This window comes from Zootoca vivipara, chromosome 3 (genome assembly GCF_965207765.1).
Source record: "Zootoca vivipara chromosome 3, rZooViv2.hap1.1, whole genome shotgun sequence".
NCBI lineage: Eukaryota > Metazoa > Chordata > Lepidosauria > Squamata > Lacertidae > Zootoca > Zootoca vivipara.
This window is the reverse complement of record NC_142586.1, coordinates 91,399,938-91,472,026: the sequence shown is the minus strand read 5'-3', so window position 1 is coordinate 91,472,026 and position 72,089 is coordinate 91,399,938. Positions and strand designations below refer to the sequence as shown.

General features: G+C 43.9%; 1 protein-coding gene across 1 annotated transcript; it reads left to right on the top strand.

The window, feature by feature from the left end:
- Positions 1–29,328: 29,328 nt before the first annotated feature.
- Positions 29,329–58,848, top strand: LYPLAL1 (lysophospholipase like 1). The gene is made up of 5 exons (XM_035111358.3): positions 29,329–29,425; positions 34,827–34,926; positions 44,349–44,518; positions 57,970–58,085; positions 58,462–58,848. Exons 1-5 carry the CDS (start codon positions 29,341–29,343, stop codon positions 58,684–58,686), a joined length of 696 nt encoding a protein of 231 aa, XP_034967249.2. The 5' UTR covers positions 29,329–29,340; the 3' UTR covers positions 58,687–58,848.
- The last annotated feature ends 13,241 nt before the right edge of the window (positions 58,849–72,089 follow it).

Genomic DNA, 72,089 nt, shown 5'->3' with positions numbered 1-72,089 from the left:
CTAAAGCTTTTGTAGGCAATATCAACAGTAAAAATTCTGCACTGAAGAGTGAAACCATGGGCATGATGCCATTTGTGTGGCTCCATGGAATATTTTTTTCACTTCAGTGCTTTGCTCCAATAATCCATGCACAGAACTGTGTGTTCCATCAATAGCTTGAAAAGTGTAAATTCTGCAAAAGAAATGTTACCGTTTCCTTTTGCTCAGCTGCCCACTTGAGCATTTTGGCTGGAGGCTTTTTGCTGCAGTCAGGAATTTAATTTTAATGCCATTTTTTCTGTGCTTGTGATCTTTCCCTTCTTTTTTCTCTTAAACCAAAAAATGTTTTCATTATTCCAAAAATCGACTAAAATGGATAAAATAGTGCTTCTGAAACTGTGGACATATTCCCTGATGCTGTAGGAAACACCCTAAAGGAAGGAACAGGGAAAAATTTGCATACCTTTGTCAGGCCTTATAAATATTCACGATTCAGGGGCATGACCCACTGAGATTTGGGGGAAGGAGGAGAACTGTAACCCAGTGCAGATGTTTCCCTCCACATGTTTCAAGACTTGCTGGAGAGGTGGACCCTGCATACTGATCCTCAGGTATCTCTGCTCCTGCTAGCTCATTCCCAGTATTCCCAGTCTGTATTGAATTCAGCGGTAGATTAAGGGAGAATCTACATGCTTTCAGCAGAATGTACGCAGGCTCTTCCACTCCACATGATCATGCTATGGTCATGTATGGAAGAGTCTAGGCATGAGCAAATTAAGGTGCTGAGGCCTCACCAGCATTCTGCAGTTTGCAGTATTCCCAGCACTGATACAGGAATGCCAGTCAAGATCACTACAACTTCTGTGATTTTGTAGTAAGGGAGAAATTGTCCCCTTAGGAAGTTGGCCAGGTCATCTGGACCAATGTCAGATAAACATCCAAGCTTCTGGGTGGTTTCCCCCATCAAAACCAAGCTCTGGGCCTTTGGCATAAGATAATGAAGAATAGGAAATATTTGAAGCACTGCATCAGCAGAAATGGAGACTGGTATAGCAAGAGTTTATACAGCTCTTTGCTTCAGTTGAGTTTTGTTGATACTCTGAATTCTTAGAATACATACTCAGGGCACATACCTGCACACTGAAATACAGGTTGCATTGCTTTTTCGACTTTGAGAAATGCATGACTTTGAAATACATGGCAATGTTTGGCACAGAATGCCCCCTGTATCTCACCTCACCACTTATTACTGGTGTACCTCAACTATGTCCCGGGTTTCTTCCCAACTATAATGAAGCAAGGACTATTAATGGATCATTTCATGAAGTTCAGGTGAAACCATGAGGGGGGGGGGTCAGCAGCACTCACGCCCGGAAAGGGTGGTGGAATGGTGATATGTGTAATGACGTTCATTGTTGTGTCACACCAGACCCACTAGCACAAATGAAATTTAGTGTGACATGGTGGTATATTGAACAAAAAGCCACCATTCTGTAATGCAGCAGGTACTACAGTGTAGAAGGAACATTAAAAATCAGGATGGAGGCATTTTCATTATAACCAGTAAAAGGTAAAAGACAAAGGACCCCTGGACGGTTAAGTCCAGTCAAAGACAACTATGGTGTGCGGCACTCATCTCGCTTTCAGGCCGAGGGAGCCGGCGTTTGTCCACAGACAGCTTTCTGGGTCATGTGGCCAGCATAACTAAACTGCTTCTGGTGCAACGGAACACTGTGATGGAAGCCAGAGCGCACGGAACGCCATTTACCTTCCCGCCATAGTGGTACCTATTTTTCTACTTGCACTGGTATGACAAATCCCACATATGAATGCAACTTTACTCTCCCTCTGGGCTCAATGTCCAGAAGAAAGGGACACCTCTCATTGCTTAGGAGCGCTCTGCCTCTGGACCAGAGGAACAGAGTGTGACCACATTCACACCTTACATTTAAAGCACTATGATATTTCTTTAAACACCTGTGGCTTCCCCCCAAAGAATTATGGCAGCTGTAGTTTGTTAAAGGTGCCGAGAGTTGTTAGGAGACCACCTTACTGCTATCTTAGAAGTACGAATTTGGCAGAGTAGTTTAACAGTCCATCCTCTTTACTGGGAACTCTGAGAATTGTAGTTGTGTGGGGGGAATAGAGGTTTCCTCACAACCCTTGGCACCCTTAAGAAATTACAGCTCCCAGGATTCTCTGAGGGAAGCCGTAAGTGGTATCATACTGCTTTAAATGTTTGGTGTGACTGTGGCCTGCATTAGCTTAGTGGCAAAGCTGCCACACAAACTGGCTTACATTTCAGTCCTCGGGCTTGATTGATATTTGGCTCGGATTCTTGTAAGCCCTTTCCGCTTTCTTTAAGAAGCAACATTTCAATCCCAGTTGTTTCATTTATGTGTCAAAACTTTTTATATATATAATGGGGTATTTATCAAGATAAGATTATTTCTATAAAGTCTTTCTATTTAAAGAACAACTTTACTTTTGAAAAATGGAGTGCCTTCAGTTTTGGGTCTCTGCCCAACATTTCTTTTGACAAAACAGCACATTTATTACTATGAATGCTTTTTATCCATGTTTTTCCTCGGTGTGGCCTGTCTATACTGAAGATCACTCAGAAGATAAGTAGATAGTGGACCCTGTGTAGAGAAAGTCCATCTGTAATGCTGTGCAGTTTGAAAATAGGAGAGATTATAGGGGATCTGAATGGTTTTGGTTGTGCTGGCTTCAAAGTATTTAACTTAGGGCTTAACTGAATAGATGAAACTATGTTTTCCCAAAATGTGATTGACTCAATAGCCCACATACATTTACACAGAGAGAGGGGGGGGAGGGAAGCATCAATAAATCCCACTGGAAAAATGCAACTTGAAAAACTCAAACAAGCCTTGCAAAAAAAAAGTACAGTTTCTTTAAGGACCCTTCCAGCATTTGTGTACAATCATTCTCCCCAACAGCAGACTCAGATGCTAAGTGCCAGTGATGATGTAAGTACTGAGAATTAAGAGGAATGCACACCAATTCCAGAAGCCGTTTGCCAGGTGTAGACGACCCACTATGGTAGCTTCTTGGCAGGTGAGTCACTGTTGCTTGCTAGGAGGGAAAGGGAGGCACAAGATGAGGGGAGCTCAGTGTAGTGAAAACTCAGTGGCAGAGCCAATCCAGCACTCCTGCTGGTGTGTTTGCACTGCACTGACCTCCCTGCTAACTTGTCCCTCTCCCTCCAGGTAAGCCAAAGCAACCCACTTGCCAGGAAACTAACAGAGTGACTCCACCCCACTCAGGAAGTTGCTTCTGGAGTTGGTGCAGAACCATGTGTTCAAAGAGTTGTCTGGGAGTCTACTTGAAGGTGTCCTATACTTGAAGGACTTCCCAAGCCTAGCTGAAAGATAAAGAACCATAATATGGGAGAGCAGGAGAAACCTTGAAGTTGGCTGTCAGCTGTTACAGCATCTGGTCAGCAGGGCCAGGTGTCTTGTGACAGACCTATTCCTCACTATGGTGTGATGGGCTGCATTTCTACATAAATGAGTGATAACTCATCAAATAAAGTATGTAAGTCAATCAAGATTTGTGTCCCATTCTTTACATATTAATAGTTCAGTTCTGTATCACTGATTGCTACATGGTTGATAGATGTGGTTCACTGCTCTGGGCTCTGTATGAAGAAGGGTGGTAGATAAGGCATAAAATTGCCATCATTATTATCACGAGCCCCCAAAAAATGTATACTCAGAAGCAGAAGCACCAGGTTGCCCTCAAGATTGGGGAGGGCCGGCATGTGGCCTGCATCTTGCTTGTGTCATGAGGTGTGCACTATGGAGGAGGCCAAGTGCTCTGGAGGAGCTGGCCACTGAACCTGTGATGTGTGCAGGGTTGCCTCAAAATTGTGGCGGCTGGCCCCCTTAAAACAAAAATTGAGGGTGCTATGGTGTGCCTGCTCAGATGTAAGCATCCTAAATTGCCACATTGCAGATTTTATGCCAATCTGTATCCTCTTTTGTTTTTATTTTTGGTGATGCATTTCCAACTTTTTGGCCATATGTAACTGGCAACTGTATGTGTCTTACAAACTGTATGTGTCCCTTTTAATCGGTGAAGTGCTGGAGGGTGCTGCTTAAAAAAAGGAAATATTCAGCTCACCCTTCTGTCTTACAGATGTAAAAGACAACTACGGTCCTAACAAACATCAAAATTACAATAAAGCAAAACAGAGTATCAAAAATATAGATCATTTCACGTAAAAAGAAACCATAAAAGAGCAACAGAGCCCTAAATCAATAACTACCAGCCATAGCAACACAGATCTGGACATTTTCTGGGCTGCCTGAGAGACAATAGACTTAGGATAGCACCTGAAGGTCAGTGAGCAACACACAAGTCAAACATTCTCAATTGCACAAGAGTTAGTTTTCAAGGACCTAATTTATTGGGGAATTAGCATAACTCCAGAAATCAATTTCTAGTTCTAAGGCTCTGCTTGAGAACAGGTTAAGCAATAAGATAGCATCTTTGAGAATGTGCTGAGTACCGCAACCTTGCCACTGTATAATCACAACCAGATCCCACACGCTTGGGTTTACTGGAAAGGTCAGAGGGTGATTTCCAGATGGCACTTTTTGGATAAGCACTGGTTGAGCCTTAAAGACACATCCAGGAAAGAATTTGATACTCAGAAACATAACCTCTATCACCAAAGTTCCTTTATGAAAACCACTTGCAGCTATATTCCAAAAGCACGGAGACACACAAAAAGACACAACCCAGTACAAACAGTTACCGGAAGGCATTAGTTTCATGTAAAATAAAATATCTATTTACAGCTATGTATAAATATATTCAGACATGCAGGAAGAATGGCATAAATAAATGTGTTTAACTTCACAATGGAAGTGGAACAAGGCTAAATTGAATACATAAAATCTTTATTGGATCTCTGGAGGAAGCAAACTGTAATGTTTTCTTAGAAAAGATGATTGCTTTGTGCCGTTAACACTAGACCAACCAATGCTGAACAGCCTTCATAATTATGCTCTGGAGAGAAATATAGTGTTATAGAAAGGATTTGGAAAGTTGTATCCTTGCTTCCAGAGTAACATTCTGACAATTTACCAATAACTGTTGTCTAGAATTGTTGAGGTATCATGCATATTTGACCTCATTATTTACATTGACTAATTGCAACCAGTTCTGTCCTCTCCATTCATCATTGACATCATCGCCTAGATCCCAACTTTCTGTTTTAGGGAAAAGTTAGGCGTTAAGACAAAAATTAGAACTGTGATTTAATTAAAGAAATAATAGTTGATGAATTGAAGTATCAACCAATTAAATGATTAATCAGTTAAATCTGCTTGTGAATAAAACACTGTTTTTCGAAGTAAAAAAAACATGCTTCTTTGGTTTTAGATGATGCCATTGCCTTCCTCATTCTTCCTTAATGAGCAAGATGGTGCTTGCCACCTGCATCTTTTATTAGTATATCTATTAAAAATAGTAAAAAATAAAAATCTGTTAATCAGGGATACATTTTATTTGAATTATATTATTATTATTATTATTATTATTATTATTATTATTATTGCTGGTTGTTAAATTAACTGACTAAAAATCACATTGGAGGAAGGAAGGAGAAATTCATTTGAATCTTGCTATTCTGCCAGAATTTTCATTAAAGGATATTTTCTCCATTGTGCAGCAACCTTGTGGAAACTTGATCTGGATGTGATCAGAGCCAACCCGAGACATTTGGGCATCTGAGGTGAACTATAAAATGGTGCCCCCCTCCAGCCAGGGAAGGAGGGGTGAGTGAAGATCTACATTAGGAACAAGGGGAGGAATCAAATCAACCTTACCTGACAGTTGAAATGGGAATCAAAGTTTGTCATGGGGTGGGAGGGAAATGGGCCCACTCTGAATCATACCTGGTAGGTGCAGAACCGAAGAGACTCCAGAGGGCAGCTTCTGCCATTTCGTTCTGTGGCTGGGGGTGAGGGAGAAAGAGACCAGCAGTGCCTCTTATTTGCCAAGAGGCCACTGTAGAGGAGACATTGGGCAGTTGCAGGAGGTGGTAGCTCCAGCCTTCAAGAAGAAGAAGAGTTTGGATGTGATATCCCGCTTTATCACTACCCGAAGGAGTGTCAAAGCAGCTAACAATCTCCTTTCCCCTCCTCCCCCACAACAGACACCCTGTGAGGTGGGTGGGGCTGAGAGACTTCAGAGAAGTGTGACTAGCCCAAGGTCACCCAGCAGCTGCATGTGGAGGAGCGGAGACGCGAACCCGGTTCCCCAGATTACGAGTCTACCACTCTTAACCACTACACCACACTGGCTCTCTCTCAAGGGTTGCACCGTAGTCATGGCTTCCACCGCAGAAGCAGAAGCAGGTGATGGAGACTGGATCTGATTCCCCTGTGGATCCTGCTGCCTGAGGCGGTTGCCTCACCTTGCCTCATGGGTGGTTCAGTCATGAGGGTGAGGGGCCAGCCTGAGGGCCCCATGTACACTGCCTTTTATTCCATCATGGAAGAAAAATAGGATACAAATGTAATATAGGAAAATCTGCAACTGATAGGTGTAAACCAGAGAGTGTAAAAGTATGCTGCCCACCATACTTTTGTTAAAAAGGGAGGAGATATGCTTTACTTACTTAATTACTTACTTACTTACTCACTTACTGTCATACCTCGGTTTAAGTACACCTCAGTTTGAGTATTTTCAGTTTAAGTACTCCGCGGACCAGTCTGGAACGGATTAATCCACTTTCCATTACTTTCAATGGGAAAGTTCGCTTCAGGTTAAGTACGCTTCAGGTTAAGTACAGACTTCTGGAACCAATTGTGTTTGTAAACCGAGGTACCACTGTACTTATATTTCTGAACTACCTTTTGTCAATTATCATTCCAACCCAATTTTACGACCGTAAACTCAATACATTCAAACAATAAAATTCAACTGACAGTTAAAAACCATAATTAAAATAAGAATGCATTACGATATAGAGGACAATAATCCAACTGACTTTGTTGGATCAACTTCCTCCAAGGTTCTGGGTGAAGAGATATGTCTTTATTTTGTGCCAAAAGTTAATTAATGATAATGGCAGCCATATATCTCTATGGTGCCACCATAGAGAAGGCCCTATCTTGTCTCACCGCACTACGGGCTTCACCCAGTGGTGGAACATAAAAAAGAATCTCCTTTGCAACTCTTATGGAGCAGCATATACAGGGAGAGGCACTCCTTCAAGTATTTGATGTTTAGGGCTTTGTAAGTTAGCATGAAAGGGAGATACCCATGAAATAGTGAAATAGGTATGCGATGGAGGTAATTATGTGTGGAATTATTTACTTTTTAGAAAAGGCTAAATGAGTCGCCCTGTACTGGAGTGGAATATGAGCAGCATGCACCCACAGTCTTCCAAAATATAACCAGTTCATTAAAAAAAGAAATAAATCTGCTTTACAAAATGGGATGGTGGAGGAAGGCAGGGTGTCGGCTTTCACCAGAGACCAAATCCTAGAAGCTACCCCATTTACAGATATTAGAAGTCCATTAGGCCTTTGTATTGTTCAAAGCCATTGGGTTGGGAGCTGAAGGCTCGTGGCAGCCTTTACCTCTCCTCCTTCAAACCCACACTCAAGCCAGGAATAATCTGCCCTCAGAAACCAATGTGTAAGACGACTATATAAATATTGTCAATGTAAAAATTGGCTTACCGACAGGAAACAGAAGGCGTTAGCAAAAGTGAAGAGTTGGGAGTAGGAAGAGGTAATGACTGGTGTGCATGGAAAGGTCAATACTGAGATCCGGTTTTGGTTTACCATGTTTATGAATGGCCTTGAAGAGTGCGAAAGTGCAACTTCAAACGCAGCACTTGCTGATGACACACCATTCAGCGAGGGTGGGAACTTAAGCAACAAAGAAACAGGAAAACCTCAAAGTGAGGAGGAGAAGGCAAAGCTGGAAGGAGCATTGAGACAAATTTGAGATGAATACAAAAGGAGGCATTTGTTATGCTATGTCAATTATTCCAATAGGTCAATATCTTCGGTCTATTCAGCCTACACAGCTGCAACTGAGTTACTTTCACTGAGCTATAGCGGGTGTAATGGGCAGGGAAGGTAAAAACCTGGAGCAGATCTCCACTTTTTTTTTTTTTTTGCTCTAAAGGTTTCATCAGAAGGAATGTGCTAGATGTGTCTGGGGTTGGGGGTATGGGAGATATCTGATCCATTTTTTTCCCTTTAAAAGTGAACCTACCCTATTCACAGTTTCTGAAGCACTATGAGAACCAAAACACATCCTTTTAAAAATTTTTACACTTCTCTGAATTGTGCAATGCAGTTTTCCAGCCAGAAAATGTGTACAAAAAGCATAAACTAGGGCATATCTTCATGCCAAGACAAAAGTATGGCAGGTCCTTATACAAGAGGTGTTGTTTACAGATGATACAACCTTGATTGCACACTCTGAGGAAGCTCTACAGAGACTCATCAACCATTTGGCCTAATAAAGACCAACATCTTGGTCAGGATGTTACTAACTCTCCACACATTAGCATTGGTGACTACACACTTGAGGTGGTAGATGATTTTATCTACCTGGGTTCCACCATAACCAGCAACTTCTCCATCAACACTGAACTGGACAAGCATATTGGCAAGGGAGCTACGGCAATGGCTCACCTCTCCAAAAGGGTATGGGTGATGCCAATGACCAATGTGATGCCAACAACCAACACCAAGATGAAGGTCCACCAGGCTTGTGTGTTGAACACGCTGCTTTATGGAAGTAAGCTGTGGGCAACTTGCAACCATCAGGAGCGACTCCTCAATGTCTTCCACATGCGCTTTGTCAGGAAGATATTGGGCATCACATGGGCAAGACAAAGTCTCAAAGATGTGTTCTCCCATACCCCCATTCTCAGCATGTACGTACTCTTGTCTCAGCGATGTCCATGCTGGCTTATCCACAGAATGGAAGATGGCAATATCCCCAAGGATCTCCTCTACAAGGAGCTGGCTTTAGGCACCAGGCCTGTTGGCAGACAAACTCTGTGTTACAAAGATGTCTGCAAATGTAACATTAAGGCTGGCAACATCAACCCCGCCGTATACCGCAGTGGCTCGAGACAGACAGGTCGTGAATCCACAGCAGTGCGGAGAGGACAAATGATCCCTGGGAGCAGTGCAGGGAGAAGAAATGCTATGGTGCGGCAGCAGCAGCTCAACTGAACGCCTTTATCTGCCCCAGCTGCAACAGAACATGTCTCTTCTGTGTTACAGCAGGTGCTGTAACTCTCCAAGGGATTCACTCTTGAAAGCACACTTCTTCATTCTTTCCCGAAACAGATGGATGTCAACAATGTTCAGCCAAAACATGGCTGTTCCCCCAGAGCTGTTAATTGCAGGGCAAACTGAAGCAGTCAACAACATTTCTATAGTTAGATGAGAAGAGTTTGGGAAAAGTTGTAACTTGTCTCCTGGTTGATCTTTTTATTACTTTATAGCAGTAGATCTATTTAAAACCATTTTCATGCAGCCACTCGTTATATTCCATAATAAAGCAGGCTGCACTTATAGCTAAAAGGTAGAGGTGCAGTTATATGGTCATGCATTTAACATAGCACATTTTACATTCAAGGTAAAAAAAAAACTTTAAAAGTGTAATGTATTTGTGAATTATTCTTTTTTTTTTTTTGGATAGATATTTATTGATTTTCACAATAGAAAAGGGATTTACAAAGGTTTAGAAGGGATGGGGGAGATACAAAAAAGAAAAATACAAAAATCAGGAAAAACAGAAAAAACCAGAAAATAAAAAAGATGATTGAATTATTCTTTAAAACGTACAATTTTACACTGGTCTCTTAGCAAGCAGTTTTATTGCGTGGTAAAAGGTACTGAAACACCTTACGCCTCACCAGAGACATCTTTATACTGTTCTCTCCTGACTGATCAAGAATAATGCCATAAAACACATTGGGAATTTCCAGTAATGTGTTTTATATATATATATATATATATATATATATATATATATATATATATATATATATATATATATATATGTGTGTGTGTGTGTGTGTGTGTGTGTGTGTGTGTGTGTGTGTGTGTGTGTTCTACTGGCACACAAAAACTATCCAGAGAAGCAGTTATCTGTAATGTACTAGGGTCTAGTTTGTTGTATTCTTCATCCAATTATGAAACTTTATTTCAAGAAGCATGAAGTTCACTTAGGGAAAGTGCAGAAATTTGTTTGGTTCACATTTTATTTATTTACTTATTACCTTCCACACACGTGGCTCAAGGTTATGTATAAAATTCAATAAAAGCAGCTTTAAAAAGTTTAAAACACACAACAAATTATGCCATATAAATTTTAAAACAGTTTGAAGGAGATGCCCTTGGCAAGGACCTATTGCCTCAGGTAGGAAGATTGTTGGAACAGAAATGTCTTCAGACGTTTCCGGAAAGTGCAGGGGATGGATGCCTGTCATATCTCAACAAGGATTCTGTTCCACAGAATAGGAGCAGCCTCGCTAAAACCCCTGCTCTGAGTTACTGCAGAGAAGGCTTCTGAGATCCTTGGAACTTGCAGCAGAAGCTCTCCCACAGACCACAGTAACCCACAGAGTATATAAGGGTCTATAATTTTAATACCCAACTCACTTACCCAACTCACACTTCTCATACGAGTACACAAACTGAAGTACAGCTATCCTTTGAATGTGAATTTGTTTGAATTGTTTGATGCAGTTTTACCTTTAAAAAAGGCACTTTGGAGAAAAGTGTGCCCCAAATGTGTATATGAGTGAAACCAGCTTACAAAATTGGATGAAATGTGCATGAAAATGTGTAAAAATGTTTGTGCAGACTTCAATAAGGGGGGGGGGGAGGAAACCAATGCAGAAATGGAGCAACAGATTCATGCATCCCTAGTTTAATTTCAGGTTTGGATTCTTCACTAGCAAAACCTATTCAAATTTTGTAGGTCTGTCAAGTGGTTTAAGAATGGCTTTAATCCGTTGAATTGGTAAATCAGTCACAACTAAGGGGATGATCCAGTATCTTTCCAGATCCCACCCCCTATCAACCCATCTCCCATGTGTCCACATCTGCACACTTGTTTTGCCACAAGCTGTGGAAGGACTGCCTTGTTATCTTCTGGGGGAAAATAGCACCTTGTTGTAGATTTTGAAGGAAACCATCACCTAATCACATGTGGGAAACACATTCCACAACGGGGGAACCCCACTTTTTATGGGTTGCTAGTTCTTCTTCAAAATAAAAGTGACCCCTTTAAACACAATTTCTAGAAAGAAAGAAAAAGTGTGCTTGTCATAACAGTGAGGGTGAAAATTAAGCTTATTCCCGTTTGTTTTTCTAAGTGTGTTTTACTTTTGCAGAAATGTGACAGATTTGAAGACCTGCAGTTATATGGAACTTTTCTAGTCAGTGTAGGCCCAGTGAAATTAATGGAATGAGGTTAGGCACACCTATTAATTTCAGTGTGTCTACTGTAAATAGGACGAACATTAGATACGACCCACGGTTTCTGTGTACAGGATCTTGCAGAACTGGATATTTCTTTAATGATCCATAGTTGTGGTGATGAATTCTGAAAGGTTGGCATGTGGCAACTCTGCTTGGTACAGGGGAGTGCCATGTGCCAGCCTTTCATGGAGCAAAGACCGGAGGGCACTTGTCCAAAGATTGAGTAGTCAGAAGGCAAGGCAAAGGGATCTCAAAATGGCCGCTTGTCTCACAGAAGAAGGATCTCTTCACCTGAGTGGGGCCTCCTCCACCACTCCATAGCCATGAAGCTCAGTAATTGACCTTAGAACAGCAGTTATCTTTCAACCTAAAGGGTTGAATCCAAGGAGGTGACTGCCCAAGCACAGTGGAGCTTTTCTTCTCTCCTCCTCCTACAGGGTACCCTTCTCCACCATCCCAAATCTGCCTTAGAGGGTTGCGGGGAGACACCATAGTAGATTTGGAGTGGAGAGGCAGTGTGAGGGTTCAGGAAGAGAGGAAGGAAAAGGTTCATTGTGTGCATAAGTTGTTCAAGTTGTTCTACTCATGCAGGGATGGAGTTGGACACAAACTACTTCACAGGGTTGTTGTGAAGATAAAATGTGTGAGATGCTTGTAGAAGGAAGGACCATGAATTTAGCAGTGAGGCACTCGCAGGAAGAGCAGGGTTTAATTCACGCATCCCCAAACTGTAGCCCTCCAGATGTTTTGGCCTACAACTCCCATGATCCCTAGCTAACAGGACCAGTGGTCAGGGATGATGGGAATTGTAGTCCAAAACATCTGGAGGGCCGAAGTTTGGGGGGATGCCTGGTTTAAATGCTGTAAAGCTTAGAAATGTTACCAGTTACAAAGAATATTAAATAAATGAACTGGAATTCTGAGAATATTTGTAGTGTTCTTACAGAATCTTGGACTGCAAGACGGTGACTCGATGGAGCAGTAGTATGACCTGGTTAAGGCTGTGCTTACAGCTTTGCAGCTAAGGGAAATAAAACGAAATAAAAATAAAAATCTACATACATTACACATCACTCAGAAAACAGAACACTGATTATTATTTTCAGGATACTTTTCACCAATATACTTTACATGAGCGTGTATTCCAAAACATCTGGAGGGCACCAGGTTGGGAAAACTAGCTTTACTCGCACATTGCACATACAAACACTTGATTCTTTAAGCACAAACTGAGCCCTTAAGCTGACACGAAGAGAAATATCTGAAGGGGAAAATTGTTGAGTTCATAACCCGAAAATGATGGAGTCATAGAACTTTTTAAAAAGACTCAAACTTTCCACTATGATAAAACCAGAAGCTAGTATAAATATAAGCTGGTTTTGACATCCATTGTTCAGTGTTCATATTTTTCTATATGAGAGAACAGTGGTTAATTCAGAGCTTGTGGGATTTTAAAGGGGGGGATGACATAAATCAATCCCCCCTATATCAATCAGTGGTTTGTGAAAATCTAAGAGGATAAATAAACCATGCAAACTGTGCAAGTCGAATGAACGGCAGTTAAAACAACACCGTAGTCATAAACAGTAAACAAAACATAGTAACCGATTGAAACACAAGAGATTGTTGTATCACAGGAGTGTAAATTATTAGCTTAATAATCATTTCAATGGCAGGGATTGCAAAGGCAAAATTAGGCCAACAGTTCCCCCTGTGGCAACTGGGTAGTACTGTACTTCAAAACAGAGAAGCAACTGACCCAAAGGAAGCCAAAAGAGAGATGCGCTGAAATCTCTGTGAGAGAATACTTCATAGAGAAGCATCCAGTTAGCTAACATGCCGTTTCCTCAGTAGGATAGGTTTTTTTTTCTTTTACAGTGGTACCTCGGGTTACAAACACCTTGGGTTACAAGCACTTCGGGTTACAGACTCCGCGAACCCAGAAATAGTACCTTGGGTTAAGAACTTCACCTCAGGGTGAGAACAGAAATCGCGAGGCGGTGGCGCGGCAGCAGCAGGAGGCCCCATTAGCTAGAGTGGTACCTCAGGTTAAGAACAGTTTCAGGTTAAGAACGGACCTCCGGAACGAATTAAGTTTGTAACCAGAGGTACCACTGTAATGGCATACATAATATGCACTGGACCGGCACCAAATATTCACCCATTTGTTTGTTTTTTGAAGCAAAAGCTAACAATTGTGGGCAGGGTCTCCCCCAAGACAGATCCAGTGTTTGCCCCCTTTTAATGTTGTTTTTCTCTAGCTTCTTCTTCTTCCTGGGTTAATGTTATAATTGAGCCTATCCAACAAAAAATCAAGGAAAGAGTGAATGATGGTGTCACAGCACACTGCAGTCAGTTGGCTCTGATTGCGTCAAGCTACATTTTCAAGCTACATAGTCTTCTGATGCCATTTCATTCAGTATGTGATCCTCGATTGGGTATTGGTGCATATTGAGCCGTGTCCGAGTACCACTTATTGCCTGGGACAAAAGAAGAAGTTGAAAGTGTAAGGCAATAGGATAACATCCACCCTCTTGGTGTAGACAATGTCTTTGTCTTTGCCCATCAGTATTTTTAACTGGTGGACAACTGATGGGCAGGAATGCATGGATTCTGAATGAAAGCAAGTAGAATAAGCGGAAATAATTCATCCCCCTTTATGTTGAAGCTAGGACTACTGGCAAAACATTATGGAAGTTCCGGGAAATCGTCACCTGATTTTACCACTGTAAAGCCACAGACCGCTTAGGTCATTTGAGACTTCGCTGATGCCCCACTCGAGACAAGTCCCATCAAGCAAAGCCGCCCTTACGACTGCAACTATCCATATGCCAAATTCAGCAGCGAGGGCACATCAAAAGGCACTTTCCCTACCCAGGCTGATTCAGCAGAATTCAGCCCTAAACATGCCTGTTTGGGCTGGCTTTGAGGTTTAATGGCCAGGTTTAAGCAGGTGTGGGGCAATTTTAATTAGTTTTTGTATATATTATTTTCTGTTTTAATGGGTACCTCTTTGCTGATTTTATTCCATTGTTCCATGAAATGTTGCGACTTGCCCTTGGCCCGCATGATGGGGCGAGTTAGATGCTTTTAAGCATTTGTTCTGGGTTCATGTATGCAGGAGCTGAATGGCGCCGTTTGAGTTCTCCAGCTTTGTCACGGTGACTCTACTGAAGCCAAAAATCAACGGAAAGAGTCTTACAAAGGCCTGTGGTTGCCACTTCCTTGTTCCCTATATTGTAAGAATATAGGAACCATATAGCATGATTTCCTGGGGAGAGCCAAGGTAACACAAGTACATCCTCCATCCTCTAGTGCTGGCATAGCTCTTCCTAGGTAATCCCACCATTCCATAGCTTTTCAGTCACAGATTGTGTGGTGTTTTTTATTTCCCTAGAAGTTAATGCATACACGGTTCCCCCCTCCAGCTTATCCTCACAACTCTGTGAGGCAGGTTAGGTGAAAAGAGAGTGACTGGCCCAATGTCATCCAATGAGCTTCAAAGCTTATGAGGATTTGAACCCAAGTCAGCCCAAACTTACCACGCTGGCTTTCCCGCAGCTTCTGGTGCACTTATACAATGCATTCCAAGGCAAGCCATGGCTGAGTGGTGATTTCTTGCATGTATACACCCAACATTATATTCAATGCACATTGAGATCTTGCTTTTTCTACCTAGTCCCCACACACTCTGGACCCATTGCATATCTATGCCCCTGAAAAGAGCCATTTCACAAACAAGTGGCATTCTGAAAATGAAATCTCAATGCAGATTGATTCTCCGTTACCTCCCATTGCGTCCATATGAAAATAGATGGAGGTGTTCCCAGCAATAGGGAGTGTATCCACATCTGCCCAGTGATGCTACGACTGGGCATACTGTATACCAAGATCACAATCACCAATTTTTTCTTCATTTACCTGTGTGGGGAAGAAAAGTTGTGGACAATCTGGTTAGAGTTTTCAAATGCATATCAAGTAATCACACCCACCCTTGTTGTTGGCAGGATGCAGAACCAATCGGGATTGATAGCAACATGTTATGGAAGAGTGGGCTCAAATCCATATTGAAGAAAGTGGCTTCTCTGTGCTACAAATGGGTAAGTGTGCACCCGCCGTCTTTTGTTCGCTGTTGCTTTTTGGATTCATGGGTGGTGGAGACCATCTGCCCAGAGGAAGTCACACCAGAAAGAGAAACAAATAATCTTCTTATTGCATAAGAATGCTTTCACCAATCTCAGAGATAATGTCTCCTCAGCTGTGCTCGTAAATGAAGTGCAAATGCTGCCCTACTTTGCAAAGCATTTCAGACCCTCCCTTTTTTGTTTACACAGAAAGGGAGGTGCCTTGACAATATTTTGAGGAATTAATCCCTTGTTTACTGGATCACTCTTCCATGAGTTATCCATCCCATGTAATTATGCATCTAAGAGTCATTTGAGTCTGCTTTGGTGTTAATAAGCATTAAAGTCTCCCCAAGGGTCCCCAATTGGTTTTAATTTCTTATATGCTGCACAGCTGCCTTCTCAAAACAGTATTGTGATCCATTGTGTTTCTAGCTACTGCCATTGGTTTTCTTTTTCCTACTTTAATATGAATGCTGGGCTATTTCATGGATCAATTCTTTACTTCAAATGGACTAAAAGGATTCTGAGTTATACTGGATTCATATATATTTTCACCTCAAGGTCGACCTGAATCCTACTATCATCCTCATGGGCCCTAATTTACCTGTATCTTAAGTACATTGTTTGCTATCGTGTTTTATATGTTCAGAAGCTCTTAGATGTGAATATGTTTAGCAAGGCATGCAAACTACTGGCAAAAATGTGGAGAGCACACATTTAACCTGCTCCCGGTCGATGAAGATATGGAACTCTATACAAATAAATAAGAGCACACACCTCAAAAAGGATATGGAGTTGGGAAAGGTTCAGAAAAGGGCAACCAAAAAGATCAAGCGGTTAAAGCCACACCCCTGTGAGAAAAAGTCGCAGCGTTTGTGACAATTTTTGTTTAGAGAACAGGCGACTAAGTGGTGACATGATAGACATTTCTAAAATTAAGCATGGCATTGAGAAATTGGATAGAGCAGAGCAGGAGAAAACAAACTTGTTCCCTCTTCTGCGTAACAACCCTTGAGATATTTGAAGATGGCTATCATATCTCTTCTCAGTCTCCTCTGTTCCAGGCTAAATAAACGCAGTTCCTTCAACCACTCCTCATAAGGCTTGGCTTCCAGACTTTTAATCATCTTGGTTGCTCTCCTCCGCACATGCTCCAGCTTGTCAACATCCTTCTTAAATGGTGGTGCCCAGAATTAAACACAGTATTCCACATATGGTCTGACCAATTTTTATTTTATATATATATATATATATATATATATATTATGCTATCATTTAGTCAGGTCCTTTACAGATAGGGTGATTTAAGCCTCGCCCAACTCAGTCCTACACGATTCATTGTTCATTATTGAATGCAACAGGCTTTACCTTTTTGTAAGCATGCTTAGGATTGCAGCTCTAATAAATCAGCAATATTACAGAGTCATAACTCAAAGCGTACAATAAAGCAACACATGAGCAAGAAACCGGAAAAAAATCAGGGTTAACTACTTAGGGATTATGGGCCATGTACTGGAAATTTGACTTGGAAGAAGAAATGTGTTTGAAAAATGTGAACAAAAAGATAATCTTATCCACCAATTTTCGAGTGGTGGGGGCGGGGAGGGCAGGAGAGAGAATCAGTTCACATGATTAACTGTCATAAGCACAGTACATACCATTAGACGTGCCAAAGACCAACTTGAAAGGTTTCTAAATGTTTCAAGCTGTGCAAGCATGCGTTTCGTCAAAAAGGCAGAACTGCTTACCGTGATCACAGGCGAAAACCTTAGCTAAACTGAGGGCAGGCAATTTTTGTAAATCGTTATGCTGTGATTATTAGCTATTGAAATAAATGGTTTTGAATGTTTATTAGCTTTAGAATTATTCTTCCCTTCTCATCTCTCTCCGGCGGGTGACTAGCAAGGATGATCTGTGTAGCTGCGGGGATTTTGCTTCCCTCCAGTCATTGCACAGCTGTGATCCAAGCAGCAAGAGGGACAAATAAATGGTTCCTGCTAATCTAATCATGATTTTTAAAGAGTTGATAAAGCCTTTTAAAGTTTTGCATTGCTATATTATAATATATTGTTAATATGTTACGGATCACTGTTTTACTACTCGCACCTACATCCCTCTCTTTGCAAAATATGCATGCAAACCGTTCAAAACCAATTATGTCCACCCACCTACACAACAGAAACCTGCTTATGCAGTGTTGCTTCTGAATAATAGAATCAGAGAATTGTAGAGGTGGAAGGGACCCCAAGCACCATCTAGTCTCACCCTGGCAATGCAGGAATTGGCTAAAGAATCCCTAACAGATGGTCATCCATCCTCTGTTTAAAAACTTCCCATGAGCAAGAGCACACCCATTTTTGAGGTGATTTCTGGTTTCTCTTCTTCTTCTACTTGAATCAAAATCTGCTCCAGAGTATCCCTGAGTCTCCAGATACTTGCTCCTGATGCGCTGGATCTCACCCATAGTACATAATTTAAATAACAACAACCTCAGATATGCAGATGAAACAACCTTGATGGCAGAAAGTGAGGATGAATTAAAGAACCTTTTAATGAGGGTGAAAGAGGAGAGCGCAAAGCATGGTCTGAAGCTCAACATCAAAAAACTAAGATCATGGCCACTGGTCCCATCATCTCCTGGCAAATAGAAGGGGAAGAAATGGAGGCAGTGAGAGATTTTACTTTCTTGGGCTCCTTGATCACTGCAGATGGTGACAGCAGTCATGAAATTAAAAGACGCCTGCTTCTTGGGAGAAAAGCAATGACAAACCTAGACAGCATCTTAAAAAGCAGAGACATCACCTTGCCTACAAAGGTCCGTATAGTTAAAGCTATGGTTTTCCCAGTAATGATGTATGGAAGTGAGAGCTGGACCATAAAGAAGGCTGAACACCAAAGAATTGATGCTTTTGAATTATGGTGCTGGAGGAGACTCTTGAGAGTCCCATGGACTGCAAGAAGATCAAACCTATCCATTCTTAAGGAAATCAGCCCTGAGTGCTCACTGGAAGGACAGATCGTGAAGCTGGGGCTCCAATACTTTGGCCACCTCATGAGAAAATAAGAATCCTTGGAAAAGACCCTGATGTTGGGAAAGATGGAGGGCACTAGGAGAAGGGGATGACAGAGGACGAGATGGTTGGACAGTGTTCTCGAAGCTATGAACATGAGTTTGACCAAACTGCGGGAGGCAGTGCAAGACAGGAGTGCCTGGCGTGCTATGGTCCATGGGGTCACGAAGAGTCGGACACGACTAAACGACTAAACAACAACAACAACAAATAAATCAAAACGAAGACACCATAATTGCTGCTGTTGCTTTGAAGTGTAACGAGAAGCAATGGAGAAGATTGCCATTCTGGAGCGGGACTACCGATTTCACCTTCCTCAGACGACCAAATGGGACTAAAACTTTGGACAACGACATTTTCAACCAATTTAAAAAATATTATTCCAGTTGATATTCTCCAGCCATGCTGCATTTCACTCAGATTACTGCCTACCTAAACAAAGCAGGGGTGAAACAAGTATCAGAAGATCATAGAGTTAACTTAAATAGTGCTTTCTCTATGGAAGAGTTATAGAAAGCAATTGAGAAATGAAAACAAGGAAAATCTTGCTATATGGGAGCCTTCTATGAAAAAATGTAAAGAAGACACAACCCCTTTGTTTCACAATTTATTCAACGCAGTAATGTCAGCAGGACGCAACCCCTCCTTTTGAAAGGAATACTGGTATTGAGGGGAGGGAATGGACAAAGTTGGTGGACAAATAGGATCATAATGACCAATTTCACTCAAAAACATAGATGCAAAATTATTGTCAAAGAAATTGGCCATTGGACCCACGGTCAGTCTTGTCTGCTCAATCCACCAGTCTGTCTTCACATGCAGGGGAAATACCTAATTCAATGAGGGTTTGAGACCCATTGGCTACCCTCCCCTGGTTTAGCCAGCCAGCTGAAGCAATAACTGCAATAATGTCAATACTTGATCAATCCATTACTAAGCTAATGCCTAATTTTTGAAGAATACAAATCACTTGCAGGTCTCCAAATTACTTCGAATGCATCAGAGGTTCTCTGACTAAACATGGTGCCAACAACACAACAGATCATTCAGAAGGACTGTGATCTAAAGATCTTTCATAGAGCACTGAAATGCAATAGAATGGTCAATTCTCAATTCCCTTAATCACACACCATTACTAAAGGATTTATTTTTTAATAATACTTTCTCCTGAAGAAAATTAAACATGTGATGTCTGTGGAGCCATAAAGATGATGGCACTACCCAAACACTCTTTTTTATTTCAGATCATCCTAATTCAAATCCCAGACACTAGATTTTAAAAGTAGCAAGAAATTGTACAGGGAGAAGTGGGGGAAGGCCAAGACTAAGGAATAATATATGGATCAGAGCTTTAAGCAGTTTGGAAAATTGGGCTTCCTGTGTCAGCAGGACTTGGTTGGGCTTGCTGACCTTTGAGGTAACTACTGCACTGCATTTTCCAATTCAAGCCCCTGCTTCACACAATCACATGTGCAGCAAACTTTCAGGGACAAGGACTAGGGATGCTTAGTCCTTGGTTGATATGGCAGATGACAGAAAATGCAGCTGTTTCCTACCTAGGCTCACTCATTATATTGTCTCTTCCTGTACACCTGGCTTTTGTCCGTTTTCATTTTTTTTAAATAATAAAAAAATCAGAAGCCTGAAATGTTTATTGCAACAGGACCAAAATTGTGGGCAATGTCCATGTAAGAGAGGCTTGCTCTCTGGTTAAATTGCCGAATGAACGAATAAACACTGTCAGCGTGCTTGTAACTGAAAGCAAATCAATTAAAGCCAAATGTCGACCAAATCACAGCAAATCACAGCCCAATAAGGGGCAAAGAAAATGAAATGAAATTCACAACCTGTATGTGTGTCTATAGATATAGTGATATATAGAGAGATATGTACAAAGGCAGGGTACTGTTTATATATTATTTTAATAAGGGCAATGTTTTTTCTTCACACACACACACACACCGCCCAATAAAATTGGGCGATTCATCCGGCGTGTAAAGCACAACAAAGGCAAAGAGCGGTCAAGGTTCAATGCACATACCAGGTTCCGATTATGTAAACCTTTCACATGCCATTATTGTGCTTGACTAGCGATGGGCTACCCTCCCTTTGACCTTCTATTTCCTGGCTGTCCTAAGCGGGCAGGAGAGCTTGCCTTACCCTTCACACGCACAGCCCAAGATGCCTTTCTGTTATCTGATTGTTTCTTTCACCATAAATTGTAGCTGCTCCTTTTTTCTGACTGCTCCCTTCTCCTCTCTCCCCGCCTCTATCATCACGACGACGTTTTGACTTTGGATGTGGGCGTGAGCACAAAAGGAATAATCGAGGTCATGCCCCTGGCGTTCAAAAGTGTTGCCTCTCCCTCACCGACTGCCAACCCCGGTGCGTCCTCCATCTCCTCCTCCTGCTGATAATATTCCTCCCATGGCTACATGCTTCCCAGATGTTTTCTTATCATGCTACCGAATCATACTGTTACGAGTCGCTTTTCTGAGCAGATGTTCTCAGGCATACTATTTTGGGGGGGGGTGTTTTTCCGCAAAAGCCACGCGGCTTTTTAGCATTGGTTCTCTCCAACGAGAGATTCCCAGTTGAAAAGAACAAATCTTCTTGAAATATACTCGGAGTCGAGAGTGAATTTCATGCTCTTTATTCAGCAAAAGGAGAAGAGAAGAATGGCTCTTTCCCCCCAAAGTCTGCTTATATACATTATGTACACAATGGGCCGTACGTGATTGGCTACTTCAGGGCTACACCTGTAGGCCAATCAAGTTGCGGATTCACTTCTGCCAGCAGCCTGATTGGCTGCTCCTGCAGGCCAATCAGGTTGCTGATTCACTTCCACCTGGAGCTGGATTGGGTGGCTCCTGTGGACCAATCAGACAGCTGCATTCTGGGTTCTATTGTTCTAGGATTCAGCTCAGTAAATAACACTTCTTTCAGTGTTTCAATCCAGAGGAAGAGCAGGAAGGGATGAAGCAACTAGGAAGTGCTTACCTACAAGAGGATTGGGAATCCAATCCACGCAGCCAATCAAAAGGCAGGACAACCTGCCTGAAAGACAAGCTGTGCTGCTTGATTGGCTAATACCAAGGGGGCATTATGAATAGGGAAGGGAAAATCCATCAATTCCAGTTCTCCGGATTCTTCATTTTTCTAATCTTAATTTAAGTCTTAAATCTTAAATTTTTGTATGCGTTTTTGACTACTATATACATTTTTTTGCCAGCAATTCTCCCTAATATAATGCATTTTAACATATTATGTTTCCTAATAAAAGCAGTTATATCTTTGTATACATGATCTGGCTGGAGGACTGCATTGCACAACTCAGAATAGTGCTCCTTTTGCTTTCAGTATTGTTTCAAAAAGTGAGAATATGGTTAAGTTTATCTTTAAATGCAAACTAAATTGAATTTCTTTCCTGTCCCTAATTGTCAGACCCCCCTCAGGAAAACGTGTAGGAAATGAACCTTCAGGCAGCATGAAGAGGCAGGGCCCAACACTCTATGGAGTTTTTACTGGGAAACTATGGCTTCTTCAACTTCTGAGCCTCAGTGGCATGGTTTCATGTCACTCTTATTCTTCACCCTCCAATAACGAACCTGCAGAGTCTTGATTTCCTGGGATACATAATAATCCAATCCAGGCACAACTATAGATGCAGAATCAGGTGACTCATGTGGCACATATTTGAATCAGGTGACTTAGGTCTGTTGCAGCTGTCAGGGATGCAGGGTTCACCAGTGCTGACTGCCCTTCTTAAATGAATACAGTGGTGCCTCGCTTAACGAATGCCCTGCTTAACGAAATTTCCGCTTAACGAAAGGATTTTTCGAGCGGAGGTTGCCTCGCTAGATGAATTCGTTTTATGAAAAATTCGTCTAGCGAATCGCGGTTTCTCATAGGAATGCATTGAAATTCAATTAATGTGTTCCTATGGGCAAAAAAAAAATTCAAAAAAAATTCAATGCATTCCTATGGGATTTGCTAGACGAATTTTTCGTTATAAGAAAAGACCCGTGGAACGAATTAAATTTGTCTAGCGAGGCACCACTGTAATTGAAAGAATTACCGTAGATGAGAATGTTCAAGTCCTGGGGAATGCTTATCTGAGCAGGGATTTCTTATAAGAGCCAGGGACATGCCAATACTGATGGGGCCTCTCATATTTCAGAAGGGGGGGCATTCTGATGTCATTGATGCAACCAGTTTAAAAGCCCACTTCTTGGTCACCACAAACAGATAATCCTCAGGGTCTACACTCACTGTTGCAAAACTAACTGGGTTCCATTGGCTGATCTTAATGCCCTTACTGGGCTGGAGCAGAGTTTTTCAGGCAACCACAGAGAAGTATATCCGTAACTCCAACATCAGAGAAAGAACCAGATTGAAACAAGGATGCCTGAAAGATCACCTAACTCTGAAGTAAGGACATTCTTCAGATACCACCTTAGGAACTGGACCTTTAGTGTGGTGGCACCAACCCTTAGAAATCCCTCCCTGGTAAATATTGGACAGGTGCCGTCTCTGTTGGATTTTTGGGAGCCTATTGAAGACCCTCCTCTTCCAACAAGCTTTTCAAGTAAAGATCTTTCCCTGTCTGCCTGTTTTGTAATTTTTAGATGTTTTACTGCTTGTGTATTAGCCAGTCTGGGCTCCTTTAAGAGGAAAGGCAGGGTCTACACCAGGCATCCCCAAACTTCGGCCCTCCAGATGTTTTGGACTACAATTCCCATCTTCCCCGACCACTGGTCCTGTTAGCTAGGGATCATGGGAGTTGTAGGCCAAAACATCTGGAGGGCTACAGTTTGGGGATGCCTGGTCTACACTCACTTAGCAACAACATGGAATGTGACAGCAGTGGATGGTGGAAGCATAGGTCACAAAATTAACTGAAAATGCCTGGCCAGCTTCCAAGCTTAGTGCAGAATATCCCGTGAGGGAGTAAGTGGAATAATGTAGTTGACTCAGAATTGATGTGGAGACTACTTCCTGTTAACTGTGGGAAAGGTTCAAAAAAGGGGGACATACTGAAGAAACTCTTCCGAGAGCATCTCACAGTTGAAATCCTTCTCAGCTCAGTCTAAACAGGGAAAGGAGCAACATGCGCCATTGTGGTTCAGTAAGGAATGAGATGCAAAGGGTTTTCAACAAGCTTAATACAATTTTAAAATGTGTGTCTATTTGTACACCAGACAGCACCCGGTTGGGGAAGGCCAGTGGAGGAGAAACCTTCAGAAATCATTTCTTCCTGCTGGTGGAGCAAAACCATCCACTCAAGAGATTCTGTGTAAAAATAAGCAGACATTAAGTGAAAGGATCAAATGAAAGGAACAAACAGGATTACCAAATGCTGAGCTGCAAAACTATTTCGGGGCAACAATGAGCACTCTGTAAGAGGCCTGCACGTTGAGCAGAAGGCAAAATAGAATAGTGGCCTCCTGTAAACATGAGAAAATAAGAAACAGAGGAAGAGGGAAATAAAGAACCTTCATGTACCTCTTAATCCTTCCCATATGCTACATACACAAAATGACAACGCTTGTACTTTGCTTGAATTAATCTGGAATGAAAACTATGCCTGAGACCAGACACGTTAGCTCAGGCTAGAAGCCCCAGCTCACCCATATGTGCATTCACGGACAGTGACTTAGTCTTTAACCACATAGCTCCTAAAGTGTGTTGCGAGTTGGAGGGGTAGGGGTAGGCTGTATGCCCAAGTCCCTTTTAATGGCTGGATCCAGCAAGGGTTCAATTGCTGGAATAGCCAGGCTGCCTTCCTAATAATGGTCCAAGTATGGGTCATTATGGTAACAACAAGTAGCTCTGTGCCAGAGGACAAAGGGGTGGGACTCCCCTCCCTTAACTGGCTGGTAGTTAGAACAAAAGCCCAAGTTGAGTTGTTTGTATGTGAGCTAGAAGTTAGAAGCCAGCTGCAGGCTAAAGCTTGTGAGAGAGAAACAGGCTTGCTTTCTGCTGCAATCCAAGACTGTGGCTATGAGAGAAGCAAAACCGCCATTGTTTTTTAATTTTTATTTATTTATTTATTTTATTTATTAATAAATTATTGATTGATTGATTAAATTTGTATAGCGCCCTTCATCCAAAGATCTCAGGGCGGTTCACAGCATAAAAATACAAGATAAAACCTCAAATTCCATAATAAAAACAAGAACAAAACAAATCTATAAACCCGTGCCCCTCCAAATACACACTTAACAAGGATATAAGATGTTAATCAGCCACAGGCCTGGTTGAAGAGGAACATTTTCGCCTGGCACCTAAAGGTGTATAATGAAGGTGCCAAGTGAGCCTTCCTAGGGAGAGCACTCCACAAATAGGGAGCCACTGCAGAAAAGGCCCATTCTCATGTTGGCATCCTCTCGGGGTGGGGCACACAAAGAAGGGCACCTGATGGTGTTTGCAGTGTCTGGGTAGGTTCATATGGGGAGAGGCAGTCCTTAAGGTATTGTGGTCCTGAACCGCTTAAGGCTTTACAGGTCAAAACCAGCACTGTGCTGAAAGGATAATAGACAGTCGGGCATTCCTTGGTGCCACCACAAAGAAGGCCCTTGACCACAACACCACTAGAGGTATCTCCCCCTGGTAAACTGATACCAGGAGAGGCATTCCTTTAAGTTTTTAAATCCCAATCTGTTTATGTAAAGAGCCCCTCCAGCCTGGTTTTGCAACATGTCATTGATGCAATAGTGCTGGATTCGTATGGACCTATCCCCACACCATTCTACTTTATTACGATAGTTGTTCTGTGTTGCTTTTCCAATCTTATCACATTGTTGCTGCCTGGAAGGGCACTCTGTAGCACAACAGAAGGCAAAACAAATCAAACAAACCAAACCGGAACATTTCTGGTATGAAAAGATGCCAGATTTCAGCAGGACGTTATGGGACGTTTACCAGTTGGAAAACAAGCAGTAATGTCTGCCCCTAAACTCGTTGCAAGCCCAAATGATATTGAAAGCAGGAAGGCTTATAACTGCACTGATACCACCAGGAGCACAGTCATGAATGCACATTAAAAAGGATGTCTGGAGGGGCCCTAAATTTATGGAAGATGAGAAAGCAGCAGCACTCAGTTCCACAGGTAACAGAGCTGGTATAGCATGGGGTCAAACAAGTGGGAAGAAAACAGGGACAGGGGCTGGTTTACACCACAGGCAATGGAACTTGTTTGTTGGTTTGAGAATCCCTCCAATGCCCCATTCCTACCATTTTCCTTCTTTAAAAAACAGAAATCATATCACTCGAATTATTGCAGAAGTGGGAGAAATATTCTAATATGGGGAAATGACTTGTTAATAGACATTCTGGTGTCTAATCCTCAGACTGCCCGTTTCAAAGGATCTCAAAGTAAAAGTCAATGGACCTTATTCCAAAATAACCACATTAAAACATGGCCTTTGAGACTCCAGTTCGATTTATGAAAGTTACAAAAGGTTCCCCCCCCTTCTAACTAGAGTTACTATATCAGCATTAATTTATTTATTTAAAAATAAGACTTCTTGAGGAGTTTCCCTAGGTCCAAATAGGTTAACAAAAGCGTGAGAAAAGCGTTTCAAAGACAAGTGTTGTTGTTTTTCCCTATGGCCGCTTGTTGGTGAATGGATGCTGCCTTAGTTTCTGGAACAAAAGGATGGAATGTGAGAAGTCTCCAGACAAGCCATTGAAAACGTATTGTATGATTTCTCTTGAGTTATGGAGCTTTGTTTATATTCCCTTTCCCATATACTATGACTCACAGGAAATCACACACACACACACACACACACACACACACACACCCCTCCACAGTGGCTCCAACCCAGTTCTGTGGGCAGCTAGTTGCACATTATAGCTCCTGGCCCTAGCTCTCCTTCAGATTGACCTGTCACCATCTTATAGGACTGAAAAGGGAAGGTGGAATTGACTTAGCAGGACTTTCTTTACTTGAGCCCAATTTCCCCTTTGGGGCTGCTGCCGGGTCTTGTGTGAAAGACCTTCAGACTGCAACTCCCCACTCATGCAGTTCTGTGCATATTTACATGGAATCCTACAAACACCAGCATTTAAGTCTCATTGGATGTGACGGAAATTTGAATCCAGTCAATAACATGTGAACGGGGATAGGCTTTTCATCCCTGCTTTGGATGAAGAGCACATTTTTAATGAGGCTTTCTAGGCACACCACGTTAGTCAAGTGTGAGTAAGGTGGCAATAACCCCATATTGGCAGTAATGCTTCTGAATACTAGTTGCTGTTAACCTCAGGAGAGGGTTCTTGTCATAACTGCCAAGTCTCCCGTTTTTCACGGAAAACCCCCAGATTTTAATCCGTTTCCCGCTGTTATCCCGAATAGAAAAAAAAATCCCTATTTCCTACCTGCCAGGGAGGCTCCTTCTGTCAACTCCTGGCTTTGGGCAAACCACCATCTTTCAGCCTGCAGTACCTGACAGGTAACCTTATGTATGGTGCACTGCATGTCTTGAGAGGTGTATATAAAAGTGATTTGGTGCACATAACTCAGTTGCGTTTCACCACTGAAAAGGGCATGTGGAGTATTCCTTGGCAGAAGGAACGTCATTCCTCATGCGCAGCTAATGTATCTTCTCTCCCCCTTTCGACAATCCTTTTGTTCCTGTAATGAGCAAGTTGCCGCACACGTCCTTTTTTACCTTCTCAAAACGCCACCTTTTCAGTGTTCCTCGCACGGTGCGGACAGATGCTGCCACACAAAAATAAGTGTCTTGCAATGGAAATGTGAACAAGATACTGCTTTGCCCATATGAAATGCCGTAAATTTGGGCCAAAGTAAACTTGTCAGAATTACGCCTCTGTAGTTCACACCAGGGAGTGGTGCTACACAGCTGGGGAGCTGAGCTAATAAGTGATGAAAAACAAAACAGGGGGGGGAGGTTATTATGGCAGCACATAAACTGGGGGAGGGGAATACATCCCCACCCCACTTTAGACAAATAAATGGCGAAATGTGGAAGCCATAAACATGAGCTCCCAGAAGTATAAAAATGGGAGCAGGGAGGGGCTGGACAAGTGCTTACCTCACATGTGTTTTCTGAACTAATCCACATATGAAGGCGATTAAAATGCCTTCAACAAATTGCAGTGATTCTTAAAGTGAGCACCGGGCCTCCCTAAGGACGTATGGTTAGTTGCCAAGGAAGGTGTGAGCAAAATGTAGAGAATACAGGCAGAAAGCAGGAGGGAGAAATGTGGACAGGATCAGGCTGCATGACATGCAAAAACACCCGCGGAGCAAGATTGCAAGCCCATGAGCATTTGAGTCCTAGTGAGTTTGATGCAGTGCTGGTGAAGTCAAAATGCCCTCTGGGCCTCTCCTTGCCCCACCATTGTGGGTCTCTTCAAAAGCTTACTAGAGAACAGCTGTGGGGAGAGAGTGACTGTGGGGACCGGGGGTGAGCGGCCCAGCACCGAGAAGACCAACAGTGGGCAAAATGGCTGTAGCAGCAGCTGCCACCATCTTCAGAAAGGAACGTATATTTCGGCTGAACAGTAGGTGACATACCTGATGTTAAGAGAAGCCTAGCAAGATAACAAATTTCTTAGTATGTTAATGGACTCTCCATCACTTCAAACCAGGTCTTCAAACTGAGCCTAGACAGCTGTTTGATGGGTTCCCTGCTGTGAGAAGGGAACGCAGGAAGCTGTCTTAATCTGAATCTGACCATCTAGCTCAGTACTGTCTACACTGACTGGCAGCAGCAGGTTTTCAGGCAGAGGTCTCTTGCAGGTCTACCTGCAGACATCAAGGATTGTATCTGGGATTGTCTGCATGCTAAGCAGTTGCCCTATCACTGAGCTATGACCCTTCCCTTCTAGAGGGTTAGAAGACTACTAGCCCATTGGTATTCAGCTACTGGGCCATGGCCTGATCTAAGGTGGGTTGCAGCAGCAGCAGCAGCAGCAGCAGCAGCACAACAGAAATAGATGGTAACGAATTAATGAATTCCCAAATGTCAGGCAGGTTCCAGGTTGGAAAAGGTTAGAGACTACCGGACTGGACTGTTTCCTGCTCGGCAGGGGGAAGGACTGGATGGCCCTTGTGGTCTCTTCCAACTCTATGATTCTATGGTCCTACAAGGCAGCTTCCAATACTGTGCCCCTTATGATTAAGTGAAATTCAACCAAATACTTTCTTACTGCCTATTATCTTACTGCATATTATCAACCCACATTACAACTGCCTTTTTGCTAATGAAAGCAAACATCTCCAGAAGGTTGCAATCCTATGTCGAGTCCCTTGGGATACGCCCCGTTGATGTCAATGGGAAATATTGATGTTAAGTATGAGACTGCACTGTTAAAAAGAAGAAGGAAAAAGCAACTCTCCCCTGCAGTTCCCCTCGTCTTCTTCTAACGTTGCAATACCACGCGGAGTTAGGCGCATTTCAATCCACGGCTTGCAATATAGCTTCCAGCACCTCTAACCCAGCGCTGGACGGAGCTGCGCAGCCTACCCGCATTCGCTTTTCTTCCCAGCCGCCTCCCCCAGAGCGGCAGCCGCGCCTGCGCTTTTTCGCAAAGGGCTTCCTCCTCCAATAGAAGCGCGCGGACTTTCCCTGCGACGCGCCGGCGCTGTGCGCCTTGGCCGCCCCTTTTCTCCGGAGGGTTGGGACAGCCATGGCGGCTCCGGCGGCGCTGCAGAGGAGCGTGGTGGCCCCCGCGGGGAGACACACGGCTTCTGTCGTCTTCCTCCACGGCTCAGGTGGATGAGTCCGACCGCAGAGCGGTCTGCAGGGGGCGCCACCGCGGAAGCCTCTCCAAGCTTCGTCAATAAGGGGGTGGGCTGGTTGCGGTGCCATTTCACAGCAAAGGCGCACGGAAAGGGTTGATAGGGAGAAGAGAGTTGGGTGTTTTATATATACTGGCTTTTGTTCCTTCTTTGTGCAAGATATCATGAAGTTGTAGAGTTTGAAGGGTCCCCCGAGGGTCATCTAGTCCAACCCTCTGCAGTGCAGGAATCTCAAAAAGCATCTATGACAGATGGTCATCCAACCTTTGCTTTAAAAAAAAAACCTCCCACCAGCTCCCAAGAGAGTGTCCACTGCTCTTCTTGAAAAGAAAGGTTTCAGAAGTTCAAGCCAGCCTGAAAGGTGGTCTCAATCCTGGATGAATTGGCAGAGATGGGGATGCCCTCGGGTGGCACATTGCTGGATGAAAGTTGTGCCTAGCCCTATGGTCAACGTTGCAGCATGAATTCAAAGCACATCCGGTGCACATTTAAAGCACGTGACTTCCCCCAGGGGATCCTGGGGATGGCCGTTTCCCCCTCACAGCTAAAATTCCCAGCACCCTAAGCAAGCTATGGTTCCCAGGGTTCTTTGGGGGGGGGGAATCACATGCTTTAAATGAGCACTGGATGTGCTTCAAGTGCATGGTGTAGACCATTACCTGTCATTTTACATCTGGGTGGTGATCTTTTAAACTAGGGCTTGGGAAATTGACCATTCTGGTGTTATTGGAATCAGTCACCCATCAGTCCCAGCCAGCATAGCCAATAGCTAGGAGTGACAGGAGCAGTAGTCCCAGCAATATCTGCAGAGCACCCATTCTTTGTGTATTGGCTGTTTTGGATGAGTGTGAAAGGAGAATTTTATCAGTGGAAGGTTTATTCAGCTATATAGAAGAAGCTGCAGTGATATTTTTTGCATATTCTATACACAGAGCAGATTCACCCATACGTGTCATGTTCAGTTTTACTTCTGGCTTTGCTCTTACAAGCCACTGCAGGCATGGGAATGGTTATGGCTGCACTTGCATAAACAGCTTTAATTCACATTAAATATCCCCCATACGCGCACATGATGATATACCAAATTATATGGAAATAGGAACTGCTTTTGTGAACATGCCCCCGAACAGCAGTGTTTCAGACCTTGGGGATATGTTTGAATTTCTACAGCTGGCATTCCTTTTCCCATTGTAGCTGCTGTGTTGAACCTGGCAGCATAAGCCCCTATTGGACAGTGACTGTGACTTTGCTAGTGGCAACTTGTGCAGTACCGCCTCTGGTAGATATGGGGAACTGTGTTGCAGTTTGATTTTACATTGTATATTTAGTTTGTCAGAAGCTAGAAAGTGTTTGGGCAGCCTTTTCTTTAAAAAGGAAAATGTCAGCAAAGGAGCTCCTTACTCCTGCAGTGTGCCTTGTCACCTGTGAATCTTTGCAATCATACAGCCACTTATCTGGGTGTAAGACCTGTTAAACTCGGTGGGACTTACAGTGGTACCTCGACTTACGAATGACTCGACAACTGAATTTTTCGACTTACGAATGGAGCAAATGGCCGCACACGGAAACCGCGGCGGTTTTATATAGGGTTTTTCCGACTTACGAATTTTTAGATGGGGTTGCTTTGACTTACAAATTTTTCCATTTCCAATGCATTCCTATGGGAAACCGCGTTTCCAGTGGCGTTTTTCGACTTACGAATTTTTTGACCTACGAAGGTGCCTTCGGAACGGATTAAATTAGTGAGTCGAGGCACCACTGTACTTTTATGATTTCTACTGTCTGTCTTTTGGAGTGACAAAGGTTTTCCTTCAAGCAAGTTGCCCTTTTGACACCTGTTTAGAGGAAAGACTGCAGTTTTGTGATAGAGCGCATGCCTTGCAAGTAAAAAGCCCTGGGTTCAGTTCCTCCCAACTCTAGGTAGGGTTGGGGCAGACCCTTCTGTGAAACTGTGAACAGCCGCTGCCAGTCAATATACACTGTTCTAGACAGAAAATTGGTTGGATCTGGTATATGGGTGTGCATTGCAGTTCAGTTTAGTACTTCTGGAAGTTAGCATCTAAGGGCACTGCCAGACTACCTGTTTATTGAGCATCCTGATTTGTTTGCAGGGAGATTAGATGACGTTGACTTTCAAATGATCATTCGAACTTGTTTGTTTACGAAGAGATTGCACAACATTGTATTAAAATGTTATCCCACACTTTCCGCCGCATTTTCCTGCGACTTCCTTATTGCAAACCTAAAGCTACAGTAAAAACAATAGTTCTGTTGGGGAAGCAGGTTTGTTGCGCAAGAGCTACAAATGGCCTTAAATTGCACAACCAGAATTTGACAGTATATAATTGAATCCTACTCAAAATTAGTGATGATCTGGAAGCGCATTTAGGGGGACAGGTCAAATTGACATTCTTCCTGTGGCCTGGCATCTCGCTCCATGTTGATATCCACTTCCTAGCTGCAACAGTGCCAAAAGCAGTTGCACCTTAGAAGTGCCTGCATTCAGCGTTTCCATTGCCTTTCAGCGTGCACTGATTTCTAAGTTGCTTTTGGGGACAGACGGTATGTGTGGACAGCACGTGCTCCGCCTCAGAGTACTTTAGCGCCTGCGAAACTTTCATCACCCTAGGGCTACCTTGTTTACCTGACCACAGGCATGCTGAGATTGTTATTCCTCGGCAGGTGCTATCCTCTTCCAGCCCTTTCATTTGTAGTGTTTGCATAGGTGAACTAGATCAAAGGCTTTTAGATGTGGTTTTAAATAAACTTTTATTTTATTTTTTTACAAAAAAAAGTGTGAAAGGGGTTATAGCACTCTAAAGTTGTTTAAAATGTTTTTACTACCTGAGTGTAAACTTGTGTTTATAAGGGATCGTTTTTCATGGAAATCGGGGGGGGGGGCTGTAGTTGCGAGTACGAGGCCCAGAGACAACATCTGTTGCTCAAGTGAAAATTTATACAGAGTATGAACTCTGAGCCCCTTGTCTCATACCCCCTTGCTGTGTAGATTTCAGGATATTGCAACTGAGGGGGAAAGAGGACCAAAGGATGGGATGGCACAGTATCAGGCCATGAGTCACTGCCAGAAGCATTATACCTCTGAATGCCAATTTCTGGGTATCCCAAGTGAGGAATCAGAACCATTGAGGACAGTGAAGTCCTGTGTGAGTGCCTGGAGGTGGTTGGAGAATAGAAGGTGGCTAACAGATTGAGGTTGAATCCTGACAAGACAGAAATACTGTTCTTGGTCCTCAATGGGGTAACTGTGCCCCTGAAGGACCAGGTGCACAGCCTGGGAGTCATTTTGGACTCACAGCTGTCCATGGAAGCGCAGGTAAATTCTGTATCCAGGGCAGCTGTTTATCAGCTCCATCTGGTACGCAGGCTGAGACCCTACCTGCCTGCGGACTGTCTCGCCAGAGTGGTGCATGCTCTAGTTATCTCTCGCTTGGACTACTGCAATGCGCTCTATGTGGGGCTACCTTTGAAGGTGACCCGGAAACTACAATTAATCCAGAATGCGGCAACTAGACTGGTGACTGGGAGTAGCCGCCGAGACCACATAACACCGGTCTTGAAAGACCTGCATTGGCTCCCAGTACGTTTCCGAGCACAATTCAAAGTGTTGGTGCTGTCCTTTAAAGCCCTAAACGGCCTCGATCCAGTATTCCTGAAGGAGCGTCTCCACCTCCATCGCTCTGCCCGGACACTGAGGTCCAGTGCCAAGGGCCTTCTGGCGGTTCCCTTGCTGCGAGAAGCCAAGTTACAGGGAACCAGGCAGAGGGCCTTCTCGGTTGTGGCACCCGCCCTGTCCATGGAAGCGCAGGTAAATTCTGTGTCCAGGACAGCTGTCTACCAGCTCCATTTGGTACACAGGCTGAGACCCTACCTGCCTGTGGACTGTCTCGCCAGAGTGGTGTATGCTCTAGTTATCTCCTGCTTGGACTACTGCAGGGGTTACCTTTGAAGGTGCTACCTTTGAAGGTGACTCGGAAACTGCAATTTCATACCATATAACACTGGTCCTGAAACAGCTAGGTACAATGGCTCCCAGTATGTTTCCAAGCACAATTCAAAGTGTTGGTGCTGACCTTTAAAGCCCTCCACAGCTTTGGCCCCGTATATGTGAAGAAGCGTCTCCACCCCCATCATTCAGCCCGGACACTGAGGTCCAGCTCCGAGGGCCTTCTGGATGTTCCCTCACTGCAAGAAGTGAGGTTACAGGGAACCAGGCAGAGGGCCTTCTCGGTAGTGGCACCTGCCCTGTGGAACACCCTCCCATCAGGTCAATAAGCAACTATCTTACTTTTAGAAGACCTCTGAAGGCAGCCCTGTTTAGGGAATGTGTAATATAGCATTATATATTAATGTGTAATGCTATATTGTGTTTTTAATATTTGGTTGGGAGCCGCCCAGAGTGGCTGGGGAAACCCAGCCAGATGGGTGGGGTATAACTAAATTATTATTATTATTATTATTATTATTATTATTATTATTATTATTAGGCATCAGAAGAAGATTGGACAGATTCATGGAGGTAGGAAAGAGCTGACAGTGGGTACTAGCCATGATGGCTGTGCTCTGCTTCCATAGACAGAAGCAGTCATGCTGATTACCGTTTGCTGGACTCTTGGAGGGGAGACTGCTCTTGTGCCTGGGTCCTGCTTGCCAATTTCTCACAAGCATCTAATAAAAAAATATCATTATCTGGTTTGCCCCTGTGAGAGCAGGATGCAATGGGAGTAGATGGTCCATTGGCCTAGACTCCTCTTGTTATGAAAAGTTCCTACAAGAAGTTCAAATACACAAACTTGTTAAGCTTTCTGACTTGCCTTCCTTTCCCTTAACAATATTTTCCTCCAATATACTCATATGTAATTGATAATTGTTATTCATAAAAGAGGAGCTTTGGTTTCACCAGTTTGCAAAATTGGGAGACAAAAGCCATCCAACTATCACAAAACCAGATGTGCTCACCTGGGAATCTGTTTGGGGTAATCTTTGGATAATGTGATCCTGGCTTATTTTCATGGTTTGTTAACTGATGTTAAGGCAGTGTTCCCTGCTTTAGTTATCTGGCTTAATACAAGCCAGGCTCTTTGCACAAAAACTGATCTATAACAAAAGAATTGGGAAGGGCACTGGGGGAGGAGTCTCAGCTCCATAGCGTATGGAGCCGGGAATGATCACCTGAACTTGGTCACTGAGTGGTTAGTTATCCTGAAATCCAATAAGGCTGAGCACATTTGTCCAGATGACGTTCTGTTTTTCTCTTGGATAATGCAATTCTATATCTGTGTATTACGAAGAACAGGCCTGGCCTTTGGCATTGTGTAGATATCTAAAGTAGCCTTTATCTTTCTGTATTTCTTAGGTGATACCGGCCAAGGATTAAGAGACTGGATCAAAGGGGTTTTGAGTCACGATTTGTCTTTCCAGCATATAAAAGTCATTTATCCAACAGCTCCTGCCAGGTATTTCTTTAATGCATTTTCATACTAGCCTTCCTTTATTCCCTTCTTTAAAAACTGTTTGTTGTTAAGGTTGTAACTATATGACATAAAAGTTTGCAGATATGTCCTAAGTTGAATTTGCAAAACTACTTTTCTCCAGATATGTTGTGACATTCACATTTACCCCCAGTGTGATGGCAAGTTGTAAGATGTATACTAACGGATTGAGGTTGATGACAAGACAGAAGTACTGTTTTGGGGGGACAGGTGGCGGGCAGGTGTGGAGGACTCCCTGGTCCTGAATGGGGTAACTGTGCCCCTGAAGGACCAGGTGCGCAGCCTGGGAGTCATTTTGGACTCACAGCTGTCCATGGAGGTGCAGGTCAATTCTGTGTCCAGGGCAGCGGTTTGCCAGCTCCATCTGGTACGCAGGCTGAGACCCTACCTGCCCGCGGACTGTCTCGCCAGAGTGGTGCATTCTCTAGTTATCTCCCACTTGGACTACTGCAATGCGCTGTATGTGGGGCTACCTTTGAAGGTGACCCAGAAACTGCAATTAATCCAGAATGTGGCAGCTAGACTGGTGACTGGGGAGTGGCCGCTGGGACCACATAACACCGGTCCTGAAAGATCTACACTGGCTCCCAGTACGTTTCCGAGCACAATTCAAAGTGTTGGTACTGACCTTTAAAGCCCTAAACGGCCTTGATCCTGTATACCTGAAGGAGCGTCTCCACCCCCACTGAGGTCCAGCACCAAGGGCCTTCTGGTGGTTCCCTCATTGCGAGAAGTGAGGTTACAGGGAACCAGACAGAGGGCCTTCTCGGTAGTGGCACCCACCCTGTGGAACACCCTCCCAGCAGATGTCAAGGCAAGCAACTATTTTACTTTTAGAAGACAACTGAAGGCGGCCCTGTTTAGGGAAGTTTTTAATGTTTGATGCTGTACTGTTTTTAATAATTCGGTTGGAAGCCACCCAGAGTGGCTGGGGAAACCCAGCCAGATGGGCGGGGTATAAATAATATATTATTATTATTATTATTATTATTATTATTATTATTATTATTATTATTATTATTTGATGACAGAGGTAGGCTTTGACTTCTGATAATTAACCACTTAAAGGAGGAGGGCAGAACACTCTACCTCTGCTCTTCATTATGTACTGGGGTTCTCCATGAATTATCCCTCGGTATGAATAGCAATACAGGTTCCCTAGTTAATTGATAAATCCAGCATCCTCCATCTGAAAACAATCTTAGTGTCAAAGCCTCCAGAGAGCATTTATGCAAGTGCTTTTTGAAGTGGAACAATAAAGCTTTTTATTCTTAAAAACAAACAAACATTAGAGCAATTATTTCACGATTTTGCAGTACATGTAATTGTGACGCCCGCCCCCCCCCACATGTGCACATGTGTATACTACCCCCTAGAAAAAAATAAAAATTAATACTCAATTTCTATATTTGTTTTTTTAATAAATGGCTCTTGTTAGGATCTTTGGCTTCAGCGCTCTCACAATTTCAACCCCATTCACATTTCCTGAGTTACCTGCAGTGAGCCTGACACCACTGTTTCCCAGAGATAAGAGGAAGCCTTTCTAAAGCCGCTGTCCGTCCTTCCTTCCTTCCTTCCTTCCTTCCTTCCTTCCTTCTCTCTCTCTCTCTCTCTTTGGGCTTTAATGTACTGCTGTTATTGAGACCTTTATTAATGATGCTGAGGAAGGCAAGTCCAATCAGGGTGAATGGCAGAAATAGCTAATGTAGCATAACACTCTGTGCAGTGTTGGCTCTCGAAAGCTGTTTTTTTTTTTTTGATCCACTAATTAATTAATCTGAATTACTGGAATTAACCTGATTCAGTCTCCCTGGTGCCAGCTGTGCAGCCCTAAGATTTGCTGTGCCACTAAGTCAATGATTAGCATACAGAGCATGCCAATTGCAGCACAGGCATCAATTTGTGGGTGGGAATATTTTAGGTTTTGTGATGCCATGTTGCCAGGTCTGTGTGAAAAGTAGGCAGAGCCTTCTTTTTTCCTTCTTTTTTAAGCAGTGCAACCACAGCTCCCTTTCAGCGACAAGGCCAGCATGGCAGAGTTTGCCTGGAAAACTCATCAACCGATATGATAAACATCTGGGGGGAATACTTTTAAGTATAGGCTGTCTTCCCACAGTCAGAATTCGGTGTAAATCTGTGATTCCCAAACTGTGCTATGACAGGCAGACTTTTGGGCTGCAACAGGAACTGTAAGGTCCCTTGAAACATTAACAGAGAGTCTTGTGGCCCCAAAGGACTAACAGATTGAAAATGGCATACACCAGGCATCCCCAAACTTCGGCCCTCCAGATGTTTTGGACTACAATTCCCATCATCCCTGACCACTGGTCCTGTTAGCTAGGGATCATGGGAGTTGTAGGCCAAAACATCTGGAGGGCCGCAGTTTGGGGATGCCTGGCATACACTTTTACGGACTAACTACTTCAGGCTTCCCCAAACTAAGGCCCGGGGGGCCCAGATCCGGCCCACAAGGCTCTTTTATGCGGCCCCTGGCGACCCCTGCCGCCGCCCACTCTTAACTGCGCGGCACGGCACAGCTACCTACTTCCGGGTCTCCAGAGCATCAGAAATAGCTTGTGCGCATGCGGAAGCATTGTTTCCGACGCACTTCTGGGCCGGAGGAGGCCCAAGCACATGCGCACAAGCTACTTCTGGTGTCCCGGTGACCTGGAAGTGCACCGGAAATCGCGTGGGCGCACACATATGGGCACGTGCTCCCACATGCTCTGGCCCGCAGCGCAATCGATGCTGGCAGCACCGGCCCTCAACAGCGGAAGTTGGGGAAACACTGGACTACTTCATCAGATGCATGAGGTCTTACCGTGTGGGTGGGTGGGTGGGTGTGTTTTGTGTGTTATACACACTTAAGAGCCTGCTGAACCAGGCCAGCATCCCATCTAGTTCTCACAATGGCCAATCAGATCCCACAGAGACCACCAAGAGGCCAACCACATACACACACACACACACACCATAGTATAAATAGTGGCATCAGAAGGAAAGCAAGAGAAGTACAGCTGTTAACATTCACAAAAAGCCGGCACTTGGTAACACAGGGATTCTAGCATGGGTAAGCCAGTTAAAACATGTGTTGGGTCCATTGAGCTGATTCAGGCCACAAGGGATAGCATTGAAGGAGCCGCAAGACTCATGGGGTCTTTTCCATTCCTTCCTTCCATGCAAGCAAGCAATCCAGCTGGAACAACTTCCCCCTGCCCATGTACTGTTCTCAGGGATCTCCTGTCGCTGGGTCCAAGGACATAGTGCGTTAGCCAGTGCTTACATCTGACATGAGGAAGTGTGCCCCCTCCCCCAATTGCCCGTGACCCACCCCTGGGATTGCTGGCTGCGGCTGATGGGAATTGATAGTCGATAACAACTTAAAGGGGAGCCTCCCTCCCTCTGGTTTGCATGCAGGAGGTAAATTTAAGGGATGTGTTTTTCGAAAGCAGAGTTCTAGAAGGTTCATAGTTGTGGCCAAACGATACTTTTGCAAACGCTGGCAAACTTACCGGCTGGGAATTACGGTTTGCATTTGCATGAGTCATCGAATTAAGGGAGATGTAGAAATAACAACTGCATCAACTTTCAGTGGTTAAATATAACTTCTAGCGTAATCAAAGACATGCTTACTCAGAAGCAAGTCCCACTATGTTTAGTGAGGCTTTTTTTCAGGTAAAGCTGCACAAGATTGCAATCTTAATCTTTTTTTTTGTCTTTTCGATCATTGTGAGTAAATGTGCTGTAACTGAAGTCAGGGCTTTAAAAAAATACCATGCGCTGCCACGTCTGTCCAAGTGGTTTTTAAAAGCAAACGGGGCAGACATAGATGCAAATTTATGTTTCAGCTGCTGGAAGTGTGACTTTAGCGTTTTGTTTTCTTTTAAATGTCTAAATTTGAGCAGAAGAGCGCTCCTTTTGTTGTTGTTGCCTTTCTGTTAAATAGAAAGCGATAGTTTAAATTGGCATTGTAGCAGCTAACGTGGTCAAGTTAAAATTATGTCGTCTCGACTTTTTTTGAAATAACTATGCCATACCTTTTTCTGTTTCCCCATCGGCAAATCTAGGTCAAAGAATCTTTGCGTTATGTAGCACTTCTTTCTTGGAATTCTTCCTGCTGCAAATCCAGAGTTAACCTATCAGTAAGCAGAGACATGTGCTCTTTTCAATAACCAACAGATAACTTATGTGTTTTTTGGGATACATTTTGCAAAGAATTTTGATCTCTTTTCATTTGAGTAAATATTTGTGGAGCCCTGGAAAATGGCATTGCAGAGAAGTGTGAGCTGGCCCTGCCTGAGCTTACAGAGCAATGCAGACCCCCACTTACCCCACCTCGAGCTTCTCATAGAAGGTCCCTTGCTCCTTCTCTGGCCAGGGTACAGAATCACTAATAATAATAATAATAATAATAATAATAATAATAATAATAATATTTATACCCCACCCATCTGGCTGGGTTTCCCCAGCCACTCTGGGCGGCTCCCAACAGAACACTAAAAACAAAATAAAACTTGAAACATTAAAAGCTTCCCTAAACAGGGCTGCCTTCAGATGTCTTCTAAAAGTCAGATAGTTGTTTATTTCTTTGACATCTGATGGGAGGGCATTCCACAGGGCGGGTGCCACCACCAAGAAGGCCCTCTGCCTGGTTCCCTGTAACCTCACTTCTCACAGTGAGGGAACCACCAAAAGGCCCTCAGAGCTGGACCTCAGGCTGAACGATGGGGGTGGAGACGCTCCTTCAGGTCTACTGGGCCAAGGCCATTTAGAGCTTTAAAGGTCAGCACCAACACTAGTCAGTTTGGGCCTGTTTCAGGTATATTGGCAGCTACTTGATCCACAGTAGCTTTTTAAAAATCATAACTGGGCTGGATCAGTAAAATTGTGCCGGCAAGATTCCAGTGCATAGTACCCACCCAGATTCTCAAGCAAATATTTCATTAATTCCCATCTCTGTTCACCAACCTCAACCAACACAGTCTTGTCTGGATTGAGATCTTTATAGATGTCTACAAGGGAGTCAGGGGTTCCTGTACTTTGGTTCTGTTTTGTGGTGCATCAGTGAATCACAAGAGAAGTTCAAGTCTCTGCATTTCTTTTCTTCTGGATCTCTTTGCTTTTGGCAAATGGATGGTTTTAGGCAGGCAGCGTTAGAGAGTTCCCTTATAAGAGTTGTAGTCAAACATTTGGAGGGCTATGGGTTCTCAGCTAATTCAGGCAAAACCTAAGCCTGTTGGGCCCAGTTGTGCAAATTTCACTAGAGATTTTAGAACTCTATATTCTGGGCACCTTACAATTTGTCTCCCTATCCAGAAATGTGTTATTTCTCGTCACAACATCCAGGTAACCCCAAAAGGCAAAAACTTATGTTTTGGAGGCTCCATTCATTTATGATTTTATTCAGTACTTTTATAACTGCAAGATCAAGTGATGATTTACATGTGTGAATGGACCATGCAAAGAGAAAAACCCAACAGCCGATCAGCCAAGTATACGGAAATCAAGTAGAGAGAAGAAAGAGGTGTGTTTACACCGATGTGTAAGTCAGTTCTTCCAGGAGGAAGCTAGTAAAACTAGCACCAGGTGTACTTGAATTCTTTCTCTTAGACGTTGTAGTTTTTGCTTCTGGAGGGTATGCAGTAAAGAGATTAAAATGATCGTAGTTGCCCCAGGATTCCCCAAGGGCAAGTACTGAGTTCTTCCTCCTCTCCTGGAGTCTTTTAGTTGCCCTTGGTTCAGGCATTCACAGTGTAATATTCGGTGGGTTTCTAGCTTTTAATATTATATATATGCTTATTGAAAGTTTGGGTGCCTAGATAGTCCCTGAGGAATTTTATATTGCCAGCTTTATCCCTGCATATATATAAACCTGAAATGCATTCTAGCTTATACTTAAAAACCAATCCATTAATTCTTGCATCCTAAATTTTCTGAAAGTTTGGAGCCAAAGAAGTGATACAGGGGCAGGTTTAAAGTATATTGCTGTTTCTAGTAGAGGAAGGCTTCTTTTTTGTGTTAGAAATTATTTTAATCCTTTTTAATGATGTTTTGAGGTTTTGAAGTCGGCTTGGCTTTACAGCATATGGACATGGAAACTGGAAAACCTTACTGCAAAGCCTTAGGCGGAGATTCAGGAAAGTAATTAAGCATACGCATCCATCTTTGATGGGTGAAGAACTAAAATGGATGAGATCTCAGGCCAAGTGGTTAAATCAACTCACGTTGAAATCAGGGACACTTTAAACATTGTGTAACTTTGGTTGGGTCCTGCCCAGGGCTGATGGAAGCAGAAGAAATTTCAGCAGACGGCATTTATTACAATGAAGAAGCAGAGCTGACATTTTTAGATTGTTATTTTTGCAGGCGCACATACATTAATCTGCTCTTCAGAGTGGTGGTTGAAAACGTTGGCATCGGTGCTGATGGCGAACGCTTCTTTTGCCAATGGGATGAGAGCCAAGAGACGTCAGGAGCTAGTACCAGCGGATTAATCCACACAAAGAGGGACGTCAAGAAAAGAAAAGAAACCTCTTTGTTCTGTCGTTGAAGGAATGGCATCTTTACTATAGCCACGTCTACCCAGATTTAGCACACACAGTTTGCAAGAAAAGGCTCTGCTGGCTGCTTCTTTAAAAATAATAATAATAAAAGTGCAGTGTTTGCTTCTCTGCACAGCCTAATTGCCCATTAAAATTAGGCTTCAGATCCACACTGTATTGTCCCTTACCTGACAAATGTTTTATTTTGCTGCTAAACTGGATTGATAGTCCTGGAACTAGGCTGAGTTCCAGAGCTTCTTGGAAGGAGTGAGCTACAAATTCTTTTTTCTGTTACACTTAAAAAAAGAAAGATGAGAAGGGGACACCACCCACTGTTTAAGCACATGCATTTTGAACTAAACCTTCTCTTGCATTCTGATTTAGAAGAGCAGGTGATGTGCAAAAGGGTCAGGCAGGGTACCATTAGCGTTAATGGAGGCAAAGGATACAGACTTTCGGAGGAATGGCTGCACATTTTGAAAAGAACAGGGGAGCTCTGTATGAAAAGGGGAGTTCCATATGTGCATTGTGGTAACTATGATCCAATTGCATTGGGTTAATGAAGATCAAATTACACACAGTGGTGACATCTCTTGGGTTAAAGTATTTACCTTTGAGGGACTCCACCTTTGAGGGACCCAGGTGACGCTGTGGTTAAACCACTGAGCCTAGGGCTTGCTGATCAGAAGGTCAGCGGTTCGAATCCCTGTGATGGGGTGAGCTCCCGTTGCTTGGTCCCAGCTCCTGCCAACCTAGCAGTTCGAAAGCACGTCAAAATGCAAGTAGATAAATAGGAACCGCTATAGCGGGAAGGTAAACGGCGTTTCCATGTGCTGCTCTGGTTTGCCAGAAGCGGCTTTGTCATGCTGGCCACATGACCTGGAAGCTATACGCCGGCTCCCTCGGCCAATAATGCGAGATGAGCGGGCAACCCCAGAGTCGGTCACGACTGGACCTAATGGTCAGGGGTCCCTTTACCTTCCCTTTACCTAAGCCACCTTTAACACAGCTTCCATACATTTAACATGGAATAGTTTTAGTCGCATAGAAATATGGGCATGGAAGGTTTGTAAACTGTCTCCTTTAGTGGGAAATTGCACTGCAATTTCAAACCAAAGCCGTACCCACAAGCTGTTATAAACCCCATAGTCAACGAGTATAAATTCTGGTACACCTGCAGTTCCTAAATCAGTTGTCATTAAGGAGGAACCACATTTACAGATGCTGTTCAAGTCATCTATCGAAAATGATAATCCAAAGGGATGCAGTCTCATATAGGAATGGGCCAATATGCACCACGTAGGGAGCAACCAAGGAAATCATGAACAGGCACTGAAAAGTTGTATTTATTATTCATTATAATCTTTTATATGCCACCTTTAAAGCAGATGTTGCCAAGGGAGCATACAACAGAGTAATTTGAGGGGGGTTTTCTTTTTCCGTAAGATTTTGTTAAAGCTTTTTATGAAATAATAAGATAAAATAAACTTATCTAAATAAATTTAGTTACAGGTAGGTAGCCGTGTTGGTCTGAGTCAAAGCAAAATAAAAAAATTCCTTCAGTAGCACCTTAAAGACCAACTAAGTTTTTATTTTGGTATGAGCTTTCGTGTGCATGCACACTTCTTCAGATACGCTGAAACAGAAGAGTCTGCACACTTCTTCAGATACGCTGAAACAGAAGTCAGCGTATCTGAAGAAGTGTGCATGCACACGAAAGCTCATACCAAAATAAAAACTTAGTTGGTCTTTAAGGTGCTACTGAAGGAATTTTTTTATTTATCTAAATAAAAACAGAGAAAGAGAAAAGAAAACACAGAGTCCTCTCTCAAAGGGATCTCTTGACTCATCTCACACAGAAAGTGGTAGACCCTACCAGCTCTCTCACCTGGGAGCTTTCCTTTCTTCTCCCAGTCTCTCAACCTGGGAGGTCTTCCCTTCCCTGTCTCTCACTCAGGATCCTTGCATCCATTCACCACCTTCATGTGTTGGTGTAATCCTTGGACCCCCAAGGATACAACATGGCAATTTGATATAATATGTGAAAACACATTAAAGTTTTGCTACAAGCAGAGAGACATGGTACACTTGGGGCTCTTTTTAATCTCCTAGTTCTTCTAAACCGAGAGAATCGCAGGTACCTAGCCTCCAAAGCAAGTCAACAATTCAATATGGTGGTGCTGTTGCTTGGTTGATTTTATACACTGGTCTTAATGGTATCACACACAAACATACGCAGCTCCACTTACTGTGTATCTTAATACCAGGGCTGTCTGTGGTCTAGATTACTGGAAGGGCTTAAAAAGCCAAATAAAGAATTTCTGCCGTATGTTTTACATTCAAAGTAAATATGGTCTTGTTCACCTTGTGGAAATCTCCATTAGGAACGTGATACAAACAGCAAACTAAATCCACCTGCTGTATTCATAGCTGTAAAGAGAACCTGAGGCCAAGTCTGGTCTGTGGCTCCATCCATTGGCCCAAGACCTTGATGTTAAGTAAAACTTACTATTCTACCCTAAATCTCTGGCTTTCCCATTGACTGCCTTTTTCACTCTGTAAGATCTGATGAGTTGTAACAACGAACCCATCTAGGTACAATTGCTTGGGGCAATGGACTTCTTCCCTAACACAGCCATCCCTTCTTGACATATATTCCCTCTAAATTACTAAGACAGCCACCCGTAATTTGAGCCTTACCTGGGTGGCTGAGTGACAGCCATCCATCACCACCCCCGCCCTGGCGCACATGGAGAGGCCCTAGGACGTAGCATGGCTTCCTGATTTCCATGGCTATATATTACAGTTTTCTTCTTGCATGTTTTTCATCGACTTTTCTTCCAGACCATATACACCGATGAGAGGGTCCTTATCCAACGTGTGGCATGACAGATATAAGATCTCTAATGATTGCCCGGAACATATTGAAACCATTGACTCAATGTGTCAAGCACTTACGAGTTTGATTGATGATGAAGTTAAAAGCGGCATTGGAAAGAACAGGATACTCTTGGGTAAGATTTAGAAAGAAGAAAATATTTGACATTTGTAAGAGAGCTCATCCTGTGAGTGGAGCCAAACCGGGGAATGTGGTGAGTGGTTATAGAGGCTTTGAGCAGCCAAGGAATCCCTGAATGCTTAGGTAGGGGTTGTGCTAATGGCTTTTTGGTGCTATCTTCAGCTGTCCCCTCTTTTGGGTGGTCTGGAACCCCAGCAAGGTGAAAGTGTGGGGTTCTGCCTATCTGAGGTTGACCAAAGGGTAACGGCAGGGGTAGCCGAGTTTTTTGTAGCAGTCCTCCAAGGAGCAGGTTAACAGGGAAAACAACAGATTCTACAGTCTATGTAGCCAACTGCTGCCTTTTTATATATAGAATCATAGAATCATAGAGTTGGAAGAGACCACAAGGGCCATCCAGTCCAACCCCCTGACAAGCAGGAAACACCATCAAAGCATTCTTGACATATGGCTGTCACGCCTCTGCTTAAAGACCTCCAAAGAAGGAGACTCCACCACACTCCTTGGTAGCAAATTCCACTGCCGAACAGCTCTTACTGTCAGGAAGTTCTTCCTAATGTTGAGGTGGAATCTTCTTTCTTGTAGTTTGAATCCATTGCTCCGTGTCCGCTTCTCTCGAGCAGCAGAAACCAACCTTTCTCCCTCCTCTATATGACATCCTTTTATTTATTTGCACATGGCTATCATATCACCCTTAACCTTCTCTTCTCCAGACTAAACATACCCAGTTCCCTAAGCCATTGCTCATAAGGCATCGTTTCCAGGCCTTTGGCCATTTTGGTTGCCCTCTTCTGGACACGTTCCAGCTTGTCAGTATCCTTCTTGAACTGTGGTGCCCAGAACTGGACACAGTACTCCAGGTGAGGTCTGACCAGAGCAGAATACAGTGGTACTATTACTTCCCTTGATCTAGATGCTATTCTCCTATTGATATATTTCAAGGCTCTTATATGTGATTTTCTCTTTTATGGTTTTATTTGTAAAATGCCTAATAAAGGTTTGATAAGTAAGTAAGTAAGCTATCTTCTGACATTATAGTTGGAAGCAAGTTCTGTTTCACCAGAATTCGTAACACGGAGGTTCTGTTGCAAAGAGGAGACCCATCATCTGCTTCATTTGAGATTGGTCTTTTGAAGGCATGTGCTCTCAACACCACCTAACATAGGTTTTCTTTGCATCCCAGTTGGGATAAGAAGTGGAGCAGCAGTTGGAACAGATGCCATCTTATTATCTGAAAACGGGAAGTTCGGCTGTGCAGAACTCTGTTGAAAGAGCTAGCAACTGCACAAGAATAATGCTAATTTATTTGGAAAGCGCTCCAGGTTTTCCAGGCACAGTACATAAGTTAAGATTAAGAAAACAGTGCCGTCCCTGACTGCAGGCTTAACCTTCTAATAGGCATACTTTAATTAAAGGGAAAAAAAGGGGATAGGGAGGAATGAGATTCAGCTGGATGGCCCAATTGCAAGAAGCAAGCTGGTGTCCATGTGTTGGGTTTTCCTTGCTGCATGCAACACCACACTTCTTGGAGGAATGAGATGGTGTTCCTGGGAGGCGGTAGAAGCACTGCTTCTGTTTCAGAGGAATTGTGGCAATACAAGCCAGAAATACGTGAAAAGCCCTAAGTAAACACACTGACTTTTCATGGCTACCTAAAATGTTTAGATAGGGTTTAATTAAATAATGTTTAGCTAAGGTTTAATTAAAGACCGAGAGTAGGAGGTTCAATCCTAGGGGTTACGCTTTGAGAGGAAGCTGCTTGTGAAGTATTCATTTAGACCAGGGTTTCCCAAACTTGGGTCTCCAGCTGTTTTGGACTACAATTCCCATCATCCCTGACCACTGGTCCTGCTAGCTAGGGATGATGGGAATTGCAGTCCAAAAACAGCTGGAGACCCAAGTTTGGGAAACTCCGATTTCGACCCTGCAGCCTAAACCAGGCTTCAATTCACTATTGTAGGGATTTTTTTTTTTAAGATGATAACTTTTTTCTTTATTTCATTTATGAATCGTTTCTTATGAAGCATAGTGAAGCAATGTCACAATACAATAACAAAAATGCAAATATAAAAACTATTTTGAACCCCCTAAGCTAGTGACTGTGGGGGTGGGGAGTCACAAAAACTAAGTGCAAAGCTGATTTGACAGGAGTAAATCAATCGTTTAATTTTTTGCCGCCTTTCCAAAGTTCAAACCATGTGCAAGGCAGCTTACAACATATAAAAAAATTACAAACATAACTAGTCATAAACAGTAAACAAAACGTCAAAAAATACAAACTGGAAAATTTCCACATAAATCATAAGATCCAAAATAAAGATGTAAAAAATTAACATCAACAATGTTATAAATGTGAGAATATGTGGTATAGAGGCAGAAGGAAGTTAATGTCCAGCTTTAGGAGGAAAGATGGGGAAAGTCCCACTTCTCAAGCGTAAATCTTGGCACTGATGGGACCTGTGGATAGAATACAGCCCATAGGTTGACAACATACTATGCCCTCTCTTCATGTGTGACTGGGGATCTTCCTGTGCTCATATGAGGAAAAAGTTCTCTTCACATTTAAGTGAAATTGGTGTTGAGAGCACACCAATGAATAATCCAATATTGAGAAAATTTGCTTTTAATGTGGGAATGTCTAAAATCCCATCCAGATGCCACCAAGATCCTGAACGATAGAGCCAAAATACTCCTTGCCTGTTTTCTTTCTGGATCTGGCCACTCCCTGCTCTTTGAAGGTCCCTGTTTGCCTTGCCTTGGTGGCTCATTGCCCTGGCTTGTGGGAAATGGTCCACAGAGTCTGTTTGATCTGGTTTTGCCATTTTACCTGCTGACACTGAAGCATATGAAGAGGAGCAGGTGTCTCCCATAGGACCGGCTGGGAGGGCAGCTACACACAGCCCATTGCACCGAGGCCCAGAAAAACAAGGTCTTGGAGGGGGCTCTTCAGGAGAGACATTTTCTGTCTGGAAATTCACTTTTTGGAGAATATGTTTTTGCGTGGAACTGCTCTGCTTCACAGAGATGGCTGAGCTGACTGGTGGCTGCCCAAGGAAAACTTCCTTTTGAGCTATTTAAAAAGAGCAGGTGAATTACCGCACCATTTTTAAAAATAAGAATAAAGTAATGCAGTGAGTACATATTGTATCTTAAGATCTCATCTTCTTTTCTTACATAAGTGAAAAAATAATAACTCTGTAATTCAACTGGTAAGCATCATTTCAATAACTCGACTAGTTCGAGCCAAGCTTTCTCTTGGTTTAATAATTGTCACTTTTTCCATTTTTAACAACCTGCCAGTTTTTAAGCATCATTTCTTTTTTCGTCTATTTAAATACGTTATGCTAATGCACATTAAGTTCATTCTCTGTTCAGACCATAGCTCAACGCAGAGCACATGCTTTGAGTGCAGAAAGTCTCAGGTTGAACCCCTGAGATCCAAGGTTTGTTTGCATTTTCAAAGGATCACAAAGTAGTTGTCACAAAAGACCTCTGAGACCCCAGAGATCTGCTCCTAGTCAGAGAAGAATATAAAAATACACTGGACAATAGATGAGCAGATAGTCTCATCTTTGTGCATACCAAGTCATAGGTTTAAAGGCCCCTTTCCAAATTAATTCATGGGCAACTAGTCACTCTTAATAACTGATGGCCCTGGATATGACTATTGGTTGGTTAATCGGTTAGAATGTTCCCTAGTGTTTCTTGGTTTGTTTTCTTTTTGTTTACCTAGGTATTTGGAGATTTTAAGTTTGGCCTCACTGTAGTTTTGCTTGTTTCAATTATGTAAGAATGGTTAAATGTGTTGTTTCTTAGATCTGTTGCTATGATTTTGTTATTTTTGTATATTGCATTTTCTCAGTTCATCTTTATTACTTTGTTCCCCATTCTGGGAAAATACAGTGGTGCCTCGGAAGACGAATTTAATTCGTTCCACGAGTCAATTTGTTTTGCAAAAAAATCATCTTGCGAATCGCGGTTTCCCATAGGAATGCATTGAATTTTTATTTTTTATTTTTTTGCCCATGGGAACACATTAATTAAATTTCAATGCATTCCTATGGGAAACCGGGATTCACTAGACGAATTTTTCGCAAAACAAATTCATCTTGTGAGTCACCATCAGATCGCAAAACACATTCATCTTGCGAAAAATTCGTCTTGCAGGGCGATCGTCTCAATTGTGGCTCACCAGATGTTACTGAACTCCCATCATCCCTGACCATTGGCCATGCTAGAAGGGGCTGATGGGAGTTGGAGTCCAACAACATTTGAAAGGCCACAAATTCCCTATCTCCATTTGCCTCACATATATTGCAGGATCAGGTGCAAGCTGCCATTTTTACCTGTGCTGTACTAGCAGTGGAGTAAAACCGTATATGATTTTTAGCTTTCTCTCTCAAAGTCTTTGCTTCCTCTCTTGTAGTTTTCTCAGGACCGTCCCCCCCTTTTTTTCTTCCTTCTACGAGTTTGGTATGCCGCAGAAATGCTGATCCGAGCCAATGGGTTCCTGCCACCTGTAGTCACTTTCATAAGCAGCCAATGAAAATAAACCTTCTGCGACAGAGTCGTAGACTCGACAGAACGCCAAGGAATACATGCATGGTCTTTGACCCCTTGTTTCATTACAATAACACAGGACACACAACCACAGTACTTTCTTGATTGCTAGGCTTCTTCCGTAGCTACTGAGCCGTGGGAGAAGGAATATGAAAGTTGCCGTGTTTCCTATAAAGATTGGCATATTCATTGTCTTCTGGGTCTGGACAGGATGAAGAAGAAGAATGAGAAATGGTACTGTCTGTTACTGAATAACACCCTCCACTGAACCCACTGAAATAACTTGACTGGGGCAACTGCTCTGCTTCGCTGTTTTGTGCCAAATGCCCCCCATATGTTTTGTGTGACCAATTTTAGACTTAAATGGCAACCACTGTATTTCTGCTGAAAGTGTATATGCACAGTAAACTTGCTCACTTCAGTAAGATTTAAGCAGCATCACTGTGCCAGGATTGTAGTCACAGCCAAGTTTCGAGGCACTATGTTCTGTTGTTTTTTTGCCGCAGGCAACTTACCACATATAACTGAGATGATTAAACAGACCTTGTATGTCTCAGTCTGTATGGTATTACAGTGATGTCATTGGACAGGCATATTTTGTCCATCCAGTCAAGTGTTGTTGTTAGAGAGGGAAGAGGATTTTGTTTGGTCCACAAGGCATTTTTGTAAAAGAAGGCTTCTCCTGACGTGTAATGCAATCATATAAGGAATATCAATTTTATTTATGATGAAATTGTTTTGCTGGTTTTGGAACTTGTAGGGATGGTTTTTCTTGTGTTTCAGGATGTGTTGAATTGATTTTATTGTTTTCAGAGCTTGTGTTTTTCTGTTTTATTATGTTTTTTGCTTGTACATGGCATTGATGGCTTTATGCTGTAAAGTGGGCTGTAAATTTGTTTAATAAGAAGAAGCAAAATGATCTAATATGCAGTTCCTGGACTAATATATACACTGATCAGAATGTAATTATCCTTGATATACCACATAATGAACAGAAGCCACTTGGGCATTAAGGAAAAACCTCTTAGCAAAATACGTAACAAATGTGAGTTTGTTGGGAAAACATTTAGCAATGAGTGCATTGAGATAACATGTGATAACATATGTATTTAAAAGCAACTTTAAGAATTACTGGTACTTTTAAAAAACCCTATAGATTTCTGCAAACAGTATGAAATGGACTTAAAAATGAAACATACAAAATTGACACTGACAAGTCCATTTCATACATCCCTAGTTATTGCAATATACATTTTATTTTTAGATTTCACTTTAAACATTGGAAATTGGCCCCAAAGTTCCCTTGTTATGACTGTGCCATCCATATTATGATCAATACGAGCTTATGCAGGACTAGTGTAGGTTTTCATGGTAAGAATGGTGCTTTGAAATCTCAGCTTTTTACCTTCAATGAAACCCACTGTTTCCAGACCAGGGGCCTGCAAAGCTTTCCCTCTCCTTACTTCTCCTGGAGACCACGTTTTTCTGAGTAATAAACTGCAGGCTCCCCCCCCCCCTACAAAACCTAATTTCAACAAACCAACTTCTGGCATTCAGTTTTTTCCTGAATAGCAGGGACCACATGAAAGCCGTAAGCTTTTCTGTCCTCACAGAAGGTGATTGCATTATCAGGTGCCAGTGAGTAATTGCAGGTTGCTTTGTGAGCTCCAATGAAGTGAATTTTGAAAAGAAATGGAGAGAGAAAAGTTGCAATCCTGCATACCCCTAGCTTAGAGCCAGGCCAATTGATATCAGGGGGACTTAATTTTGAATACACATGCAAAGGATTCTGCAAATTCAGAGCGAGGTTTCCGTGTGCTCCACGTTGCCTCTGTATTCTGAAATGCACCAGCGTCTGACCATAAATATACATCTATTAATACAGAGCGAAACTTGTCCACTGTATTTTTACAAGTGTTGCGGTGATGGCATCATTCGCTGGAGGGCATAAGGAAATAAGTAGAGGAGAAGTAGAGCAGTTATTTCTTTTTTTGAGCAAAGTGCGTGTGAGGGACAGGGGATATCGCGAAGTCCCTCCCCTCCTAAGTTCAAGCCAATCCCCGAGCACAGGGGGAAGCAGAGAGAGTTCCGATTCCAGTGGGGAAGCAGGAAGTCGTGTCCGAGGCTCAGGCAAGGTAGAGGAGCCAGGGTCCCAGGTGGGACAGGAAGGGGCGAATAAGGGCGGGAGACCCATCCCCCCAACTCCGGAATTACGCAGAAAGAGGAGGGGAAAGAGGATGGGTCTGCCAAAGCTTTTGTGTTGGAGAAAGACGCGCCAAAAGCCATTAGGAGGTTCTGAAACCGACTGACAACATCACTCCGTGTAAATAGCAATGACTTGAGCACTGTAAATACGCAGCACCAATAAAAGAATAAAATGCAGAGCTGCGTAGCGTCGTTACTCTGAAGTAGTCCACTCCGGCCACTGTGACAGCAACCTCCTAATCCTTTTTGGGCTACTTTGGAGTTGCCGGGATGAGCGTGTCAGAGGCGGAGAAATGGCGGCAGATCGCGGAGCAAGCCCAGCAAGAACTGCAACAGCTGTCGCTGCAGGCGCAGGGGGAATTGAAGGCAGCTAAAGAGGAGACTAAGAAGGTCCAGGACGACCGGCTACAACTTGCGGAACAGGTGAGAGCGCTTCAGGAAAAAGAGCAGCAATTAAGGGCGGTGGCGGTAGACCTCCAAAACAAGCTGGATGCAGAGAAAAACAAGGCGGGAGGGGCACCCCAAGTCCAAGTGCTGCCAGGAAGGAGAGCCGGGACCCTAGTAAGCAAGTTCAATGGAGACCCGAGGGAATTTCAGGGCTTTGAGACTGAGATTGTGTATGCTCTTGAGCTGCACCACGATGAGTTCCCTGATGATGAGCACAGGGTAGCGTTTATTGTGGAGCACCTTACCGGGGCAGCCAGGGAGTGGCTAAGACCGTTAATTGCAACAAGGAATCCTTGCATGAAGAATGTCAAACTATTTCTAGAAGGTTTGAAAACGATGTATTCGTCCGATAGTCATATGGACCAGACTAAGGAGGAACTTCATAATTTACGCCAAGGAAATATGACAGTTCGCGCGTATTGGGCGAAATTCACCATGCTGGTGCACAGATTGGGGTGGGAACTAGAGTCCCCCCCAATGCAAGCGGCGTTCTACTTGGGGTTGCATGAGGAGGTGAAGGATGAGCTCTCGAGAGGTCCAAAGCCCAGTAATATGGATCAGCTGAGCAAAGCGGCTCTGGCGGTGGGGGTGAGACAGGAATCCCGGTGGAGCGACAAGCAAGCAACGCGCGCAAAGCGGGCTTGGTTCCCACGGTCGCAGGAGAAGCCACTCCCCCAACAACCCTTTCAAGCCACGCCTGGGGCCAGTCAGGACCAGGAACCCATGCAGATTGATAGCGCGCGCGCGCGGGCTTTTCAAACCCCAGCGGCGCCAAGACGCAAGGAGGGAAGGGGTGGGAATTGCTTTCTCTGCAACTCCCCCCAGCATCTCGTCAGAGACTGCCCACATCGCAGGGAGTGGCAAGGAAAGGCGGGAACGGTTGTGCCCTCCCCCACTGACGCAGCACCACAGCAGGGAAACGGGAAAGCCTGGCTGCAGGAGACAAGGGGCGGCAGCCAGGCACAGTCAGCAGACAACAGCCCCAGCCCACCCACCCGCACAGAGAGGAGCAGAGCCAGCCCACCCCTCCCAGAGCAGGAGTGGTTCTAGAAGTGACGCTCACGCTTCCAAATGGCTATCCCCTGACAGTCCTCGCCCTAATTGACAGTGGGGCGTCAGCGAACTTCTTCTCGAGAAACTTTGCAGAAGAGCACCAGATCCAGCTTCTGCAGCTGGATTTTCCTCTGCACGTGGCAACCATTGACGGCAGAGAGCTGCTGGGAGGGGCCATCACGCATCAAACCCCCCCCATGAGAATGACGGTTGGAAGGCACTCAGAGACACTGGCATTCAACGTCACCACCATCTCAGACCCCCCCATCGTTTTGGGCATGAGCTGGCTGGCGCACCATGACCCCTCCATAAGTTGGCACCAGAGATGCATCACTTTCGGATCGGACTTTTGCCTGGAACATTGCATGCAGCACCAACCAGGGGAGGGGCCTCCGATAGCCACGGTGGCCACCATGCACGTCAAAGGGGGTGAAGCGATACCCAAGCCGTACTGGGACCTGCAGGAGGTCTTCAGCGAAGCGGAGTCCGACCACCTACCCCCACACAGGCCTTTTGACTGCCAGATCAACCTGGTGCCAGGGGCAACTATACCCCCAGCCAAGCTGTACGCCATGTCAGACCAGGAACTGGAAGATCTGCGCGCTTTCATCGACAAGAACCTCAAGCGGGGGTTCATCAGAGAAAGCAAGGCAGCAGGGGGCAGCCCGGTCTTCTGGGTGGACAAGAAAGACACGCAACAGCGCCGTCTTGTGGTGGATTTTAGACGCCTGAATTCAGTGACAGAGCCAGTGGCTTTCCCCATGCCCAGAGTGGATGATCTCCTGACAGCGGCACGCAGGGGCAAGATTTTCACCAAGCTAGACCTGAGGGGGGCGTACAACTTGATCAGGATCCGGGAAGGCGATGAATGGAAAACCACGATGTTCACGCCTCTGGGCTCTTTTGAATATCTGGTGATGCCCTTCGGGTTGCAAGGGGGCTCAGCATGCTTCCAGGCCTTCATGCACCACGTCCTGGGGTCCCTCCTCTTCAGGAAATGCTTGGTCTTCCTGGATGACATCCTTATTTACTCCAACGACCCAGTGCAGCACGTGAAAGATGTCAGGGAGGTGTTGCAGCGCCTGAAGGAGAACCACCTGTATGTGAAGCTGGAGAAGTGCAAGTTTCACACCAAGGAGGTGGACTTCCTGGGCTACAAGCTGTCAGACAAGGGGCTGGCGATGGACAAGGACAAGGTGCAGGCCATCCTGGACTGGCACAGCCCCAGGACTCGCAAAGATGCCCAACGCCTACTAGGCTTCGCCAACTTCTACAGGAAGTTCATCAAGAACTTCTCTCGCGTTACGGCTCCCATCACTGACTGCCTGAGAGGCAAGCAGAAGTTCAGGTGGACACCAGAGGCGCAAGCAGCGTTCGAAAGCCTCAAGAGGGTGTTCGCCTCAGACCAGAACCTGTTCCACGTGGTTCAGGACGCGCCCCTACGCGTGGAGACAGATGCTTCTGATAAAGCTGTGGGCGCCATTTTGTTGCAACTGGACGCCAACCGAGAGTGGAGACCCTGTGCCTTCTTCTCCAGGAAATTGACTCAGCCAGAGCGAAACTACACAGTGTTTGATCGGGAACTTCTGGCGATCCACGCTGCGTTCCAGCACTGGAGACACTTCCTGGTGGGCGCCAAGCACCCCATCCAGGTGTGCACAGACCACAAGAACCTGGAGTTCTGGAGAACTGCCAGGGTGCTCAACCAGCGGCAGATACGGTGGGCAGAGTTCTTCTCGAACTTCAACTTCTCCATACACTACATCCCGGAAGAGCAGAATGTCAGGGCGGATGCCCTCTCCCGCAAGCCAGAGTACATGGAGGAGGAGGCGCCACCGGCACCCAGGCACATTTTCCCCCCGTCAGCATGGTCCTGCGGAGCAGCAGTGGTGAGCGAGGCAGAACTCACAGCACTGACGGCAGCGGATGAATTTGCCAACCGCATCTGCAGAGAACTGAGAAGGGGGGGGGAGCAGGCAAAAGACTTTGCAGAACGCAGGGGGCTGCTTTTCTACAAGGGTGCACTGTACCTGCCCACCACCCAGCTTAGACGTACGGTCCTCAAGCAGATGCACGACAACCCAACGGCGGGTCATTTTGGGAGGGACAAAACCACTCACCTAGTCATGAGACACTTCTGGTGGCCAGGGGTGCGGGAAGATGTTCGAGACTATGTACGGGGCTGTGACACCTGCCAGCGGGCAAAGGTGGTCAGAGCAGCGCCACCGGGATTGCTGGAGCCCTTAGCCACGCCACACAGGCCGTGGGAAGTGGTGTCCATGGACTTCATCACAGATCTGCCTTCTTCCAGGGGCAAGACCGCAGTGTTGGTGGTGGTGGACCTCATGTCCAAAATGTGCCACTTTATACCGTGTGCCAGGGCGGTCTCGGCAGAAGAGACAGCCAAACTGTTTGTGGATCACGTATTCAGACTGCATGGATTACCCTTAAGGGTTATTTCGGATCGTGGCCGCCAATTTGTTTCCAGGTTCTGGCGGCGGCTCATGAACCTCCTGCAGGTGGAGGTCAGCTTGTCGACGGCTAGACACCCGCAGACCAATGGACAGGCGGAGAGGGTCAACGCCATTCTGCAGCAGTACCTGAGATGCTACGTCAGCCAGAGGCAAACGGACTGGGTGGATCGCCTGCCACTGGCAGAATTTGCCTACAACAATGCGGTGCACGTCTCCACAGGGGTGTCGCCCTTTAAGGCCAATTACGGGCGTGACCTCAGATCTTTCCCTGAGAGGGAGGGGGAGGAGGAGGAGGAGGGCCCACAGGCTGAGGATTGGGCAGAGGAACTGGAGACGGTGCACCAGCAGCTCAGAGAACACTTGGAGAGAGCCAAGGAAGCGTACAAGAGGGGGGCAGATCGCCACAGGCGACCGGGGGAGGTCATTAGGGTGGGGGACAAAGTTTGGTTGTCCTCGGAGGGCCTTCCCATCAGAGGGCGATGCAAAAAGCTGGCGCCCAGAAGGTTGGGCCCCTTCACGGTCACGCAACAGGTCAACCCGGTGGCATACAGGCTGGCACTGCCAGAGGACATGAGGGTGCACCCAGTGTTTCATAGATCGCTGCTGTCGCCGTACAGGGAAAGCAGCAGGCTCCGAGACAGCGAACAAACCCCTGAGGGAGGGGGGGAGAGGGAAGGCAGGGAGCAACTCAATGAGGCCACAGCCATCCTGGATTCAAGGTGGGGGGTGGGGGGCCTGGAGTACCTCATGGCATGGGAGGATGCTCCACCGTCCCAGAATGAATGGGTCCCAGCCACTCAGATACAGGAGGAATTCCTGGTAGAAGAATTTCACGCCCTTTTTCCCCATAGACCCAAGCCCTGGCACATGGAAAGGGAGGGGGAGGGGGAGGAAGCACGGGAGAGCAGTTCACCATGGCGCTGGGAAGCGGAGTTTGAGGAACCAGAGGATGAGGTATGGGTGTCACCGAGATCCACCCAGTCAGAGGAAGGAGCAGATTGGCAGAACATTTTTACCCCCACCAGCTCTGACGCCACAGACTTTTTGGGATTCCCGTCCTCCCAGGCGGAAGGGGGGGGCTTGCAGGACTGGGGGGAGGTGTTCACACCAACGGGCTCGGAAAGCACTGAGTTCTTAGGCTTCCAGTCGTCACCGACACCTGGGGGGGACCTGGGGAGGGGTGAAGGAGAGCTTGGGAGGGGGGTGGATGTGAGGGACAGGGGATATCGCGAAGTCCCTCCCCTCCTAAGTTCAAGCCAATCCCCGAGCACAGGGGGAAGCAGAGAGAGTTCCGATTCCAGTGGGGAAGCAGGAAGTCGTGTCCGAGGCTCAGGCAAGGTAGAGGAGCCAGGGTCCCAGGTGGGACAGGAAGGGGCGAATAAGGGCGGGAGACCCATCCCCCCAACTCCGGAATTACGCAGAAAGAGGAGGGGAAAGAGGATGGGTCTGCCAAAGCTTTTGTGTTGGAGAAAGACGCGCCAAAAGCCATTAGGAGGTTCTGAAACCGACTGACAACATCACTCCGTGTAAATAGCAATGACTTGAGCACTGTAAATACGCAGCACCAATAAAAGAATAAAATGCAGAGCTGCGTAGCGTCGTTACTCTGAAGTAGTCCACTCCGGCCACTGTGACAGTGCGTAATAGTCGTTCATACCTACATTTTCATAGCAGACCTGTTGTTTCAGAATATACCTGGAGATTTTCCACTACAGCCTTGATGAGACAAATGGGAAGCCGTTTTTGTTTTGTTTTTGTTGCAATCCTTGTACATTTCCCTGAGAGTAAGTCCTGTTGAACTCCGTGGGATTTATTTCCACGTTTAAGTGCACAAGATTGCACTTTTATTCTGCAAAACTTTGTATATTTGCTTCTTTGGGTTCCACTTCTCCCATGATTTCAAGTCACGGGTTTGACAGGGTTGGTTTTTTCGTCCTGCTGCTTTTCCCCGGGAAAACCTGCTGTTTACCTCTTTAGGTTTTCTGCAGATTGACGTTCGTTCTGATCCAGCAGTAAACCCCTGGCTTTCCCAGGGAAAGTAGCGGGGCAAACGAAGAACCTCTCAGACTTGTGCCTAGAACCCATGCGACAAGCAGTATAAAACATTGACCACACAGAAGGGTGGATGAACCCTCAGTAAGCCTGCATAGAATCGCACTGCTAGATTCCAGTTTGGTCTTCATAATTCACCATGGCATGGAAGGGAATTTGTGGCCATCCAGATGTGGACTCAAGCTCCCATCATCCCTGACCATTGACCATGCTGGCTGGGGCTGATGGGAATTGGAGTCCAGCGACATCTGAAAGACCACATTTCCCCCTTCTCATGCTTGTGAGGAGCCACGAAAAAAGAGGGGGCACCAAGTAAACCAGAAGTCTAATTGAGTTGTCTAAAAGTATGAATAGTGCCTTGGAATCCCCGCGCAACTGGAACTATACAGTCCTTATGTACAGCGAAATATATTGTGGGGCAGAGATTGATCAAAAATCAAGAGTGTTCATCGCAGTCAATATGGACTGGGCTGCACAGACATTTGGCAGGCCTTTTTTCCTTGTGAACAAAGGTGCAGTCTGTACAACTTGATTAAGTTTTAGCTTGCTCAAACGTGTTTCCTACAGGGTATTGGAAAGCAGAAAGTCATCACTGAAATCATTTCCGAGAGCTCTGAATGTTTGCTTTAACATTGTTTTCCCCCTTAAAAATCCATAGGTGGTTTTTCAATGGGAGGAGGCATGGCAATGCACTTAGCCTATAGGTACCACCAAGATGTAGCTGGAGCGTTTGCTCTTTCGAGCTTCCTCAGTAAGACCTCTGCTGTTTACCAGGTGCGTGCTAACTGTTTGTCCCATTGTGAGCATTTAAAATCTCAGAAGGTTGTGCCCAGAGTATAAGTGACAGGGACCCCTGTACACTCCCTTTTCAATATCTTTTAGTTGAGCAAAGGTCATGATTAATCTGTGGTCTCAGCTTTAAAGCTACTGTAAGATCTCTGGTACAGTAAACAATGATGGGCTTAGATGGACCAATGGTCTGAAAGTAGAAAGCAGTGGACAATTGCTTATTGGTCTTTCTGCAGTTCCTTACACTTGCTGGCTATTCCATGCACTCACTAATCTAGGTGTATCACTGAGTATCCATGGTAAAATATCGCCCTTTGTTTCTCTATTGTGGTAACAGCTCAGATATCTCCTTTGCTAACAGGCACTGAAGAAAATTGAAAGGGAGCCACCAGAGTTATTTCAATGCCATGGAACTGCTGATGAACTGGTTCTGTATTCGTGGGGTGAAGAAACCAACAAGGTGTTAAAATCCCTGGGAATAGCGACTACATTTCTGAGCTTGCCAAACCTTTATCATGAACTAAACAAAAGTGAGCTGGACAAACTGCAAGCTTGGATTTTGAAGAAATTGCCAGAGCAACCATGAACAATAAATGAAAGTATATATGGAAAAGAAATGCCACTTCTCATGGAGTTGTCTGTGCTTTGTGGCTTTCAACCATGTAATATGATTACTTCCTATTAATAGAAGTACTTCCTTTTTTCACAGATATTCAAATGAAAATATTAAAAACACTCAGAAAAGTAAGTTGCCATAAATTTCTGGAGTTTTATCTATTTAATTTTCCAGGTCTTGGTTGTGCCTATCACTTGCCTACAATTTGGGTATCTATTAAACAGGATGAAATGGAATTATCAAGCACTAGCAGGATCCCATCTCAATATGATGGGAAGGGTGTGTGTATGTTCACATATTGGGACAGCCTGCAAAGTCCGTAAACTTGACTTGGTGGCTCTGTGGTCTAAACCACTGAGCCTCTTGGGCTTGCTGATCAGAAGGTCAGTGGTTCGAATCCTAATGACGGGGTGAGCTCCTGTTGCTCTGTCCCAGCTCCTGCCAATCTAGCAGTTCAAAAGCACACTAGTGCAAGTAGATAAATAGGTACCACTGCGGCAGGCTGGTAAACGGCGTTTCCGTGCACTCTGGTTTCCATCACGGTGTTCTGTTGTGCCAGAAGAGGGTTATGATGACCACATTACCCAGAAAACTGTCTGTGGACAAATGCCAGCTCTCTCAGCCTGAAAGCGAGTTGAGCACTGCATCGTATAGTCACCTATAACTGGACTTAACTGTCCAGGGGTCCTTTACCTTACCTTACCTTACTGTATATATGAATTGATTTTATTACTAATGGTAGCAGGCTGGTTTGGACGATTACGTCTCAGGTAAATAATTATTTAACAGAACACACAAACACAATGCAAACAGATCTTCAAGTTCACTTTAAAAGCAGATAGGTAGCCGTGTTGGTCTGCTGTAATCGAAACAAAATAAAAAAAATCCTTCCAGTAACACCTTAGAGACCAACTAAGCTTGTCATTGGTATGAGCTTTCATGTGCATGTATCTGAAGAAGTGTGCATGCACACGAAAGCTGATACCAATGACAAACTTAGTTGGTCTCTTAAGGTGCTACTGGAATGATTTTTTAAAATTTTGTTTCGACTTTAAAAGAAGAAGAGAAGAGTTTGGATTTGATATCCCGCTTTATCACTACCCGAAGGAGTCTCAAAGCGGCTAACATTCTCCTTTCCCTTCCTCCCCCACAACAGACACCCTGTGAGGTGGGTGGGGCTGAGAGACTTCAAAGAAGTGTGACTAGCCCAAGGTCACCCAGCAACTGCATGTGGAGGAGCGGAGACACGAACCCGGTTCCCCAGATTACGAGTCTACCACTCTTAACCACTACACCACACTGGCTCTCAAGCAGTTTAGCATGGGACAGGTATTGAAGAAGCTTGTTGGGAGTATTGGAATAGCTTTGATCCTGACCTAAATCTCCCAGGTTGCAATCCTGTGCAAAGCAGTTGGGCTTTGTTCTGTGCATAGATTTGCACAGGATTGCATTCTGCCCAAGTGGACTTATGAAATCCATTGATCCTGAAGCTTGCTGAAATAGTTTTCTAAATATGTTGTATGCTTTTTCTCCATGAACTGAAGCTGAAAGAGAGGGAGCCACTTTCATACAGCTTTTCAGTGATCAGAATCCGGCAAAAGTTCATGCAGAAGCACAATAAATAATTAGTCAATGTCCTTTACTGTTTAAATGTAACTTTTTTTTCTTCTAGGGGCCTTTTTAAAACCAATATATCATGTAGCCTCTCATTTCGGTCTTTAAGAGTTGAAGGCCGTTTGGCAAATCTAAATGAAACAAATGAGTGGGCTTAAGCCGTCCGTTTCATGATACCTTCTGGAGCTGCCACTTATGTTGGCAAGGTACATAATTCAGCAAGCAAATGAAAACAGCTTCAAATTAGGCTTGAATTCTCCTGGGTTCTGTAAAGGTTTTCTGTTCTGCTTGGAAACAAAGTTTGGTGGTAGTTGGTGTTTTTTTCTTTTTCTTAAAAAAAAAATCTTCCACCATTATAGATTGTTTTTAAAAGAGGGCTGCAATTCATGAATAGATTAGTGCTTTGAACAGCAATGTTTCCTAACTAATTGACTTGTGGCTGCAGACAGCTGGAGCCAGAGAACAATTACAGGCAAGACTGAAACCAGCTGATCAAGCCTAAAATTATTGGTAACAAAACTGGAATGCCCAAGAGGTTGTGGAGTTAAATTAGTCTCCCCTATTAAACTATCTGACAGTCAAGTGGTTTTAAAAGAAAGAACGGAAATAAACCTTGGATCCTTTAATAACTTCATTCAGGAAAGGAAAGGGATGGGGGGGGGAAGAGCTGGATTTGTGGATGGAAGCGAGAGATGTATGAAAAAGACTGGATGTGCTTCAGCTAATTAATTTGTTAAAGGGGGGGGCATTTCCTATCAGTCTGAACAACCCTGCAAGAGATGCAGTTAAAACAAACAACATCAAGTCAGTCTATTTATTTATTTACTAGATTTCTAACTTGTCCTTTATGGTGAAGATCACAGGCTGGGCTATGATGCAAATTACAACTGCAAAGGTGTTTAGACATTGCAATAAATCAGCCATGAACCGATTTACAAAAAGAACAGATCAAAATAAGAGTATGAACTTTAACATTACAAAATTCATGAAGACCCGATGAACTGCCTATGTGGGTGACTTACTCCCTCCTATTTATTAATTTTCCTCGTATTTATTGATTTACCAAGCACCAGCTAAGGAGGCCAGCCTCTGGTAAGCCAACAGGCTGGGCACGAAGACAACAGCCCACTCCTCTATCCTTGTCAGCAAACTACTGTAGTGTTAGCATGCAGTATGGAAATCCGCAGGTCCCATAAAGCCTAGCCGCCATGACTGTTAGTCATTATCTTCCATGAATTTCTCTAATCCCCTTTTAAGCTAATGGTCACCATCATATCTTGTAGCAGTGAATTCTGTGCATTAATATCTTATGTAGAGGAAGAGATGTGAGGAAAAGGAAGGCAGAGGAGGGGACGGGTTGTTTCTGAGTTTCTGTCCTTCTGTAACCAAAATGGCACTATCCATGGACAATAGGCATAGCTGCCAAGTTATCCCTTTTTTACAGGGATTTTCCCTTATGCTGAATAGGCTTCCTCGTGAGAAAAGGGAAAACTTGGCAGCTATGACAATGTTGTTGTTGTTTAGTCGTTTAGTCGTGTCCGACTCTTCGTGACCCCATGGACCAGAGCACGCCAGGCACTCCTGTCTTGCACTGCCTCCCGCAGTTTGGTCAAACTCATGTTCGTAGCTTCGAGAACACTGTCCAACCATCTTGTCCTCTGTCGTCCCCTTCTCCTAGTGCCCTCAATCTTTCCCAACATCAGGGTCTTTTCCAAGGATTCTTCTCTTCTCATGAGGTGGCCAAAGTATTGGAGCCTCAGCTTCACGATCTGTCCTTCCAGGGAGCACTCAGGGCTGATTTCCTTAAGAATGGATAGGTTTGATCTTCTTGCAGTCCATGGGACTCTCAAGAGTCTCCTCCAGCACCATAATTCAAAAGCATCAATTCTTCGGCGATCAGCCTTCTTTATGGTCCAACTCTCACTTCCATACATCACTACTGGGAAAACCATAGCTTTAACTATACGGACCTTTGTCGGCAAGGTGATGTCTCTGCTTTTTAAGATGCTGTCTAGGTTTGTCATTGCTTTTCTCCCAAGAAGCAGGCGTCTTTTAATTTCGTGACTGCTGTCACCATCTGCAGTGATCAAGGAGCCCAAGAAAGTAAAATCTCTCACTGCCTCCATTTCTTCCCCTTCTATTTGCCAGGAGGTGATGGGACCAGTGGCCATGATCTTGGTTTTTTTGATGTTGAGCTTCAGACCATATTTTGCGCTCTCCTCTTTCACCCTCATTAAAAGGTTCTTTAATTCCTCCTCGCTTTCTGCCATCAAGGTTGTGTCATCTGCATATCTGAGGTTGTTGATATTTCTTCCAGCAATCTTAATTCCGGCTTGGGATTCATCTAGTCCAGCCTTTCGCATGATGAATTCTGCATATAAGTTAAATAAGCAGGGAGACAATATACAGCCTTGTCGTACTCCTTTCCCAATTTTGAACCAATCAGTTGTTCCATATCCAGTTCTAACTGTAGCTTCTTGTCCCACATAGAGATTTCTCAGGAGACAGATGAGGTGATCAGGCACTCCCATTTCTTTAAGAACTTGCCATAGTTTGCTGTGGTCGACACAGTCAAAGGCTTTTGCATAGTCAATGAAGCAGAAGTAGACGTTTTTCTGGAACTCTCTAGCTTTCTCCATAATCCAGCACATGTTTGCTATTTGGTCTCTGGTTCCTCTGCCCTTTCGAAATCCAGCTTGCACTTCTGGGAGTTCTCGGTCCACATACTGCCTAAGCCTGCCTTGTAGAATTTTAAGCATAACCTTGCTAGCGTGTGAAATGAGGGCAATTGTGCGGTAGTTGGAGCATTCTTTGGCACTGCCCTTCTTTGGAATTGGGATGTAGACTGATCTTCTCCAATCCTCTGGCCATTGCTGAGTTTTCCAAACTTGCTGGCATATTGGGTGTAGCACCTTAACAGCATCATCTTTTAAAATTTTAAACAGTTCAGCTGAAAATCTGGACATATAGCAGCTACCTATTCCACGTTGGAATAGGTAAAAATAAAAAATAAAATAGCTCAAAAACTCATTTTATTTTATTGAGATTTTGCCAGAAAAGCTCAACAATTTTGCAATAATAATAATAATAACCAAAACAAAAAAACACTCAACAACTATCTGGATTTTTCACTTTTTGAGATATGGCAACCCTATTGTCATATTCCAGCTATGACAATAGGGTTGCCATATCTCAAAAAGTGAAAATCCAGATAGTTGTTGAGTGTTTTTTTGTTTTGGTTATTATTATTATTATTGCAAAATTGTTGAGCTTTTCTGGCAAAATCTCAATAAAATAAAATGAGTTTTTGAGCTATTTTATTTTTTATTTTTACCTATTCCAACGTGGAATAGGTAGCTGCTATATGTCCAGATTTTCCCGGACGTTTCTGTAATTTCCACCCAGAAATGTCCATGAAAATCCTTACGTATGGCAACCCTAAATTGAATTGGCAGGCTAAGCTCCAGGACTTGCAGGACAAAACATCTGGGGCTTTTGGGGGGACCTATGGAGTTAAAACCAGGACTTTTTTTCAGCTGGAACTCACCAGAATTCAGTTCTGGCACCTCTCAGGTGGGCACCATTGCCATTCTAAGAGAACAAGGAAGGTGTTCATAGTAAGTTTCTAGGTACACTGGTTAAAACCCTCCCAACTAGCTCAGTGGGCATGGAACACTCATTGACTGAAGGAAAGTAGAGGACATGGCATGCACAGTTCTCCTGCTACTCCATTTCATCCTCATAATAACTTGGGGAGGTTGGTAAGGCTGAGAGGCAATGACTGGCCCAAGGTCACCCAGGGAGCTTCATGGCCAAGTGGGGATTTCACCCCTGTTCTCCCAGGTCTTAGTCCAGCATCCCAACATCACACTATCTCTCCTAACTCACCCTTCACCCCTACATCCCACTGGGATTGGGGTTGGAATGGAGTATCCTGGAACAGGGCATGGCTGGCAGCTCAAAACACTGAGCAGGCCCCTCTTGGGGCACCATTAGCTAGCCAAATGTTGTTTGTCTTGGTCTAGCTATTGAACTTACAGTGGTACCTCGACTTACGAAGACGATCCGTTCCGCGGCGCTCTTCGTAACTCGAGGTTTTCGGATGTCGAAGCGCCTGTTCTGTGCATGCGCGAAGCGCGATTTTGCGCTTCTGTGCAGGCGCAGGCCGCGCAGGCGGTGAAAAGACTTCCGGGGTTGTCGAAACCTTCGGAAGTCGAAGCATTTGTAAGTCTCAAAGCAGGATAGTGTGATGTAGGGATTTTTTTTTTTGTAACAAGGTACACACTCTGTTTGTGTTACATAACTGAGTGTTGACTTCCCTCCAGAAGTCGGAGCAGTGTTGATGATACAATGATGATATCAGAATTATTCCAAAGGCCAAAACACATTTATGCTGAGAAAAAGTGAAAAAGAAAAGATGATAGGCAAACCTTCTGTAAATGCCTCATGAAATCATCCTTGGCTCTTTCTCGGTTCATTTTTTAAGAAAGAAGAAAGAGGATGCTTCTGTAAGCAAAATATGAAAGCTTCTAAAGGGCTGGCTGGGCTGCCTTGGGAATGGCAAGCTTTTCCTTGCTGTGAAAACAAATGTTCTGAAAGTGTCTTTGATTAATGCCAGATTATTGCCACCTCTAATCTTCTTCATATGGTAGGGAAGAACTCGTGATCTTGTCGTCAGGGCTACATTACCGCATTTGTTATGATCGCTGTAGGTAATTCATAAATGGCTCTTGCTTTTCATATTGAAAACTCATTTTTCAGGTTGTTCGTTCAAATTATGAAGTAATAAGTCAACCGAATCAAACCATTACACAGGAAGATGGAGGGCAGAAGACAGCAGAATCTGCCCAGCTGGCTTAACTGAAATTGCATCTTTCACCGCTGACTTCAGGCATATTTTCCATTGCCTGTCCACTCTGGAAACCAGAGAGCATCTCAGAACCTCTGGCATCACTTTATGGATTTTGCAAAAATGCACATTTCCCAATCTCCTTTCACAGTTTGCGCGTGCAGGATAAGTAGATGCAAACGGGCACATCCATGCATGCGCACAGTCTCTCAACCATTCCATCACAAAAATGGGGGTAAATTGTTGCATTCTATGTTCTACACCTATCTAATAGCAATATTTCTCACCCCCAGCAGAACAGATACAAGGGAGGAACTTCTTCTTGGCCAGCGCCACAATGGGAAGAATATTAAAGCACCTCTTTCACTCATGATAGTGTTGTATTTTAAAACTGAAGTATACCGAGTTCGATTTCAAATGGGAACCAGTGTTTCAGAGAAGCCCTTCATGGCCTGCTTGTTCTGCTCTGATTACAGAAAATCAGAAAGAAAGAAAATCTACAAAAAGACTCTGTTGCTGCTGCTGCAGAAACTTGCTGCTGATCTGCCATCTCATAATAAAAATGGACTGAGCAAGTGTACCACAGTGGCTGATGTAGTACATAAAAGTAGGCACTTCCCAGCTATAATAAAAAAGGGTCTGTTCATCCACTAGCCTCTCCCAGCAATGAGCACATTCAATCCGTAGGAGAGCGAGATTCTAGGATTCTATCCCTGCTTGGACAATTAAGGTATCGTAGGGGCACCCTAGGAAAGTTCAACCCGAAAGCAGTGGTTTAAAATGTTGGCTAAGAACTGGGAAGACTTAAGTTTCAAATCTCTACTCATTCATGAAATTTCCTGGGAAACCTGCATTGGTATGCTGAGAGGATAAAATGGGAGTGAGAAACACAACCATATATTCTATCCAGACTAAAGATGGATGAATCTGTTGTTTTTGGTTTTTCTCAATTTCTCAATTTTCCATCTTAAGATTGGTTCTCCCCACTTCTGCAGTATATTTGCAACTGTGTATGTGTGCTTCTCCCGATATACCCATTTCTGCATGCAATTTTGGTTCAAATATGGATTTTTGCAAACAATTTTCCACTAAATGAATATGTTTCAGTACACGTTATTGAGTACACATTTTATTATTATACAGTGTATTGGTTTAAATTTGGTATGCTTGCATTAAAGTGAAAGTTGAATGAATTTCTTCCCTATCCCTTATCCTCCGTAATTTTTTCCTCCACTCCTATTTCATTTTCAAAGGTCTACTGTCTCAGACCTGACGATAAGGCCTGCTATATTTTGTTTTAGGTAGGACTCTTGAAATTTCACACACACACACTCACACACATACACAACCTTGTGCTTCAAAAGCAAATTTTCAGTGTGAGGGCTATTCAGAGGACAGAAAGCAGTAGACCAATCGGACGGCATCTGATCCTAATTTATTTTGTCTCTTTTTATTACCCTTAATTCAACTTTTCCTCACTACCCTCCTTTCCGAATAGGAAGAATAAGAAAATCAAGATGGAACAAATACGACGTGGAGACAGTATTATTTCATATTTGATCCCAAAACAATTTTTTTACAACTAGGTTATAAGCTCCTGAAAGTTGCTGTTCATAATGGAAACCTTGGCAGATCATGAATGGCGCTGCTGTATGTTATGAAGCTTTAAGTTTTCCCCCACTTCTGAACCTAAAATAAAACTTAGTCGCAATACTTTCCTTACAGGCTCCTATGTGGCCCGCCAGTAGACGTTGCTGGATCTGTCTGGAGTTTCCTCAAGTGCTAGAATATTTTTCTTCCTCTTGAGATGACAATTCGATTCAATCAGCAGGTTTCCACAGGGCTCTGGGTGAATTCAGATGGGAGTTTACCAAGTGGTGTGGTTATTTAACCACATCGCCTACACATGGTGGTGGTTCTGAAGGCATTCTAGCTCCTCAGTGTCTCCACACTAATGGCTTCCTGTGCGCTTGTATGCCCAGCATGGCAAATTATCACTTGGTAAATGGTTGCTCACTGGAAGGACAGATCATGAAGCTGAGGCTCCAATACTTTGGCCACCTCATGAGAAGAGAAGACTCCCTGGAAAAGACCCTGATGTTGGGAAAGATGGAGGGCACTAGGAGAAGGGGACGGCAGAGGACGAGATGGCTGGACAGTGTTCCTGAAGCTACGAACATGAGTTTGACCAAACTGCGGGAGGCAGTGCAAGACAGGAGGGCCTGGCGTGCTCTGGTCCATGGGTTCACGAAGAGTCGGACACAACTAAACAACAACAACAAAATGGTTGTAACCATGATCTCACTGAGGCAATCCACAGTAAGAACACCTATACAGAACTTTAGAAATCTGAAAATAAATACTTAAAAATTCAATAAAGTAATTATCTTAATAGTTTTACTTAGCTTGCCCTCAAAATAACATACACAAGCTTTGTGTAGTTGAGCCATGGCTGTATTCAACTATGCAGGTTTTCTTAGGAGCAAATCCCGCTCAGTTCAGTGGGTTTCATTCTACCCAAATTGAAATATTTACTGGAGAGTTATCCATATTGATCATGGTGGGACTTATTGTTAGAGAGATACAGAAAAGCAAACATGGCAAGCATTTTGCTTTTCTCGGAACCATGGTAAAATCCCCTTTCAATGTCCGTATGCCTGAGAATGTAACGTAAATGTACGGTGTTGTGCTCATGGAAGAGCAAAAATGCCTCTTGAGCCTTCCTTAATAAGGTATCTCAAGTTTCAAAACAAAAAAATTCTTTCCAGTAGCACCTTAGAGACCAACGAAGTTTGTCATTGGTATGAGCTTCCATGTGCATCCACACTTCTTCAGACCAGCAAGGCTACCTACCTGTATCAAGTTTCAAAGTTAGAGTGCAACTTTCCAAATTCAGGTGGGCATTACTTCATGTTCCTCAAATTTCCAATCATGCAGAGCATGAAACATTTTTGCAGACAATGCTAAGCTACCCTGAATTACATGGACTGCAAGAAGATCAAACCTATCCATTTTGAAGGAAATCAGCCCTGAGTGCTCACTGGAAGGACAGATCCTGAAGCTGAGGCTCCAATACTTTGACCACCTCATGAGAAGAGAAGACTCCCTGGAAAAGACCCTGATGTTGGGAAAAATGGAGGGCACTAGGAGAAGGGGACGACAGAGGATGAGATGGTTGGACAGTGTTCTCGAAGGTACGAACATGAGTTTGACCAAACTGTGGGAAGACAGGAGTGCCTGGCATGCTATGGTCCATGGGGTCACGAAGAGTCGGACACAACTAAACGACTAAACAACAACTCATCTCTACCTCATCTCTGGAATCTCATGTATTTGTTGCAAATCTAAAGGAAAAGCAACTTATATACTAGTGGCTTCAGGTAAAACAAATGTTCATTAGAAGCTTCTAGCTATGGTCTAGTACAGTGGCTCCCAAACCTTTCCCCAGCAGACCTCTTGAAAATTGCTGAGGGTCTTGGCAGACCTTTTTGGTTCTGGGCAGCCACATGAAGCAGCCACTTTGCTGAAGCCAAACAGGTCTAGGTGGGGTCAGTGCCAGGACAGGACCCCCCTCTGGAACCTGCACATGCAACCTTGAGCTTTGTGAACGAAGAAAGGCAGGGTATAGATGCTCTGTGTTATTTACACTGACTGGCAGCAGCTCTCCAGGATTTCAGGTAGGAGGTTCTCCCAATCCTACCTGGAGATGCTCGGGATTGAACCTGGGACCTTCTGCTTGCAAGGCAGACTCTCTGCCACTGAGCTATGGCCCTTGACCTGCGACTGTGAACTCAGCTCATCCCTGTTGCTCCATCCCCATCTTTAATTTTAATAACCATCTTTAATTCTTAACATATGTTTCTTGGGGCCTGTTAGTGAATCTTGGGGTTCTAGTGCAACACAAGATATATCCTTCAAGCCTGAAGTCTGCTCACCCCTGGAGAAGATCATAGTGATGTAGATGGTCTGACTAGGTATAAGGCTGCTTCCTTTGTTCCTAAGAGACACACAGTACAGAAATGCTTACAGTCAGTACTCTAACCGAGGCGTCAGTTTTAAAACTCCGCAGACCCGTCTGGAACGGATTAATCCACTTTCCATTACTTTCAATGGGAAAGTTCGCTTCAGGTTAAGTATGCTTCAGGTTAAGTGTACGGACTTCCAGAACCAATTACACTCATACTTCGGGTTAAGTATGCTTCAGGTTGAGTACTTCGCGGACCCGTCTGGAACGGATCAATCCACTTTCCATTACTTTCAATGGGAAAGTTTGCTTCAGGTTAAGTACGCTTCAGCTTAAGTACTCCGTGGACTGTCTGGAATGGATTAATCCACTTTCCATTACGTTCAAGGGGAAAGTTCGCTTCAGGTTAAGTACGCTTCAGGTTAAGTACAGACTTCCGGAACCAATTGTGTACTTAAACTGAGGTACCACTGTATTATTAATATTTCACATCACTCCCAAAAGGTCACGTCTTTCAGTAATGTCTTATTTTGAATTGGCGTTTTTGTAACCAACGTGCCAATCAGCTTAATGCATGTTCACTACTTATATATGAGGTCATTTTTCTTACATGAAGTCATGAAGTAATTGCCTGGAAAAAGGTAAACATTTTTTTAACATCCATGAGGCAAACCTTAAAAGTTGCCTGATACCTCACACAAATGAAACTAAATAGTGGTTGTATCAACAAGAAATCTGTCTTGTATCTTTGCAGTGATGTCATGGGGAACCACCAGCCCAAGCGTTTTCACATGCGGCTGTTTCAATGCTCTTCATTCATGTGCAGGAACCTCATCATGATATCACTTTTTCCTCTTTATAGCAAAGGGAAGTATATAATAGGGTGGTGGTGCCTGTTTGATTTATGTGTGTTTTCTAGTAGGTTTAGGTTGAAGAGTTAAAATGCTGTTGGGCACAACTTGACGATAAGTATGGCTTCGTTGTAAATTCTTCTGAAGAGGATTCGGCTTGCCTGTTTACTGGTTGCTTTAGAGCCATTTACCCGGCACTGTTAAAAATACGTTATTTGGTAAAATTGATTCAGAATAATAACTAAAACCATGCAGAGTGGATGGAATTAGATGTTCAACATCAGATCTGGGCCTGGGAACCCCAGGTTGCTGCCACCAAATAGCAGCAAAGTTTAGCTGGATGGTGTGAGTTGCAGACACAAGCTGGAATGAGGAGGAAGTTCTTATACCACTTTAGCAGTTGTGGAGAATCCTTCAGATCTGTAGTTTGTTGAGGACAATGGGAGCTGTAGTTCTGTGAGGTTAGCAGCCTTAACGCACTAGTTTCCATTATTCTTTGCGGAAGCCATGCCTGTTAAACTGATATGAGTGCTTTAAATGTGACCTTCAACTGATATAATCAGTATGCAATTATTATTCTTATTGTTACTCTTTTATTTATTTACATTTTTGCCTTCAACATGGCCTCACATGGGATTTTTTTGTTCCTGTTTCACACGACAAGGGTACTGAGCAAGGGCATGAGGGTGTAAGACACAAACTGACACAGAAACTTTGCATGACTAGAAAACAAAAAGAAGGTAGAGGAGAGAGAAGGAGAGAAACCTCCATGGTGGACTCGTGGCCGTTTTTCAGCACACAAAGATTCTACAGGAGAAACAGTGCACTCCATAATTCACATATATCGCTGTCTTCCTCCATATTGAAATCAGCAACTATCAGAAATTTACTTTTTTCATTTAGATATGAACTATGCCTTCACGTTGGGTGGGGGAGTGTTAAGCTTGTCTTTTCTCTCCTTTCAATATGCAATGAAATGCAACAAAAATAAATATTTTTTTAAAAATAAAAAGGTTTAAAGGTAAGCATCATGTTACTAAAATGATTGGCACCTGTGCCTAAATCAGCAAATAACTTGGCCCCCCATCAGCATCACTAAATTCTTCTTGGAAATAATATATAGTCATTTTTCTTCCATGCCAGGAAATCAGGAAGTTTGTTACCCTGTCAGCTTCTCTGACAGAACACTGCTACCCTCAAGCTTGGCTGCGTTTGCGCTTGGCAAGCTGGCTGGCCGTGCGACAAACCTGTTCCTCGCACACACACATGTGCTGAAGCAGTTGTGACAAAAAGTTGAGGCAGGGAGGGAGGACTCTTTTCATGCGGCTGTGACAGGTTTGGCAGCAACTTAATTCCAAAATCCTCCTGTTGATGGGCTGTACTTAAATGTTCCACTAAAAAAAAACCACCAATCCACTTAAATGTTGCATACTGTAAAGCATCCAAATGCTCAAACAAGATGTGAAAACAGAAAAGGGTTGAAAATTGTGGTAATAAAACAAATTTCTCTCTCCGGCTCCCTTTTAGAGTTGCCACTCTCTCTGTTTCCCTTGGCACCTACCTTTCCTTTCCTGGAGATATGTTTCCTGAGGGTATGAAGTGACCAAGACAAACTACTCATATTGCCCGTTTTTATTCTTAGGAAAAGCTACTCGGAGAGAGTAGGATTCATGAAACATCAGCCCCTAAATAAATACGTGGACAAATTCCTACTTGCATGAGTGGAGTTTTATGGAGAGTTGGAGTTCCGTGGCCATGGATGAATAAATGACAAGAGGGTCATTTCTATTTGGGGTGTGTGTGTGTGTGTGTGTGTGTGTGTGTGTGTATGTATGTATATATACATATATATATGTATATGTGTGTGTGTATGTATATATACATATATATATACATATATATATAGGTTCTAGTAAAGCACATATGAAAGAAGCTTCAAAAGAATGCTGTTTGCCAACATCTCTCTCTCTCTCCTCTTTGTCAGCTTTTGTTCACATCCACATGACATGTTAGTTATTTCCCAATTGCCAGTATGGTTTGAAAGAGGGAAAAGTTATATATTGAGTCATTGGCCCAGAGCTGTCTTCATTTAAAA

Bases quoted from the DNA above. Each gene is read 5' to 3' on its own strand.
- LYPLAL1 (XM_035111358.3), top strand. From the start codon at position 29,341: ATGGCGGCTCCGGCGGCGCTGCAGAGGAGCGTGGTGGCCCCCGCGGGG. The intron at 29,426-34,826 runs GTGGATGAGTCC...TGTATTTCTTAG, and splicing joins CGTCTTCCTCCACGGCTCAG to GTGATACCGGCCAAGGATTA. The intron at 58,086-58,461 runs GTGCGTGCTAAC...CTTTGCTAACAG, and splicing joins AGACCTCTGCTGTTTACCAG to GCACTGAAGAAAATTGAAAG.